This window comes from Esox lucius, chromosome 18 (assembly GCF_011004845.1).
Source record: "Esox lucius isolate fEsoLuc1 chromosome 18, fEsoLuc1.pri, whole genome shotgun sequence".
Taxonomy (NCBI): Eukaryota; Metazoa; Chordata; class Actinopteri; order Esociformes; family Esocidae; genus Esox; species Esox lucius.
The window spans coordinates 17,262,755-17,334,843 of record NC_047586.1 but is presented as its reverse complement, the minus strand read 5'-3'; the positions used below and the strand labels follow the sequence as shown (position 1 = coordinate 17,334,843).

The 72,089-nt window shown below is 39.7% G+C and overlaps 3 protein-coding genes across 3 annotated transcripts in view; 2 read left to right on the top strand and 1 right to left on the bottom strand.

Annotated features, from left to right (window-relative positions):
* Positions 1-23,528: 23,528 nt before the first annotated feature.
* On the top strand, positions 23,529-36,606 carry LOC106024761 (uncharacterized protein C14orf132-like). The gene is made up of 2 exons (XM_013138563.3): positions 23,529-23,748; positions 34,036-36,606. Exons 1-2 carry the CDS (start codon positions 23,722-23,724, stop codon positions 34,258-34,260), a joined length of 252 nt encoding a protein of 83 aa, XP_012994017.1. The 5' UTR covers positions 23,529-23,721; the 3' UTR covers positions 34,261-36,606.
* Positions 36,607-52,559: 15,953 nt separating this feature from the next.
* si:dkey-63b1.1 (B2 bradykinin receptor) lies at positions 52,560-55,581 on the top strand. Its single transcript, XM_010882289.4, has 2 exons — positions 52,560-52,654; positions 53,671-55,581. The coding sequence occupies exon 2, from the start codon at positions 53,679-53,681 to the stop codon at positions 54,762-54,764; it is 1,086 nt and encodes a 361-aa protein (XP_010880591.1). The 5' UTR covers positions 52,560-52,654; positions 53,671-53,678; the 3' UTR covers positions 54,765-55,581.
* Positions 55,582-71,579: 15,998 nt separating this feature from the next.
* Positions 71,580-72,089, bottom strand: part of kcnk10a (potassium channel, subfamily K, member 10a) — a 22,433-nt gene continuing 21,923 nt past the window's right edge. The window contains exon 7 of the mRNA XM_010882288.5: positions 71,580-72,089. This exon is cut by the window's right edge and continues 1,789 nt beyond it. The gene's annotated coding sequence lies outside the window, so the exon portion shown is untranslated.

The following is a 72,089-nucleotide window of genomic DNA, read 5'->3' as shown; positions in this document are numbered from 1 at the left end:
ATAGCAAACCTATTGAGCCCTCTAGACTCTTGTGTACAGTATCTAGACTAGCAGCTATGTTGATCCAACATTTCACTAATACATTTGATTAGAATCAGCAATGGTCGGAATGTTTCATGCCGTCAGAATAAGGACCAGAAAGACAAAGACCCTAAGGAACCATGAGGAAGTACGCACCTGACTTTTCAGCAATCCTCTCTTCACCTGTCATTCCTCTGATGTACTTTTCTCCCTTCACTCCTAATTTCTCTTCTCGTCCTCACATTTCCACTAATCTTCACACCATCCTTTAATCTCATCTACTCTCTTCACCTCTGCTTTCATCCTCTCCCACCCTCTGTTCTTGTCCACTGTTTTCTCTCCTTTTTTCCTCTCTACCTGCACTATCCTCACCTAGCCTCCACTCCCATGCTCATGTCATCTACTCACTAGAGTCATTTTTCGTCTCTGAGCACTACTGGGCCTGTTGTGGCGTCCTTCAGACTAAGACTACTACATACATAAAACAAACGTATTTTGAATAATGCATAAGGTATGAACTGTGTCCAGATTTTGGACACTGTTTAGTGTTAGCAGTCAAGGAACCCACAACCGTGAAAAACAGTAGTTATTTAAAATTGTACCTTTTATCATCTACTGCTGTTGTTCCCAACCAGAGGTACTAGGGCCCCTGGGGGTACTTGGCCTCTCCACAGGGGGTATTTGAAAACACTCATGACACCATAGGCTTACTAGTGAAATTAACATGAGGGGGTATTTCAGGGTAACTCCAAGCAGAGAAAAATTCTGTCTGTGGTACAGTAACTGAAAAAGGTTGGGAACCACTGGATCTGTCTTTGGGGGTTCAGTAAGTATGTCTGCTTTTAAAAAATAAGTGCAAGCTACATTAAGCAGTTAAATGGGCAGCAGGGACCCAAGTGTTTAGAGCATTCTGGTTTGAGTTGACTAGGTGATGTCTTTTTGTGCCCTAGAGCAAGGCCTAATTTAACGCTAATTTCTCCTGTAAGCTGCACTGGTAGAGCGTTTGCGAAATGAATAAAATTTATAATTTAATGAACTTGTGTGACCTCGTTTTAAGAATTCATGCTGGCTGTGTTTCAACATCGGGCTCCAAGGTTTGATGTGCAGAGGTTACCAGGGTCATGCAACCAAACTATTGTGTGAAGTGGCAACAAAAGGACCCATAAATTATATATTTTATTAGGACAGAGATTGTGAGACATATTGAATGTCATGCATGTTTTATATTTGACACAAAAAATATGTTGGTAAAAGGGCGGATTAAATGATTCCGACTGACAACACTGGACCCCTTTGGGCAAAATATAGATTGGTTCCGTAATGAAAATCATTTGGACCATATTCAATCTGATCATGCTTATTTTAGCTTATTCTACACTGAATATGAATGAAATAAAAATGTTTTGTCACATGCCTCATTAAGAAACGGGTTTGACTAACATTGAAATTCTGAGTAGACCATGGGAAGTTACCTGTGTGAAGTTGCCCCCCCCCCCCCCCCCCCCCCCCCCAACGAAAAAAACGTTGTCAAACTATGCTCAATCGTTTGTGCTGGTTCGTGCTGTAAAAAGTTTTGTTTGTGCTGCTTCCGTTTTTTAGATATAAAAATATCTGAGGTCACTCAGCCCCCCCACATGCTCCAAATTCACCCAAAAGTGTCTCGTTCGTTTGTGCTGGTTTTTGCCGGTAAAAGTTTCGTTTGTGCTGCGTTGGGTTTTAAAATATTAGACATTGAATTATAGACGATGACGTCACCAGCCCACCCACATGCTCCAAACAGCACAAACCAGCACAAACGGAGCACAAACGATTGAGCATAGTTTGACGAAGTTTTGCGTTGGGGGGGGGCAACTTAACGCAGGTTGGGAACCTAACATAATACACCAGGGGCCTGCAAGCTCATCTGTGGTCACTTTGCTGGGGAACGTCTTGGCAAAAGCACTTGTTAGTTCAGCAGGGGTGTGATAAGAAGCAGAATGATTTGGCTGCTTTTGCCTTGTAGACAACACAAATTCTGACTAACTTCGATGATAGCTGATTCAAATCTGCTCACTATTACTAGTTTGTGTGGATATACCACCCAGTAATTCACTATGGGTTGGGCCGTCTCTTAGAATGAATAGTGTAGCAGGGTTGAGTAGGCTATTTTTATGCATTGATGTTGTGCATCTGCAGTAGGGCTGGGCGATATGGACCAAAAGTAATATCCGATATATTTAGGCTGAATATCGATATGCGATATATATCCCAATATTTTTTCCGCAAAGTGAGAGCAAATGTTCAGTCGATGCCTGATCGACTCCCCCAAGCCTGCTGGAAGTTCCTGCGATGAGGCATAGCCGTTGGCACGAATTGGGCGTTACAAAACTGGGAGGGGAGGAAAAAGGTGAATGAATATAAACATCTGAAAGCTGACTAAGATGTCAAATGTGATACAAATGTGTTTGGTGCTAGGTGCTGTGCTGTTAGCTACGTGGATGTAGCAGGAATACACACCAACGTTTTAGCTTTTTACTTTTTTTACTGTCTCAATCAAACTCTGTATTTTTATCAATGCCTAGGTTTCTTTTCTTCCCTCAGCTTTTCTCCTTCAACTTTTCTACACTGGAACCATTAATGTGGACATGCAGTTGCTTGGCTGTCACCAGCTGAAACTGAGTAGCCTATCCCTCCTCATTGTGGACACTGTAAAAGTGATTTGCAGAAATACCGCCATGGAGTCATGTTCAAATGTATTATCAGGAGGGATTAACCAAAAGTGCAAGCCATGTTTGAGGACGTAACTTGGTATAATTCTGAGTTCAGCTGGGGAGAAGCAAAGTGTCTCAACGTTTAGTGACAATAGCAACAAATCCTTTAGAACCAACCTGAAGTTTGGAAGGTTTAATCACAACTATTAAGTCTATGCATGGCTGTAGTAGAATACTGAAATGAGGTCTTCAGTAAAGGCTACGACACATACTAAAAGAGTTACTGCCATAGATGCTAGAACAATTCTATGATTACTCCCAACTACCCTAACGTCCAGCAAAGTGACACCACTCATTCAAAGTTGTTGGTATTGCACCTGGTTATCAAAACCTGAGTCAGTAAATTGTTTGTGGAGTGACTGCACAGGTTTCATTCAATAACACCAGGCAGTGTTTCGGCACCCAGCCTCACGTGACTAGAACAGTTTTGGAACACTGTCTCCGAACATTGTTTCGATGCAGCGAGTGTCGAATATGGATGGGAAACCGAGACTTTCTGAACCACTGAGGTTTGTTTAAAAAAAAGCTTCATTGCTCAAAGCTTTCCAACACATAGCACAGCAGGGACATCTGCTGGACAAAATGTAATATGACATGTTTGATTTTGACGTTTTGTATTTAGCCGCCTGGAGCTGTGTAATGGTAAGGATGAATGAATAATGAAGACCTCAATAAAACAGGAATTTGTGGAGGGAGAAAGGATCGATTTTGCATTCAACAAAATCCTAACAACTGCAACAGGGCAAATCGAACCTATGACCATATTGACAGCAGCCTGAAGTAATACGCCACAGGAGCCTATCACATAGGTTACTTTAGTATATGGTACACGTGTATTTGGTACTTGGTGTTTGTGCACTGTGGGGTGTCGCGTTCCGGTTTGAAAAGATCACGTGATATTATACTAAAATATATTTCAGTTTTAAGTCACATTCATATTATTTGAATAATGACTGAGCCATTTAGTCAACAAAATGCCCATATGTTTTAATCTATTGTCCATCACAGGTATTGTCTCATTAACCTATTGCAACATATCACCACAGCAAATAAGGCTAATGGGCAAATCATAATGTTTCGCTTACAATGTTGATATTGCCTACAATTAGGCCTAATAAAAAGTGTAGGCGCAGCGTAGTGCACATTATGGAAGCCTGAAATGTTCACAGATTCAAAAACGTTTTGATAGTTAACAAATTAGGCTATGCAAGTCTCCAGGCACCACACCACGGTATTTGTGCGTATACATTGCGATGTTGCATATTAAAGCGCATCTTGATTAAAAAATAAAAATAAAAAAAAACACTGAGAACCTCTCTTTCGAAAATCCTCCTTTCCAATTATGGTAATTAAATAAGCCGATTGTTACAAAGATGATTTAGTCTAGTCTCGCAACTGAAAAATACGTAATTTGTTGTAGACGAAATTAACACTGTCCTACATTCTCCATTGCTCTCTAATACAATCAATCAATCAAATGTATTTATAAAGCCCTTTTTACAACAGCAGTTGTCACAAAGTGCTTTACAGAGACACCCGGCCTTAAACCCCAAGGAGCAAACAACAGTAGTGTTGAATTTCAGTGGCTAGGAAAAACTCCCTAAGAAGGTCGAATTTTAGGAAGAAACCTAGAGAGGACCCAGGCTCAGAGGGGTGACCAGTCCTCTTCTGGCTGTGCCGGGTGAGATATTAAGAGTCCAATTGGAATACTAAATAAATCCAGAGTCTATTTGATTTTAGACTAGGTCAGAAGTATGACCAGGTGGACAAGGACAGGGACAGCAACGGGCCCCCCAAACCAGGAAATCCGCAGGTGTGGACCAGGACCTCATCTCCTCCTAAAATTTAAAACTGGAGGAGACTGAGAAAAGTTAGTAGTACACCCCTCATATCCCCCAGCACAATAATATAGCAGCGTAACACCTTGGAACTGAAACGGGGGGGGGTCCGGTGACACTGTGGCCCTACCCAGGGGAGGCCCCGGACAGGGCCCAACAGGCAGGAAATCAATCCAACCACATTGCCAGGCATCAACCAAAGGGACACCCACCAACCGCAACCCCCCTGAATGAGGGCCGAGTATTGCTAGCAGCGTACAGCCCAAGTGCGCAACAGAGAGTCAACAACAAGCCAGTGACTCTTCCCCCGAAAGGCATTGGAGGGAGGGCATCCCAGTGGCGACGAGAGCCCACCTGGCAAGACAGCAAGGGTGGATAGTATCAAGCCTACTGGTCACCTTCACGCCCCCGAGCCAGGCTACACCTAATTATAAACCGTGCTGTAGAGATGAGTTTTTAGTAGACACTTGAAAGTTTGCACTGAGTTTGCATTTCTAACCTTAATTGGCAGATCATTCCACAAGAGTGGAGCTCTATGAGAAAAGGCCCTGCCGCCAACTGTTTGTTTAGAAATTCTAGGTACAATTAAAAAGCCTGCATCTTGCGATCTAAGGTTACGTGTAGGTATGTATGGCTGGATCATTTCAGCAAGGTAAGTAGGAGCAAGTCCATGTATTGATTTATAGGTTAAGAGTAAAACCTTAAAATCAGCCCTAACCCTAACAGGCAGCCAGTGTGAGGACGCCAGGACAGGGGTAATGTGTTCAAAAATTGTTTGTTCTAGTTAGGATTCTAGCAGCCGTGTGCAGCACTAATTGAAGTTTATTTATTAATTTGTCTGGATAACCAGAGAGAAGAGCATTGCAGTAATCTAATCTAGAAGTAACGAAAGCATGGATTACTTTTTCTGCATCAGTTTTTGATAGAAAGTTTCTAATTTTAATACACAATCCTATTACGCTTTCCAAGAACTAAGCAACACTCTTAATAATTATCTTGTCTACTTCTCAAATTACCTACTCTGTATAACTCTCAAATAGCTAACCAACACTAAAATATTATCTTGTATGACTCACAAATGACAGTTCTATATCAAATAACTATCTCCTCTCTTGACTAACGTGCTCTTTCAAATCCTTCTCTCTAATTTCCATTCGCATGCGTCTCATACCCCTACTGACAACCCTCGAAGTAACCGGATTTCATTAACCTTTTGCCTCAGTTTCAAAATAGCCATTCCGAAAACGACACCTGTTGGACCGGTTGGAACCATAGACTGTATATGGTTGGAACTCGAAGGTGATTTTATGACGTCCGAGGCGTCGAACGTCACGTGTCATGTGGTGTTGTACTTTTCAATGAGATTCTGGTACACTGCATCGAAACAGTAGAGCTCGAAAAACTGAACGGTGCTTCGTAGCTTCGTGTTCATTCGTCATATCCGTAGTGTCGAACAGATCGGAATAGTATCGAGCAGCCCATCACTAATGCCACCTCGCTCTATAGAATTGATTGGAAGAGCCAGCGAGAAAAACGCCCCAAAATTAGGACTGTTTTCTGTGGATTTATTTTAAACTACAGAAAGGATCATGAATATAATCTAATATGAAACTAGCCTCAATGACGAAGACTAGGATTTCGAAGTTGTTTTTTTTTACTAATTTCCACAGACTGCAAGTAGCTATAACCGTCTGCACTGACTCGGTTCTGATGATTACTAGCGTTACTAAGCAATGAGTTTTTGAGAGGCGTGGTCGATGCTATGCCTTTGGAGAAGTATTTTTTTGCATTGCAAAACGTTTTTTTCTATTTCTAATAGTAAATAAATTGAACCACTTTAAAAAGTAGCTACTGTGGCAAATGCCAGCACGCCACACATTTGCCAGCGGCTCTAGGTGTAAGATTATTTAAAATTTTGATTTGTCGGACCACAGGACAGTTTTCCACTATGCCTCAGTCCATCTTAAATGAGCTTGGGGCCTGAGAAGGCAGCGTTTCTGGATCTTGTATATATATGGTTTCTTCTTTGCATTGAGTTTTAACATGCATTTGTTTATGCAGTGATATACTGTGTTCACGGGCAATTGTTTTTAGAAGTGTTCCTGAGCCCATGCAGGGATTTCCACTACAGAATAGTGTCTGATTTTAATTCAGTTCTGCCTGATGGCAGATTTCACGGGCATCCAATATGGGTTTTCAGCCTTGTCCCTTGCGTACAGAGATTTCTCCAGATTCTCAGAATCTTTTAATGATTATGTACTGTCGATGATGAGATCCCAAAACTCTTTGCAATTTTACATTGAGAAACATTATTCTTAAATGTTTGCCTATTTGCCTGTGCAGTTGTTCACAGAATGGAGAACCCCTCCCCATCCTCTCTGGGATGCTCTTTTTATACCCAATCGTGTTACTGACCTCTTGCCAATTAACTTAATTAGTTGTGAGATGTTCCACCAGGTTTCTTTTAGCATTACACAACTTCAGGTTGGTGGAGAGTGCTTGCCTCAAGTGGAGGAGTTTAAGTATCTAGGGATCTTGTTCACGAGTGAGGGAAGGATGGAATGGGAGATTGACAGACGGATTGCTGCAGCTTCTGCAGTAATGCGGTCGATGTATCGGTCTGTCGTGGTGAAGAAAGAGCTGAGCCTCAAGGCGAAGCTCTCGATTTACCGGTCAATCTACGTTCCTACTCTCACCTATGGTCATGAGCTTTGGGTCATGACCGAAAGGACAAGATCCCGGATACAGGCGGCCGAAATGAGCTTTCTCCGCAGGGTGGCTGGGCGATCCCTTAGAGATAGGGTGAGAAGCTCGGTCACCCGGGAGGAGCTTGGAGTAGAGCCGCTGCTCCTCCACATCGAGAGGGGTCAGCTGAGGTGGCTTGGGCATCTGTTTCAGATGCCTCCGGAACGCCTTCCTGGGAAGGTGTTCCGGTCCCGTCCCACCGGGAGGAGACCCCGGGGAAGACCTAGGACACGCTGGAGGGACTATGTCTCCTGGCTGGCCTGGGAACGCCTCGGTGTCCCCCCGGAAGAGCTGGAGGAAGTGTCTGGGGAGAGGGAAGTCTGGGCATCTCTGCTTAGACTGCTGCCCCCGCGACCCGGCCCCGGATGAAGCGGAAGAAGATGAATGAATGAACTTTTCCAGTGTTTTTGTTGCCCCTGTCCCAGCTTTTTCTTAAATGTATTGCTGGCATCAAAACAAAGATGGTATTAAAAATGACTATGAAAAGAAAGACAGCACTTCAGACGGCATATTTCACAAAACAGCTTGCAGAATTCAGAAAACAACTTTTAAGGTCACCTCTATTCTAAAAATGCTCTGACTGGAGGAGGGCAATTGTACAGCACTGGTCAATGATGACCAGAACTCCTGCCAGCTGACATTTTTTTCCTGTGCTTCAGTCCTGAGCCACCGGCCATCTGTCTCATAGAGACTAATAAGACTATACTGACCATGTCAACCCACCTCTAAATAGCTGCACTTTACTGCACTCTAAGTCTGTTCATCTACCTGATGTTCTGAAATGGCAAATGTCTTCATCGACTGTTAATTAATGTACTAAAGAGTAAATTATGTATTCATTGCTGTAATTTTGTATGCTCATTGCCCATAGGTGTATCGCTGACTATCAGGGTAGATGTTATGTTTAGTGTCTCCATTCCATCCTTTTTGGTCTTGGCTTTTCCACTTCTGATGTTAACGTAGCAGCCCCTCTGGCATTATCTCATGTTTACTGCTTAGTCTCCATGCCATTTTGGGTCTTCCTCTGTTATGCTTAACCCGGGTGTGTTTTGTGACTGGCTTATTGTTTCTTTTTTAGCCTGGGTCTTTTTTAACACTGTGATATATACTTTTCACTCTGAGCTGTGCCAAACTGAGCTGAGCCAAGGTAAGATGAAAATGAAACATAGTAACTTGAGAGTGACGTGAATTCAAAGCATTTCAGAACTCAGTCTGCGACTTGAGATAAGAGCGGCTGGTTTTAACACGGTTTGGGGTTTTCACAACTTCAAAGTGAAGTCAAGGGTAAATTTATTCTTGATGTTGATGTCTCTTTTCCTCTCTGCTTTTACCACTCCCTTTTCTTTACTATCCCTCTTCACTTAGACACACACGCCTTTCCACCCCCTCTGTCTTCTGTTTCTGTACTGCCTCTCTCATTATCTTTGTTCTCTTAAGATTCTGTTCATACAGAGGACTGATATCGGTTAAACAAAGAATATGAATGATTCTCCATAAGATGGACTAAAAAAGTGTGCTGTATGAAAATAGTGTGTAAAACATTGATGACACGTTACTCTCAGTACATATGCTCTTATTCTTCTCTACCACATCAATATTCAACAAAACCTTAGACAGAACAATCACATTCCCAGATGCTGGCTTGTCCCTTGTTGATAAATTGATGTCCCCTTTACTTAGGAGGTATTTTAGTGTGCTTCCATTAAGAAATAAAAGCATTATATATTTCCTGTGTATCTGATGTACCCTGGACATTTTAGGGTCATGTATTGTATGTATGGGGATAATTCTAAAAATGGTGCCTCCAAGTCAGCAACAAGAGACAGAGGATTCAATATGTCACCATACTAATAACCTTAACATGAAATAATCAAATCAATGTTTTTATACATTTGGGTTCAGGATTCCCTACTTATTTCCTTTGGTTAGTGAAAGTCTTCCAACCAGGTTTTCTGGAGAAAAGGATTCTTTCAACCCTACACCAGTCAAAGACATTCTTATTCAGCTATAAAAATGTAATTTGTGTGGGCCCTGCAATTGCATTTTCTAAGTTGCCAGACTATTCTATGATTTAACATGTTTGATTAGGTGATTTTGAGGTTATGAGAATATTGTAAATGCAAATATAATATACAGTGTTCTTGGTGAAAGGAATGGATAGGATTGGTCTGACAAAATCTCTAATACAGAATTCCTTGCCATTGTTTTCAGTTTTCCCAGACTGAAAAAAAGTCATTATCTGTGTTACTCCTTTGTGATGCTTTGTCATTACCTATATTACTCTTCTACTCTCATATCAGTGATCACCAGACGACAGGGGAAAAAAGTACAACCACTAGCCTGGTATCTGTAAATCAATATGATTGGTTTATCCACAACACACATAACACAGGGGTAATAAAAAAGATGTGATATCATGCACAGTAGAATTAATGACGTCATAATGAGTGAAACCCACCCTGTCCACCTCTTTATTGAATGGCATTCTGAGGAGCCCTGTGGTCATCGTTTATACAGTAACAGACTGCACTGAATAATCTGAAGGGAGGGAGAGAGGGAAAACGAGAGTTAAAGGAGATACGTTGTCAATTTAATGCCATAAACAATCATTGTGCCCCCCCCCCCACTCAAAAAAAATCTACCATTATGTTTCCCAATTTTTACGATTGCTAACAGATTAAAACTGGTTGCATGAACAATATACACAAAATAATGTTGCTAAATCCCAGGAAGAAGACAACATTCCACTACCCATAACAACTATTCACCTGTTTTCACACACATTTCTGTTCTATTCACACCTTTTTGCTACTTTGCTACCTCTACTCACAACACCCTTTGCAAAGCACAAATGTCACCATGTTGTCATCTGGAATACACTGAAATTCAAGAAAAAACTCATATTGTTATAATTCTAACACTCTCAACAAACAGTTGCCGAGATGTAAATGCTAATAAGCATAATTAGTCAACAAGCAATAAGGATGTTGGCATGAATAAAAAGGGCCACAGGTAAACTCACCTGTGTATAGGAACAATGGATAATAACTTCATAGAGTGAGGTAGAGGAAGAAAAAACATAAGAGAAGGTGGATGAAGGAAGGATGAGGAAGACGAAAAAAGATTTCCAGTGGCGTTTGTTACACTGTATTTCACAATTTTCTTGTAAATCATAGGATGACTGAAGGAAACTGAACTGAGTACAGCCAAACAGGAGCCATTTCACTGTTGCATCAATTTTCCAGACTTTAATAAATGAAAATTGGTTACTTACTGTAAAATACTCTGACTAATGTGTCAAGCACCATGTTTTCTGTGCTCTTAATCTGTTTGCATTTCCACATACAGGACGGTACAGGAACTCTATGTGAAGTTGAGAATTGTTCTTCTTTTTATACAGTAGAATTGACCGACATCAGTTGAAGCTTTTATGTGACTTTTGAGGGCAGTTTCATTCATATGCAATATAATATGGTTTTGAGTATAATGTTAAATTTTGTGTGAGATGTTTGGAGTTTCGTCAGTGTGGTGTGCGTTTCGAGATGTCTGTTTATAAATTTGCAAAACGTTAGTACACAATTAGAAAATATATGTTTGCAGTTGGGAATATCTGTAATTACATACATATTAGTAATTTAGCAGACACAGTTATCCAAAGTTCCCATCATGTTCCTATATTTCGGTACAGAAAATCACATGAGCTGTATAATAATATAATTTGTGTAAAGCAAAATAAACTATAAATGTCCAAACTGAAGAGTGTCTGTTCTGTTGCACTGAAAAAGATCGGCCCCCACAAACTCTTAAACAACTGCTGTGTTCAATTTTTCCTGCTGCACTCCTCTATGTGGTTCATTAGAGACACTCCCCGGGGTGTTTATTGGTGTGTGAATTCCACCATTAAAAGCGATGTGTGGCACCAGACTGGGATGTGTAATAAATCATACCCCAGACTTAGAGACAGATGGTGATTAGAGAGAGAGAGGAAAAATACAACAATTTGACATACTGGTAAGAATCAACCAAAAACAAATGGAGCAAATTGGAATGCTACCTTGCCCTAAATGGAGAGTACACTGCAGCATACCTGGCTTTGACTGAAAACCCTTCACTATGTTACAGATTCAACGAGCATAGCCTTGAAATAGAGTTTGTCATAGGGAGACTTAGCTCTCAAGGGAAGAACGGCTATTTGCACACCCGCAAAATGAGGAGGAAACGGAGCGTCACTTTTATTAATTTCTGCTAGACTTATTACCACATTAAAGACAAGCATTTCCTGCAGTTCACAAAAGGAATTTTTGAAAACATATAAAATACAAACAAACTCACCTGCTCGACAAAGGAAAAGATGGGTTGTAGGGAGAGCAAAAACAAAGAGACTGTCACTGATAGACAGAGAGAGACGACGGTGGTGAAGGCAAGATGCTCTTATTGGAAGTGTTCTATGTTCCTGCAATAAGTCTCAGGGTGGCTGCAAGGATTGCTCCCCTGTAGGTTTGACTGACCTTAAATCACCCCATTGAATGACAGCATTTTATTTACTGAGAATGATTCCGACAGCTTCAGCCTGCGACACAGTATCTGACACTAAATCAACCTCAGACTCCCCTAAAAGTGCCTCGTCCTTCAAATCTCAGACGCCTGCTTGATCCATTAGATATCCGTCGGAGCTGCTCTTCCATACATTCAATATCATAAATAAGCCTTCAATTTCACATTCACAATAGAAGCTAGCTTTTGTACAAGTTCATGTGTGGGGCACAGACAATCAAGTATGCTGAGTCTTGTGTTGAGATTTATGTCTCAGGACTGCTGAGCCGAATGTTCAACAGGTCTGCTTAGAGACAGGAAAAGAAAGAGTTTGCGCTGTTTGTTTTGCTCCATTGTGTCAGGCAATTTAAATCTAATAAAAACTATTTGTAAATACTATTTAGACCTAGGGATTTCTACTGTATCCATGCATGTTGTGCAGGTATGTGGAATATACAATAAAGCACCTGGTTGTGAATGTACTATATACATTTGCAGATCGACTGGGACTGTTTCGTTTTCACAACGAGTAAATTCATTTAAAACATTTTCTACAAGTTGATTGACTCCACGTACGCACCTTGGTCAGAAATCACTCAGTTCTAATTTGGTTTCCATTCTCAGTTGCTTGGGTGACTGTGGCCTCAATTTCTGGAGGTGCTGGCTTGTTTTTTGCACAGCTTGCTTTGAATTGTATTTTAGTGATTATCCAAGCGTCCAAGTGTCTTTCTATGTATATGTGGTGTGGCCATATAAAAGAAGATGAATGTAGGTGAAGTCAATCTCCTTGAGTGTTGTTGAAACAATGTATTTAAGAACTTATTTGTTTCCATTTTAAGGTTTGGCGACAAACACGTAAATGAGTATTGAAGTCCAAAACATTATTTGAATTAAAAGAAAATTCATGTTTAACAGTGATGTTTTCACTGGGCAATTAGAACGAGTTGTGTTTTTTTGATCTGTTACAAATGTCATAGTAATGCACAGTGGGCAGTGGTCATTTGTTTGTTGAGTAATTATTTATAATCCATGTGCATTCTTTGGTGGCAGGCAATTGGCCATTCCACTTGTATAGATAAAGTTGGGTTTTGTTAGCTCGATTCTGCATAAAGAGCTCTCAGCTATGTTTATAAGCAGTGTACCCATGATTCATACTCTTATTTGTTGATATGTGTTCAGATGTGGGGGTTTGGAGTGAGACACATTCTACTGGTTATGAGAGAATTCAGGTTGAGTTCTCTTCCCCTTGTGGTAGATATCAAGTAATCTTGGCCCTCAGGCATGTTCCTGCTTATGTTTAACCCACTTAATAGCCCACTCGCAGCAAGCAACACAGACCGTTCCACCCACCAGTGCTAACCGTCTCTGAGATGGTTTGCATAAATACGTGTAACTGTTACCTTCTGTGCCTTGCTTTTTTAGCAACATGATCTTGTGTTTACTGATTCAGTTGGGCATCAAGAAAACTCTCATCACAAACTAAGAAATGCTCTGTTTACTACACGATTTAGCAGATGGTCATGAGTCAAATGAACATGAGCTTTTTGTTCACTGCTATTACATAATGTTACTCTATGGTTAGTCTACTCATCACATTAGGTACGATATTGTATTTTAAAGGTGATACATCTTTCAATCAACAGGAGAGATCGAGTCTGTGCGTCTGTATGGAACTTCCTTCCGATAGATGTCCTATCCTCTTCTAAACACTAGGTGGTGTAGTATGGCAACAGACTATACCGTGACGTCCTGTATGTTTAGACTGGCATATTATATTTTATATTTTATTATCAAAAATACAAAATCCTTGAATTCAAAATAAAACAGGTCTCCGGATGGTCTTCAAACTATAATGTCTCTGCTTCAGGAACGCTTGCCTTGCCCCACTGTGTCTTTAAACTGAGGGAGTGAAACGGATCAAGGGTGTTGGGGTTAATTAGAGCCTCCAGTGGCCCTTTTAATGTTAGGCTTGTGAAGAAAGGAGTAGCTAACCTTCTAAGGACTTCCAACATATGGTCATTTACGAAAACATTTATTTACTAACAATATGGAGTCAGATTATATATTTAAGTTTATTCATCGCTAAAGTTCTGTTCCCTTGCACTCATTTCCCTAGTTGTCCCACAATAACCTTCTAAGTGATAAACCTTTTGAAACATTCTCTCACACCTCTCTCTACACCCTAAGATATTTTCAGACTAGATTTTAAATGCTAGGCCCTTTACATATTTAAACACAGGGTCCCACACGCAATAATACATATGGAATTTCTTACTATCTGACTTGTTGGTATGTGGCATGGCCTCACCTTTCTCTCCCTCTCTTTCTGCATATCTTTCAGCCATTTCTATGCATTTCTGCTGCTACCTCTGTCTCTCCTGCATGAAGATAGCAACCTCTGGATCTAATGGGGATCATTTGGATTTCACACAATAACATCAGTCTTAACCTGGAGAGGCACTCCACACTAGATTATCTGGTCCTCTTTCCTACTCTTTTCCTGTCTTTCTTTCATTTAATCATTTCTTTCATGTCTGTCACTGTCCTGCCATGATCATTATTGCATTGAACGCTGTCTTAACACATGGAATGTACCTACTCAGCCCCTACAATGAAAGTGATTGTACACCTCTGAGAACCGGAGAAAGTGGTTCTATTAAATGATGTAGTCCTTTTTCATATTTAGAGCAATAAATCCAGCTGAGAACATTCAGCTACCCTCTTCTACAATGTTCAAGCTGTTTTTCCAACAGAAACAAGACCAACAACATTGTCCAATAGGATCTCACAAGTTCTATCTTGGCTTCACTGACTTGGCTTTACTAGACTCCTATTGGAAACAGCAGCTTGTGGGCTAACTAGGATTAGTTAGAGTACTCTTCGCTGTCTGCTTTTTAGAACGGGACGTAAATCCCAAACCAGCCCCTCAGCCCTAGAACTTGCTCGGAATCCCTCTGAGGAAACACAGAGGGTGACATCCAGAGAATGGCGAGGAGATAACAACCCATCAACCCCGGGACACACTTGTGACTTAAATTATGGTATTCATGTTCTAGTTTTAATTAATAAAACAAGCATGAAATTCAAATGAACAAATCCCTCTTATGATTTCAGTGTGAAGCATGTGCAATCTCAGAAATATCATGCTGGCGTGTGGGATTCCACTCAGTTCATGGAGGCTGCAATGCTGCACACTGGCTTAATTTCTGCTCCCAATGGCTCAGTATCTAGCCTGCGCTGCATCCACGTGAGTGCTAACAAACTCATTGACTATTCATACACAGACACTAATTGCAGTTTAAAAAGCCACAGAGGTGGGAAATTAACCTTTAATTGCCATTTTAGCCTGTGTGTGTCACCTTGTGTGTCTGTAACAAGGTCAAACATTCAAGGGTATGTAAACTTTTGATCAGGGCCATTTGGGTGATTTCTGTTATCATTATGATTTAAAAAGGAGTCAAACAACTATGTGATAATAAATGGCTTCATATGATCACTATGACCACTATCTTTGCATGTTCAGTCATATTTTCAAAATCAACTCTAAAATTTCACAATTTCTTCCAGGGTATGCAAACTTATGAGAACAAGTGTATGTGTGTAATTATCAGTAGCCCTATGAACTTGAGTTTGACAATAAACGAGTAATGCTGTCATAATCTATATTGAAGTAATACAATTAATTCCAATCCAGTAATACAGTTACAATACAATGCATACAATACAAATGTTTGGGTAAATAGCAAGCTACAACACGACGTGTTGGGAGGTCTCTTTAATGATGTCAAAATCCTAAATATGACTACAACACATTGATTTGGGAGGTCTTTTTAATGATGTCAAACTCAAATAACTTTTTGGAGACATGGCTATTTATCCTAAAATCAGACATATCTCCCCAAGATATATGCCTCAGACATTACATTACCCCGAAAAGTCTTTAGCATTACTTCACCTTGGCAAACACAACACAAAAGACAGGGACTGTCCCAATTAATCAATGCAAAATTATCAAATGGACGGGGCGTTGCCGCAAGTTGTTTATCAGACATGAAACATGGACAAACATTTTTAAAAGTTTGTAAAGTTTGATCCATAACCCGTACAGTACAATAAAGCATAACCGCCTATTCCGCCCTTTATGGGGAACAGGGGAAATCCAAACACTACAGATAAATGTCCACAATATCATGAATTTATTTGCATTCCAGTTTGCTCAGAGTTTCACATCTCTCCAGGTCAGCTCAGGATGGTGGTGCTAATGGCCCACACCTGGTGTTGCAGATCATAAGAGAAACAAATGTTATTCAGGACCCCTGATTAACATCACCAAGGGTCTGTTGGAGACTTGGTGGGGCCAGGCATCCATCTTCGTCAAATACACTTTCATTCTTCCTTAACAGACATTTCTCATTACACTACAAGGGGACCAATATGCATGATCCTTTCTGCATTTAGCTTGTGGTCCTTGCAAATCTGAAATTTGAGTCTATGTGGGCCCCCTAATGACCTTGGGTCCCAATGCATTTGCACTATCTGACCTTACCGCCCTGGTGTGAATCAATGTTTTCTTTAATTTCATCGTAATGACTTCTGATTAAATAGTAGACTTAATATAGCTGTTGTATTGCTTGTGGTTTAGTTAGAAGAGAGTCAAACTCCATGGACCTAAATGTCTTTAGGTCCATGGACATCATCGTGGCTGCCTTTCCTGCCTGCAACCTCTGAACTGTTATTTCATCAGAGACCACAGAAAAATTCAGATTGATCCTGTGAACTCTATGAATTGGGACAACCACTTCACACAACCTTAGCCTTCAGCGCTGTACTGTATATTATATTGTACAGTAACGTTGAATTAAACCTGTATCAGCATTATAACAAAGAACACCAGATCCAGTGGAAACAAAGCAAACCCGGCAGTTACTCTCTCCATAACAGAATGCTGAGCCTGATCCAAGAGAAAAGGATATTAGAAGGGAAAGTTGCGGTGGTCATCTGTGTGGGGAGAATGATTGCTTTTGGCAGGGGATGCCACAAACCCATACACCTCAGTCTCTCCAACCACACTGAGCCTGATCCACCAGCAGCCACTTCAGATTATTATTCATGAGATGTCCGTCTTCTTTCACTGTCGTTTTTTATTAAATCAGAAGGGAAGAAGTACAGAGATTTTTTTTTTGCAAACCAAATGTCCGTGGCTAGGTTCTCTCAAGGAAAAGCAAACTGCATTCGGTTGACTGGTTTCAGTCAAACAGATATTGGAAAAATCCTCATTTCTTTTGGGACTCTATAGAATTTTAAGTGAATGTAGTAATGATTGCCAATGGGGCAATAATGGCTCTAATAACTAAGGTGACCAGATACCCAGAAAGACTAGAACCCTGTCAGAGCCTTATTTTTTGACACAGAGAAGCGTTTTGAAAAGCTAATGAGACTCCCTGTGCAGGTGCCTCTTGAGAGTTAACTGTGCTTCTCTGCTGAAGATAGCCATTCTCCTGGTACTATCTAAACAGACACACAGGCACACACTTATACTGTTGGTGCATTCACACAAGCATGCACCCAGGCAAGCACACGCACACAAATACACACACACACACATGTGACTGGTGTAGATGTTTCACTGTTTCGATCTGATAACAGTATTCCAGAATCGTGTTTGGTCTAATAATATTTAACTGAGAATGAAACAAAGTACTTCCATTAATCAAGCAGTTTTCTTTTCAACACATGTATTTGCATTAAATAAGGCAATATTTTAAATTACAACAACGCAATATTGTGACCATAATTAACAAACTGAAACATGCTACCTACATGTAAAGAATCCAAATGCTTCCATTAAAAAAAAATGTCTGCCCTTATACACAAACTCTGCTGAAAAGTAAATCAACAAATGGGGACACAAATAGCCAAACTAGGCACAGTTCAGTCATGTACAGTCAAAAAAACCAGTAGCTACCAAGCATGTACATTATTCATAAATATGGGGATTAAAAAGTGAATAAATGTATGAAATGCATGAATATCCCAATATATTATCAGAAGACCATTACATTACAATATTATGGTAATAATATGTCAGGGCCAATAAAAACCTATTCATATTAGTGCTTTGACAGGTCATGTTGATAGCATTTTAATTGCCAATTTAGAATAACCAACCTCCTCAACATATAAATATATACAGCAAAAAGACTAAAGGGGAAAAAGCTAATTATATTTATAAGGGGGGACTTGAACCGACACTTATAACAGATAAAATGTACAGTAATATCAAGAAGCCTTACTGAGAGAACTGACACGTGTGAGTTAAGTTATTCTTTCATACACATGTGAACAGTAGATCTGAAATATAGGTTTGTGTGAGGATGTTTTATGTTCATTTGACATGTCAATGAAAGGAGACATGAACACAAGAAAGCATAAAATCACAAAATTCTAAATTTTGATTTCACTTGCTATGTAAAAATGAGAAAACGTTCAAAGAAAGGTAGTACTTATAGTACTGATTCGTGATACACAGGACCGTCCAGCTCCAGAGATCCTGTTGACTGAAGGGCCTTGGCAGAAATGAAATTCTTGGCTTCACACAACATTCCTCCATCTCTCTGGACTGGTCATATGACTGTGTTCCCATGAGTCTTACAATAATGGTTATCAGACCTGCTATAGACATTCAGTCATACATTCAAAATACTAGGCTCGATGTTCAAAGTGGGAGGAGTCACAGATGGTGGTTAAAGATGGTTAAAGGTGATAATACTTTATTAATATTTGGATTATGAAGAGGGTTCACCTCTGGTTGTGGTATTTCCTGAATATAATAGGGTGTGTATTCCCAGGGCCAGCCCCAGGCATAAGCAACATAGGCGGTCGCTTAGGGCTCCCGAACTCTAGGGGGCCCCGGTCCGCTAGTGATCACCAATTGGGAAGACTGACCAGAAACACTAGGAACCAAAGGAACTTAAATAGGGACATGATTAGGGGGGAAATGAGCGATTACTAAACTAGACACAGCTGAAACCAGTCAAAGAACATCGAAAGAGAACCAAATGACGCCAAACTTAAAAATGCAACAGCCACAGCATTACTATATATCATGTCAGTTAACAAATGATAATGAAAAAAAATGCTTGATCTACGAAAGCATTTATGGTCACATTTAAATTATCTGGTAGTTTTGATTAAAAAAAAAGAATTATGAGGAAGCTGGCTAAACCAACTTGTAGCACCGTTTGCGTGCGATTGGCCGTGTCCAGTTGGGGCAAGGTGAAGTGTTCAGCTGGGTAAGGGAATTCATTTGAAAAGCTGCAACTGTGAGTTCTATGAGTTCAATGTAGCAACATGTAGTGCTTGCCCAAAAATCCTAGTTTGGCTAGCTGTGAGTATTTGTCATTTTAACTAGCTTATTACATATCAAATAATTTTCAAACTTTTCACTTGATAAAGTTAGTGACTGTGTCATTGAACAATATGTTTCATTCCCCCTCACAGCCAAGGTCTCTCCTGACAACCTATCTGATCTACTTCCTCCTATACTCAGGGAATATACACCCACTGTTAAGAAAAACAAAGATGAAATGCTGCTGGTTTCTTTAAACTAGCCTGTCTTGGTTTTCCACCAAACTGAAAAACATAGACACTGATACTCAGTCAAAACTAAGTATTTTAAAAGAACATCTGGTTTATTCAGAGACCATGAATTAATCATATTTAAGATTGCATACCTCTATTGTTGTCATATCATAGATGTGTTATCTCAGGGAGGATGCCGTGACAAATTAGAATGCTGCTCAAATCCGACAAAGACAATAACAACATGAAGTGCATGACCCGGATCGTTGCAGTGAATGAAGCTTTCTCTAACGGCACCCTCTGCTGTGTGTAACGTACCATCAATGTGATCATTCTGTGCTGCTATTCTGTGGCCAATTCCACACATCCACACTGTGTGAACGTGTTTGTGCGTGTGTGCAAGGATGCATGAGGTGGGGATATTTACCGACACAGCACCTGAGTTCACAAAGTATAGGTCAGCCTCATATAGGTGGCAGTGGGCCAAGCGAAGCAGAAAATCAGAACCCTCCAAACATGCATATTGACACAGGGCATGTCTACACTAGACATATTCACACAGGGCATGTCTATACAAGACATATTCACACAGGGCATGTCTATACAAGACATATTCACACAGGGCATGTCTATACAAGACATATTCACACAGGGCATGTCTATACAAGACATATTCACACAGGGCATGTCTATACAAGACATATTCACACAGGGCATGTCTATACAAGACATATTCACACAGGGCATGCCTACACTAGACATATTCACACAGGGCATGTCTACACTAGACATATTCACACAGAGCACGTCTATACTAGACATATTCACACAGGGCATGTCTACACTAGACATATTCACACAGGGCACGTCTATACTAGACATATTCACACAGGGCATGTCTACACTAGACATATTCACACAGGGCATGTCTAAACTAGACATATTCACACAGAGCACGTCTATACTAGTCATTTGGTGTTGATACGACATCTGCTTTCTCCATTCTGACACCAAGTTTCTAGAAAATGCATGTCTGGGGAGAGACAGGGAGCTAATCTTTATTAATAATAAGCCTGTCCCATTCTAAAAAGATGGCAAGCCGGTCCATTAACCCTTTTTTAACAGATGAGGCCTGTATAACAAACCCTTACTGTTGTCACGGTCAAAGAGGCAGGACACAGGTGCAGGGAAAAATGTATTTAAATTAATCTTCTTCCAAACAACACTGAGCAGAAATAAATATGTGGATACCCCTTATGTCTCTGCTTTTAGTATTTAAGACGGAAGAGGTTGATCCAATGCTTTCTAGCATAAGCTTAATAGACCGGAAGTAATTACAGTAATACAAGTTAGAAAAAAAACTAGCCAACACCTTCCTTCAAACAGGACTCAGGTAAAAATGACAGCCACTAGATCATCTGTCTCTGGATAAATAGATGAAGGCCCTTATTGCCAAACTCTTAAATAATCCTGTTAATTAGACATCTAGCAACTCTTTTATTATTATGAACTGCATGAGAACCGGATAAGGGAGCATGCTGTGTTGTGCAGTACAGTTATAGAAACGCTATGGACTGTTTGCTTTACTTCAGGCTTTAGCTGTGAAAGCAGTGCTCATGAGCCTAAACGTGTTCTTGTTTTCAGCCCCCGCTAGTTTGAGAGTGTCACTGCCCGAGCAAACATCTCTCAGCAAAATAACTGTAGACAGTGGGGAGCATGAAAATCTTTAATCAATCCACACTTACTGACGGAATGGAGAGACAAACAGGTGAAGGAATGGGGGTGGACTAGCAAAGTCAGGCAGGCATAGCACATAACCCACGTGTACTATAAACATCTAGGGATGTTAGGGGGGGAAATGGTCAAGGTGCACTGACCATAGTGATTGATGCGATATCAGATGATACCCTCAGATGATGCCATCACCTGATCCTGGATGCACACTCAGGTTTTCGCTCTAAACTGGCCTCACTTCATTACAGCAGTTGTAGATTTACATTATACATTCACCAAATCGCAACAGTTACATACTTTCGCCCCATCTGATTTGTTATTCCTTTGTTGGGTTCCAGTACTCCAGGATCAAGGACAAGCCGAACTGGAGATGCAAAATCGAATAGATGCTAATCTGTTGCGCCTTATCTGCTACAGTTGGCTAATGACTGCGTTCATAGGCTTCCTCCCACACAGCTGCCACAGCCTAATGACCAGCAAATCTATGCTACTAAAGATTTACCATGTTTACTGGGAACAGTTGCTATGATACCAGAAGCGAGATGAAGCTCCATTCAGTGCAGGCAGCATGGTGTCTATCTATAAAGATTCCTTTCCAGAATCAAACAGGCCAATAGACCGTGTCTGTGATGCTCAGAAAGTTCTGGAAGGAGTTATGATTCTCCAGACTTACTCTCCTTGACTTAGCGGTGATAGCTGCTTCGGAACTCAAACGATTTAGGCCTCCACCTTAATGAGTGGTGCGGTTTGGATCCATCATTGTCACTTAGTTTCTCTGCAAATTTCTGTTCAAGGTGTGTTCCCATTTGGCAGGTAGTTTGGCAACTAGTTAGTAGCTCAGCATGTTTCTTTCTCCTGACCCAAATAATGCCTGAGAGGCTGCACAAGGGATTAGATTAAATATTGATGAACTTGTGCAATTGTTCTGGTAATTAATGGCTGAACAAATCCTGTGGGCAATTTCCATCAGGTTCCTCGAGAGAATACATTGTTATAATATATCAATAAAATAGAATTACACAATAGTAATACTTTGCATTGGAATATTACATGAGCTGGACTATTGATACTAAGATATACTGTTATGAACAGTCCATAACATATTAAGAAGGGGTGAATAGCATACTCATCAATTGTTGACTACTACAGTACACCAAAGAGTTCATTACCAGCGTTAAGCATATATGTTATTAACTTTGTGTGCAGACCTCATCACAACCATGAACTTTAAATGGACCATTTTCTCAGTTAAACACATTGCATTTCCTTTTTCCAAACGTCCAATGATCTTTGAATAATTCACAACCCACATAATGCTTGCATTTAATACATTTCTGGAAAAATGTCTTTCTTTGTTTTAAAACAAAATTCTTGCAACGCTTCAGAATTTGCCAAGGCTTATGTCATGATATTGGAGTGAGAGTGACTAACCAAATCAATGCGGGCCCCTGGGAGGCCAGGGCCCAGGTACATGCCTTGAATGCCATATAGCCTATATACTAAAACACTTTTGTTGACATAGTTATGGTTAATCGTCAGTGACCTAAAAATAATACACGTGCTCGACCAAATATTACTATTTACTCTCAATATTAAGTAGCTGAAAACAGGATCTCTATAAACAGCCGCGGGGAAGATGTTTTCTTCAGGGGGTGCTGGTAATGGCTGACCGCGGGGTGCTATTGAAGATCTATCACAAGGACGTCGCTTGCCCATCCGCAGTAGTGTCTAAAACTAGATTTCCAAAACTCGTCAGGAGTTGCTGAAGGCGGATGAAGCCCCCCCCCCCCCCCCCCCCCCCCCCGCAGCCCTACTTTCCTCGATAAATAGGGTACTAAAAACAAAACAATTACCTCTGATCCTCAGTGTACATAAAACATTAACTTATCCGACAACAATTAATCATACAGCGCCTTTCTTTTTACCAAAGGTATATATGCTACTCAGTACATGATTAATTGCATCATGAAATACGGTACTCATTAAATAATGCAAGCAGACACCTCTTGTTGCATTTCAAAATTCTCACGGGGTTAAGAGTTTGCGAGACAACTCAATTAGACTCTGTCATAAGTAGGTTGCTCTTGAAAACACTGCGTGACTTAGCAGCAATGGCATCACCGTTGGACACCAAAAAAGAACAAAAGGTGCGACATCATGATCGGGTGGCTTCTTGATATAAACCTCCGCCGTCTCTCTCTCTCTCTCTCTCTCACTCTCTCTCTCTCTCTCTCTCTCTCTCTCTCTCTCGCTCTCTCTCTCTCTCTCTCTCTCTCTCTCTCTCTCTCTCTCTCTCTCTCTCTCTCTCTCTCTCTCTTTTCCTTTTACTGCTGTTGCGCTCTTTCTCGTTTTAATACCATAGTGGACTAGACAGCTACTCGACTTGCATACGCTATGAACATTGGCTGGATCTGAGAAAGCAATGTTAATGGGAAAAACGTTCAAATGTCATTTTGGACAATACTAATGCGACTCGACACTGTTTCAAGATAGACAAGGGTGTCCTCACGCGTATCAAAATGGATCTGTCATTTATGGCTGCGCAGGTAAGTCTCGGGGACATTTCTGATATTGTTAATCAAGACAAGTTTATGTGGCTTACTTGGAATTATACTATTTGAACTAATAGTCAGAAAGCATTTTCAAAAGCTTACGGATGTGCTGAAGCTGATAAGTAGCAATAAACGTTATGAAATAGGGTCGATTTTGGCCCATCGATAATGAGCCGAGATAAGTTTTTCTGTCTGCCGGAGAACTTGATTTTGATCAACAAGCTGGAAATACTTGTTATACTGCAAAATGCTGAATTCAGTTGGTAAACTATAGGGGATTATACGATTAAACTAATTAAATTAGGTTAAAGTTATTAAATGAGTTATAATATGTAATATAATATATATTTTCTTTCATTTTATGTTCCATAATATTCCATGTTCAACTGTGCTGATCTTCTTGAGTTTTCAGACAATTTGCAATCAACAAGATACTTATTTTAATCTTAAAATGTTAATTACTATAGATTTTATGTTAATCTATTCTATTCTGTTAATCTATTAAGATACACTAATGTGGTTTGGGATAATCATGACATAGCTAATATCCAATGCAAAATGGAATTCACCGCTAGTACCTTGACCATATAACTCATTTGGATGAATACTAATGAATACAAAATGACAGTTACAAGACCATGGATTCTGTTTACAGCCCACCTTGACTTACATGCCTATCTGGCAAGGAATGTGATGCCTTCGGGGCATATACAATTAAGTTGTCTGTATCTTTTGTTAGAAAACAAGGATTTCTTTGGGTGGGCGCAGGGAGATAAGACCATCTCAATCTCATATGCACTTACGGATAGCCCAAATTTGGTCCTCATGGGGAACTGACAACGAGTTTGGAGTGCCGTCCACACTGTTGCTTTTTTTAACCAGTTGTGATGTGGGATAGAGGTCAATCGGGACATGTCTCCAGCCTGGAAGGTACTACACTGGTCTCTGGGCACAGGCTGGTTATTTTTATACATTGCCACAAATTACTTTTAGCCTTGAACGCAGATTATTACCCCTTTTCACACTTTGTATCTGAGTTGAAAACATGCAGACCCAACCTGCTTAGGTGTTAGCAGAAGTGTGATGCAGAACCAGTTTCTGGACAGGGATGGAGATAATACGAGAGGTACCCCTTCTATAACAGAAAAGACTTCCCATGAGAAAGCTAGGCATGCCTCATTAAGTCAAAATGCCTTGTTCACTCACCAAATATCAAAGTTCTTTGAGCAACTTATACTTTATAATGTAACAAATGTACTTCCAAACAAGGTCTGAATTGAAGTGAAACAGCAACCAAAAAAAGGTATTGTCTGGATGGAATTTATCTAGCTGTTGTTTTTGCCTGAGTCCGGATGTGCTGAATCTACCCCTTTTGTACTGAAGTACTGTATACAACAGCTTAATGAGACAGTCTGAGAGAAAATACTGCTGCTGGATTAGTCAACCTGTGTGGCTGTAATACATTCATTAGGACTGACAAAAAACATCTGTCAACCATCAGACTGTTTGAGTCAAGGCTGTGTTCCTTTCCTGTGCGTGTTCAGAGTCTAGGTCTGGATTTGGGAGGTCGCATGGTGGTGGTGGTGGTGGGGGGGCATTTGAAGCTGCTTTTCCTCTGCGGCTCTAGGCAACTGTGTGGCGGTGCAAGGAAGTTATGGCTTATTGGAAGGACGATGTCGGTCAGACAGAGGGGTTGACACAGCTTTGCCTCCCACCTTGAGAGAGCTCTCCATTAGTCTCTGACAGGGACGCCACGTATTTCTGCCTGACTTCCTCTCCACTGCGCTCCCTCTCTCTGATCTGCCCAGTGTCATCTTGCCCTTGATGCCCTAGCTGACAGGCAGGACGTTGTTACTTTCATATTAATGCTGGAGAGCGCTCTGAGATGTCTTGTGTCGTATTGTTCCTACCCCGGTCTGCTATGATAAAACATTGTAACTAGGCAGGCTTAAAAATAAGCCCATGGTACCTCTGGTTCTCGCTTTTACTCCCCCTTATTAGATAACTCCTAGTGTTGTTATATATGTATTATTACTTCTGTTCATATTCTTATTCTTGCTGGTATTACATTATTAGTAGGGCATTACTCTTGTTTTTACATTTGTATTATGACACTACAACTACATTTGTCTTGTCACGTTAATCTTGTTTTTACGTTTGTTTTATGACAATACAGCTGCATTTGTATTGCAACACCACTCTTGTTTTTACATTTGTATTATGAAATTCCAACTACATTTGTATTGTTACAGTAATCTTGTTTTTACATTTGTATTATGACATTACAACTACATTTGTATTGTTTACATTACTCCTATAGTTTTTTGTTATTTCAGTATCTGATTGTTATTCAATTCTTGCAGCTGTTCTTTCTTTCTTGTTATTACATCTCTTTATTCTGTCTCATTATGCACATTATAATATATTTCCATTAGCAACGAGAGAGAGAATGAAAGCGTGTGGAAGAGAGAGTGAGAGAGAGAGCAATCATCTGTGTTGCATCTAACTTTATTATGCTGTTGGTGGAATACACAGCCTGAACATTTATGGGGCACATTTTCTCTCTCTCTCTGCTGGTCTTGATCTAAAAGAGGAGCTAAAATGAGCCCTAATGGTTTGCCAAATGACTTTACCCTTAATCTTTTCTTGTGTTTTGTGCCCTTGACGAAAATGAATCGCTGACTATATTCCTTTTGAGTTTTGACAGATGAAGGTGATTTGCAAGTTTTTTTTTTCATACAGCCTAATGATCGTGGTCACAATCAAGATATTCCAATATTGCTCCTTTAGCCCTTTAGTTTATCTCTTAATTGTTATCTCTGATACAAAAGCTCCTTAATCCACTGATACTGATGCTTGCTACTGCTTACTACACTTCTCTTTTCTGCTTGGCCTCTCCTAATGACGGTCATTTCTTTATCCTTAACCAACATCAAATTGTGCCTTTACCAGACTCCTGCTGTATATGTTCCTTCACAAACGCTGATCTCAGCATCCATCTACTACATGAATCTTCTTCATTTTAGGTTGTCATGTTCTTCCCAAAAAAAGTTTGATATTGATTATCAACGCTGTTTATTGCTTCATTAACTAACGGCGCACGTCAGCATGTTGCTTTTGAGTGCCGTCCATAGACTTGCAGAGTTGGTTACAATGGGTACTAAGGGAAACCCATGTCGGGAAAGTGATTAATAGTTACAACGTCTGTGGCTACGGATTACATGCCCATGTAGATGAGCATTCAGTCAACCGGTCAGCCATCCAGTCAGTCAGTCAGTCAGTCATTTATGGTTATAATGGACATTGTGAACAACGCCTTCTGGCTGCCAGATCCCCTGTAGTAATTTGCCGTGCTCCAGCCGGCCGGCTGACCCTCTCTGAGCGGCTGAGTTTACAGATGAAAGGTGGGACACTGCAAGCAGGAAGCACAGAGAACATCACACTCTCGGGAGATGCTTCCTGGATTCCCACTTGTGCTTCTTAGGAGCACTCTGACAGTGCGTGAAGGAAACAGGTCTTTACGTTCCTAAGCTGGGTGACAAGAGCCGTGGCTAAGAAGAGATACGCATGTTCTGTGGAGAGGGTGATTACGCTGATACCCATGTCTCACTATGCCTCTCAGTGTGAATAAATCATGATGCACGCCCATGATGCTTCCAGGTTTGTTTACCCTGTCGAGAGAGGAAATTGAAGTGCATATGAAAACAGTATTGCATTGTGGGGGATACCACAGAGCTAGTGAGTCATTTGCTGTTGCCAGAGGGGGCTTTCTCTCCAAGCTGCTCGCACAAGGAGGCAGTATAAACAGGGCGCCCAATTTCCAAATGTAATGGACATTTGGCCCCTAGTCCATGGAAAAGTGAATAAATGGGATTGTGGTCATAAATGACATCATTTTGTTTAGTCATCCAGTCATTCTTCTACATTTTATTAATAGGAATGCATTGTATATTGAACAAGCATGTCCATGACTTACAATGTTCAACCTTACGGATCAGATGGAATCGCCCAAATATTCAGTACATCAGGCTGCGGTTCCCACAAAGGCTCATGGAGATTTTAAGAAGCATACCCAGATCAACAGAATGCCAGAGAAGGCCGTGTAATAGGCCTGGTGTGCTGTATCAGTGCCCTAAGTCTGTAACCGTCAGATCCTTCCACAGCTTCTACCCTCCATTACATTTTCTCTAGTGGATGTTTCCAAAATAACTTGTGGGCACCGATTCTTCTTTCTTTACATCTTTGTGGGGACATCACATACAAACACACACTTTTTACACATTATTTACAGCATGTTGCTACTGCTACTGTTTATCATTTATGTACTGATACTCCAACTAATATGTACATGAAAATAAAGGACCCATACGCCTGATTGATCTGATACTGGTACTTCATGTAAATACCAAAGTTACTGTAATTCATACCCTTTGTCATTTATTTCTTGATAATGAGAAATACCATGTTTATTTATTGATTGTATTAATAACTAATTTCATTTTCCATTCTTATTCATTCATTCATTCATTTCAAACCGTGCAGATTGTATGGATTTTTTTTTTTATGGACTACAAAAGAAACATCTCCTTAGTGTAGCAGAAACATAATGGGCAATGACACTATGTCACAACTTAATGAACGTACAGTACATAAATACATAAAATGAAGAGTTCCCCAAAAAGCACACAAAAGTAAGATAATAATAAGAGACATTCATTTTAAGGAAATTTGGCAATCAATAAACGCAGTGATTAACTTTGTTTACAACACATTTGTGATTTTTTTAAACAAATAATTATGTCTTTGTATGTTTATCTAGTATGTTCTACAGTCATTAGCATTGTGAATGAAATGTTGCTTATGCAATTTATGCCCAGAAATGACAATATGGCAGCATGACAGAAATATTGAATTATGTTTACAGACAAAGAGCATGTCTGTAGTCATTAATGAATAGGAAAAATATTATTAATTGAAGTAATTGTTTTGCTTCATAGTTCATCATAGTTAATGTATTCATAAGGTGCACATAAATGTTCCTGTGTTTTTTTACTTTCATTCAACCCTGATAGAAGACATGTTAAGTTTAATTGCGTTGTAACTTCTTATCAATTGGATTAGGATAATGTAGTTCTAATATCTTGTGGACAGTTTCTGTGTGTAGATGGTGAGAATATTTCGAGGCTCATATACTATATGTAATTAAAAGCAGCATGAGATTCTGGTTTTTGATTTTTGCTCTTTATTGTTTGACAAATTACACCAGGGGGTTATGTGTTATATGTTGAGGGATTTTGCAGAGAATTATCTTTTCAGATGAAGGGGTATTCATTTACTTCCTTCACACCATGCCCATCACCTTTGTTAGTGTTATGCCATCAATCTTTTTGCATACAAAAGATTGCTTTAAATCTCTCTTTCCATAATAATTACTGTGCATGGTTTCAACAATGAGACTTTTGTTGACCAGTACTGAGATTGGCAAATTCTTTAGTCAATACAATATTCTATGCAAACATCACTACAGTGTCATCATTAAGTATGGCCCGTACAAACATGCTGCCTGGTTAGGGCTGTATCTGATACGGTTCTTGCCAAAGTGAGAAGTTTCCCTACTGCCTTGGTTATGTCACATTACAGTAGACACCCGAAGCTGTAATGAATCTTACCCAGGGAAAGTAATCCACATCCCATGTAACTTCCCAGCACTACAACAACCAAAGCTCCGGGTGTATAGAACAAACAGATTGCTCCATAATCATGTACCAGGCCTATATACTGATCAAACAGATGCCGTTCTCCTAATCTGATTCAAACTTGTGTGGATTCTCAAAAAGCAATTTAAATCTCTACAAAATATCGGTCAATTGCCAAGTGATACCGGCTAAAATTCAGGTTTGGCATTATTTTTGCTTCAGTATTGGCAGAGGGCTTTTAAATATCTTCCCTGTGTCTCAACATGAACCACTTGTTAAACTGAGGCCGTGTGTTAGCACATACAGTAAGGAGACCACTCTGGATCATCCCAACCTCTGCACTGTGAGACACCGTGTGTTGATACCAGCAGCAGGACCAGCAAGGAGATGGAGTATCCGACTTTCTATACGAATAGGCCATTACTGCCTCTGGTCCAGAGTAGCACATAATGGCCACCCTTGATAGAATGTATTACACCGTTATTTGTCAATTAGGATTTTCTTCAAATATTTGTATTTGTTGACAACTGCCTGGCTACCGTACATGGGAAAGCTTTATTTTTTTTCATTCTTCCTTCCTGTCTATGCTTTTTAAAGTGCTGCATCACATTTTCTATGTTATTCCGCACGAGACATTCTTATCTGGGGGCAAATGAAAGGACTGTTTTATAGAGAGGTGGGATGGATCTTTTTTCTATTTAAGGGGGCTGGCGGCAATGATTGGCCAGTGGTTTGGGCAGCGTGTTGTAATTCTTTAAGTGACATTAATACTGGATCTAAGAGCAGGCTTGATGAAGTGGTACCGGTTTGAGTGATATTGACCGACAGAAAAACAGCTTTCTGACTGTGTGGTCAAGGTTGCCCTCTTCAGTATGATGGTACGGCTTTGAGAAATGGCACCTCGCCAGATATTACTGTGTAATGTGGAACTGGTTTCATGTTCCTGCATTGCTTTCCATGCTATAAATGATAAGTCGTGGTCATTATGTTGAAATAGGCCTTACATGATTGGGGAGAATACCATAGCTTTGGACTGGAGAGGGACACATTTGTTAATTAGAACACATTTTTCAAATGAAATGAATAAAGCAAAATAATGTTATACTTGTATGTGTTTTATTCATTTTAAGATTATATAGATGTATAGAGTGAAGAACAACAACATATTTATGGGTGACCAGTGGTAAATCTCAGAGATGTGTGGTGATCAAACAACAGGGTTTATACATGGACTGGAAATGGACAGATAACATTGTTAACAGTGTGTGTAATTTAGCCCATCAGAACTAGATGTGTCTGATACTTCAAAAGGCATTCATGGGTGACCTACACCCATATTTCATGTTTTTTGTTCCAGTGGTGTAATGTAACTACTCCACTGCATTGCAAAAAGTACTGAAAATACTACCTGGATTAGAATTTAGTTTGACTTCAACAAAGCTACTGCCAAATGTTATTCAATTACTAGTGGTTTTCCTTACTAATGTATGTATGAGTGAAGAAAGTGGTCTTCATAGCTACGCAAGGTCAAATTACACATGTGAGTGGTCATTCAGTGTATCAGCTTTGGGCTATATGTTCTGTACTTCCTATAGAGAACAACACTTTACGTTCCTCTTCTTCATGTTGTAACTGCAGGCTACAGGGCTGGAGATAATTTAGTGAACAGAGAGCACTTAGTGCAAAGACTGGCAAAAGACTGGAGGCTTATTTGAGAAACTGCCTCTGGAAACATAAAGACATTGACCATTTCTGACAGCTGCTATGTAATGGGGAATCCTAAAAGTGCTCTGTCACACATATGCTTCAGACCAGGCTTTAGGGTTGGAGATGGACAGCCATTTATATAGGGATCATCAGACTCATATATGGATGAGGGATGAGCTCTTTTAAAGTTCTCCCCTGAAGTTGGTTCTGTCTGGTGTCCTAAGGATCTGATATCATACTGTGCCATGAAGAACAAAATACAGTATGGTAACATGAACACATTGATCAATATACATTTTGCTTCCTTTCACTTTCATTATGTGAGCATTAGATTAAAGTATTGGACGAGAAGAAAAATCTTTATTTTGTTTTGGCTGTAGACTCTAGCACTCTGGATTCAGTGACTGTGAGGTTAAAGTGAAATCTTTCAGCTTATATTCTAGTGTATTTTTTTTAATCCAAAATGTGTAACTGTCCACTTAATGTACAGTCACCTCTGTCTCAGGGGACCAAAGGTTTTTGGACAAATTCACTGATGTATGAATAAAGTAAATCAAATATGTCACTATACACATTGTTTTGATTGTTTTGACATTTGCTACTAGTTTTGGTTGTGTTTCAGATAATTTGTACATTTTCTTGTGATAAATAGAATGTTTACAAACACTTCTACAGTACATTAATTTGAACGCTACTGCGATGACTGATAACTCTAAATGTGTCTTCAAATTAAGACTGAGACCATTTCAATAACAGAGGTTAGCATCACTAGTCCCTGGTTCATTAAGGATGTAATCATGGAAGAATCCAAACATACTAACTGAACAGAGATAGATTTACATAAAAAGACATTAATGACTGTGACAAAGAGCAAATTAGAGCAGCAAACCCAGATAATTTTTGATCTTCTATCCAGGGGAAACTCCAGATCTGTCTTGTTGTTCTCTCACATTGTCTCAGCTGTGAGTTACAGTAGCACACTACACTGAGGAGCCAATATGCACGATCAATTTGTTCTAGCAAGAAAGCCATTTCAAAAAGCCGTCACAGCGGTGACAGACACCTCTATTACCCTGAACACAGCACTTTAATGGCTAGTTGGAGCCAGACGTGTGTAATCCAATGCATGAACGAATGAGCAAACGTGGGATCCATCTCTCATTCGGACAGAGCGTCCCTTCAAGGGGCGGCATTCGTGGAAGTCTGGCTGGTTGAGGGCCTTAGTGTTTGTTCATGTGCGCATGTGAGAGTGTAGGACAATGATGTCAAGCAGGTGAAATACGGTGAAAAAATTATGGTTGAAGAAGACACCTTTATGCTCTCACGGTTTTTCTTACTGACCTTGAAAGTTAGTTATTATTAGTTGTTCGAAATTGTTGACAGCACTGAATGGTGATACAGCCGCCAATCTCTTACTGACATCCTTGAAAGGGAGTTCCGTTCATTAAACTCACATTCTATTCAATTGCTAGTCAGCTTTGCATTAGTAAAATGGAAATGCATTTTTTGGAGGAATTGTTTACTTTGACCCTTGTTAATATTACCCCCCGCCGTTTTCAAATGCTTAGAACATTCCCTAATCAATTGAATGTTTTGGTCTGACTCTACAGCAAAGTAAATGATTTAAGAGAAGCTTCTTGGAAGCATTATTTATTCATTGAGACGAGTTCCCATTCATCAAAATGCTTTTAGAAGCTTTATTACATTTCAATACAAAGAAGGACATGTTTGCTGGCATTGATGGCATTTTGTTAAGGTTTATATTTTTTAAGGTAATAATATTGTTGTTGTGATAAACACTGCAAACCAGCAAATTAACACAAGATTTTTATAAATCTATTTTAAAAGAATTAAAGAAACTTGCCCACTCTAAAATCCCCCTAACAGTTTAATGAGTAAAATGTATTATCATCATCTGTCTTCTTTGTGGATGTTATGATATCTTGTCAACCAGAAAACAACAATTTCCACGGGGCATGATATTAGATAGACTCGATGTGTTGGTGAACTGTCCACATGTCCTCCCTATTGATTCCCTGTGAAGAAAACAGTTAGATAGAAACCTGAAAAACAGACTTGAGACAGAGCACTCATCCCTGGTCTTTCCCTTAATCAGGTCACCAGGGATGTTCAGTGTGTCACTTTGGCCTCTGAGATGATGTTGGTCGCTTCACCTTGTCCCTATTGTAAAACACCACTTTTCATTAGTTTGCCTAAGATGAACAACCAATGAATCCCTATAGGAATCAAAGGAAACTAGGCACACATACAGGATCTAGTAGTCTACCTGCTCTTTCTCATCAAGTTCTTTAGACGTTGTTCAGAATCTCTGTTTCCCCCTCCCTCTATTGAAGATGTTCTTCACATTTGACTGACTAATCTCTGCAGAAACGGTCCACAGGCAGGCACATTGATGTCAATCTCCATTATACTCTTATGACAAGGGACCTGAATAACAGCTATGTTATGAATTTATACTGTGTGTGTTGGAATCAGTAGATTTCATATTATCACTTTAAAAGCATTCCACTTACAATCCAGGTGTTTCTTGCAGATATCATTCAATAAGACCGTTTTAAAGGACTGAAATGATCTTTATATGCTCCAATAGCTTTACCTTCCTGATAAGGGTTCTGCACTCACAATAAATCAGGACCACTGCAGGAAAGTTTTCAGACTGTTGACTTTCTCAGTTCCAAGATAACATTGGATAGTAGATAAATGAACAGTTAAAAAATATCCGCAACGAGAAGATTAGGTGATCGGAAGTATTTAGAGTTACACAGCGCCGACAATCTGTCATCTTATTCTGTGGAACTCTGTATGGAAAGGTCCAATGTTTCGCCCACTTTGAGTCAAATGCTTTTTTTTCTTTCAGTCGGTTATGGTGGGGGCCTTCATGGACTCGTCGCCCAATGATGACTACAGCACGGACCACTCCCTCTTCAACTCCTCAGCCAGCGTCCATGCCGCCTCCATGGCGGCCCATGACCAGCCGGAGCGAGAGCCCATGTCCCGTGATGCCATCTGGCTTTGGATCGCCATCACCGCCACTATCGGGAACATCGTGGTCGTGGGAGTGGTGTACGCCTTTACTTTCTGAGCGGTGGGGGCCTTGACCCGGAGTCCCCGGCAGGAGGAAGTCACAAGACATTTGGACAAACCTCAGAACTCCATGGCAGCCAAGTGGGCCGTTCTGAATGGCAGCACCGATACAAGAGGAGCGGATGATTCTTGCACAGGCAACTTCTCCAAGAATTTGTAAGACATGGACCCACTTTAGAACTGCATATGTGTATTATTTTGGTCATGTTACGGCAGACAAAGGTCATTATGTAGTATGCTGTGTACATATTAGTTCCATTGATTTTATGTAAAGATGTTAACATTTTCTATAGCTTAAATATTCAACAGATTAGGCAAATAGCTTCACAACCCTCCAAGCTCAATTTTCAGTTCTAAAATCATATAAAGGACTGAAAATATTCCTAGACTGATAATCAAAACCTTTGTAACATGATATTGGGAGCATTTAGAGCTGGTGGAAAGTTACCATGATACCTTTCTAACGTCTTCAGAGCATGACCCTACAGTTACTATATTCAAAAGCCTTCTGCCCAAAGCTTGACATTTTTGACCAACATACTAGTAATAGAATGCCTGAAGATCTTAGCTGTACTAGCCTCATTAAAATATAGATGACCTTGACATTGATAGTTTTGAATCAAGTGAGCCTTTAATGCTGAATAGAGACAATCCTTTTTTTAGCAAATGCATTCTACGAGTAAAGTAATGATTCACTAAATATATTTCCCTTAAACACCCACATCAGACCTTTAATCAGTATGATGCGGGATGTACAAACTTAATGTTCAACATTTTCATTTGCCATTCTTTTTAGCAATCCACTTTTCACATACGAATGAAAAACCACTCATCACTGGAATCCAAGTGTAATGTAAATGCCTCTTGACGTGACTGCTGCGGCCACAACAATTTTAACTTCGGTCCGAATGTACATTTTGATCGAATACAATTTGTCTTCCTCTTTCCCTGTTACCCAATCTGCTTTCAAAGCCGACATCATTTTAATACACCCCAGATGAGACGGGACCCAGTTACCATAGCGATGAATCTCTGTGTCCCTCTCAAGGATGCCGTGTCTCTCGCTCCCAGTGCAGTGCACCTGTTCTTTTGCTCATTAACACAAACACCTGGCTAACATGAACACGGCTGTCTGTCACGGCGCGTGGTACATCTCTGTTCTGAGGCGTCCACAGCATCCATGTAATGTGAACTCCCTCAACAGGACCTCATATCCCACAATCGCCCGTAATCCTTCCTGAACGATGACGATGAACGTCCCATAAACGTATTACGCTCTATACACACTCCTGATTTTACTCAATCACATGTTTTCAGTGGCGGGATTCAGAGCCGGCCAGGCGAGACAGGGGTCAAACCCATGAACCCCAAAGTCACTCGCTAAATTACAGCAGCCAGATAGTGCGCTGTCTGTTCGGAGTAAAGTGGAGGCTTAATAAAACCTCTCAAACTTTGATGCGTTCCCACATGCCAAACGGTATAGCAGCCCAGAAGGTCAAATCCAATATTTACATGGAGAAAAGTCCCAAATGACACCCTAAACCTGTAATGCTCACTATGGGCCCTAGTCAAAAGGAGTGCACCATCAAGGGAATAGGGGACATGGGCACTGGTTTGGCTGTGAAGGTAGGGACAGACACGGTATAATGTATTCATTTTCACTATAATTGATGAGCCTGTGAATACAGTGTGATAAGATGGTCCCTTATTAACGTTGATTAATCAATCGTTAACACAGAGATGGATGACTTGTTGAAATAGTCAGTTATATGATGATTAAAGAATCGCTCTTTCTGAAAAGTGGTGATTCATTTTATGGGACTGAGCTCAAGTGTCATGTTTTTCATTATTTATTATGGGGTAGATTTTAATATGATGGTTTGGTAGCAGATACCCTTTTTTTCATTATTGTTTCATCCGATCAGCACTATATTTATTTGCACTTCAAGTGAATGGCTGGGAAGACTTAAACGTGGGTGTTTGAGTAGGCTGCGCATATTCTGAGCAGTTGATTAGAAAGTTGTTCTAGTTATCCAGTTAATGAACCAAGTATTTCAAGTCTTATCGAAAAAATACTTTCCATTTGTAAAGATAGGAGCACACAGTTGTTCTTCACTTGCCCTGTATTAATTGTCTTTTGTATCAAAATGTAGTTACTATAATGAAACCTTCATCAATAAATGTAACTGTCATGTGGCTTGGTTTTGTCAAATATAGATACATTAAAATCCTACTTATGGAGAATAGATTAAATCCAGTATTGGTTTAAGATCAATTTCCTTTAAAGAACCTGTTCAGAGATAATTATCGGACTGGTACATTATTTACCAGTGTGAGATGATACCATTTTCCAACCTCAACCGATCACAACAACTTTGTAATATGAGTCATAAAAAGCTCTACGGGATGGCATTTTAAAGACTGATTTGTCAAATATAATAGACTTTGGTTTTTCTCTGGAATATATTTTGTTTGTTTTTGACCTCTTTATTATAGTATTTTGTGTCTTTAATCATGGGATTGGCCTGCAGCTATGGAACAATGCTCTGAGTAATTTGGTCACATTGATCTTAAAATGCTGAATTTAAGCCAAGAAGCCAGAGAATGATCTGCTGATAATGATGCAGACAATTTAGCACCTCGCTCCAATTTCACCTTAATAGCCAATCATGATACACAGCGCCAGGGACCCATTATATCAGAAAATCTGTAAATGAGTCCAGGTTGGATTCAATATGGAAAAAGCTAATTGATCGGAATGGAAAAGTGCTAACTTCACTGTCTAGCTGGAAATGGTCCAGCTCTTTCCCCATGTTGTTGACGTAGTGTGGGTGAGACGGGGGCAAGCTGGGTGAAGACACTTTTCCTCCCTGTGTGCGGTCCACATGAATACACAGTCAGCCAGTCTACCTGGACATCTCAACCTCAGGCTTGAGCTGACCCGCACTCTCTGGGGTACTCTTCACTCCTCCGGGATGGCTGCTGCCCTCCTGGGCATTCACATAACCCGGACCTCGGCTGGGCAGCGCTTAGCACGTCCAGTACCGAGCCGCTGCACATAACGCGCTTCGCTGGGGCCGCAGAGCAAGCTGTAACCAGCCCACAATCTCTTCCTGATCCCACCTCTGACACAATCATGCAAGGGCAGCAGTGACATATTTTTTTTTTTTATCCTTGCAATCGTGACACAGTCTGAATATGTGTACAGCTTGTGGCAGGTTTCAAGGCAATCTAGACAGAACCCTTTACTGAGGTAAACGGAGATTTAAGGATTTGTCTGTCCCGAGCCTGTTTCCATTATATTTTACGGCCTCAAAAGTTATAGAAATGTTTTATGTGTGAGGGTAACCTTAGATACCTCCAGTCATATCGACACTCTTGGCGATCTTCCAGAGACACATGGTGCTTAATTCACTGTATTGCATCAACGAAAGTGCCATTAACACCTCTACTTCTAAAGAATACATGTTTCTTTAAAAGCATTCTAGATGTGACAAAATGTACATGGACAATTGATTTAGTCCCAGTAATGTTTGTAATACTCAGTGATAATTTTGACGCATTCCCTGATCTGACTGGGTTTACTATGGTGAAAATTCCATTCCCAATAAGGTAGGTAACTTGCCCGGTAACCTAAAATGACATATGCAGCAAATCAAAATTGCTTTCTGCCAGGGCCACAAATCCTAATGTAAAAGCCAAATGACATGTTTGTTTTTTTAATAAATCAGCTCTGGTCCTTTTTGTCACACAGTGTAAATATGATTTACAGGTTCACCTGCTAGATGGATGACTGGCAGATGCATTTAAGCGCGATGGATACAGATGTGTCTCCTCTGGGGGAGGCTGGAGAGTGGACTGGCCATTGAACTGGAAGGTAGCGGTGAAATGAACCCAAAATCAACAACAACCAAAGCATTGCATATCGATCAAATACGTGGGACCTTCTCGATCTGTCACTGTTGCTTTTTCATGCCATGGTAATTGCATTAGCCTAACATTATTCGGAGCAATTGGACAGGATTTCATATTGTTAATAACCTAACATCCCTATGTAAAATCATTTCATTCACTTTGATGGATATTTCCGTTGCCTAACACAATTTCTGTTCTATTATATGATGTGTTTTCCTTCTGATGGGTTAGCCACCCGAGCACCTCTGGCAGCCCAATCGCAGCAGGCAGCTTCCTGGCATCATCACCATGGTAACTGGTACTGAGCTGTCGTTTTGGCACCCCGTGGTGTGTCGGCAACTAACCTTTAGGTGAATAGACAAAGTTCAAAAGATGAGATTACAGAATTCAGATTCCAAGAAACACAGTATATTTTTAAGTTACTCAAGTGTCTGGATGAATTCAGAAAGAGGAGGAGGATTTCCCTGTGAAGAAACAGTGCAACATGATTTTTCTTTTACAACAATTCTTTTTAAATAAGCGACAGAGTCTTCCTGTCCACAACATCATTATTCAGGTAAGGGGCAGAGAAGCTCTGTAGCCGGTTCATGACTCTTCTTCTTAATGTTTTGTTAAACCCGTAGAGTAGCTTGATGGACCAGGCCTCCGCTCATTACTGGTTCTTGACTTCTGATGTCTACAAATATCATAAGCCATGACGATATTTTGACAGATTACTTCCCACTTGATTTGATATCAACATCAGGTAAACACATTTCCTACGGATGTGAACATACCTTTGATGTCTAGAAGAAGATGGGACTGGTCCTTCTGTAATTTGACTTTTGCTGTGAGCTTAAAATCAATAAGAATGAGAGACAACATCAGACTAATTGGTCTCTGTCAGATGTGTGTTTGTCTGAGATGAATCATGCAGAGCAGTGCTTTCAGAACTCCGAATGAGACAATACAATATGCAAGGATTTCATTTCTTCAGTCATATAATTGTGCTGTAAAATATCAGACTACACATTTTAATTGTTTTGTCATTGACAGTAGTGAATTCATGTCAAGATAGCTGTTTGGGAAAATTACACAACTAGAAATACTAAAAAACCCTTACACAATAAAGTTGCTGTAACCAAAGTTAGTGCTAGAAGGAAGAACATTTTTAAATTAATAAAACATTTAAGAAGAGGTTTGCCAGAAGGGGAAAAAAATGAAAAATGAACTGGGAAGCTTTATTTGGGTTGAGTACGAGCTGCCTGACCAAGAAACGACCGGTATTCTATTCTCCTATCATTTATTTAGACAAAGCACAAACATTTATTCAATCAGCATGTCTTAAACTATGGGTTTTAGAAAGAACAGACAGCTTAAATGTATTATTCGAATGTGTTATTTGCTGAATTCCATCAATGAAAAGCCACACACATTTTGTTTAAAATATATTTATCAGTAATGTAAATTACTTGTGCAAAGAGTTTGCTCATGCAGTGTTTATGAGGTGTGTATTCTATCTACTCTTAACGTTGTTTGCACACTCTGAGCCAAATTACAACATTTGCCGTGAATGCTCCGGGCTGTTGTGAAAACCCTCTTCTGATTCATTCTTGTCACCTTGGGCCTTGTCAGTTTGCTGCTCACCCAACCAGACGTTAGTGAGTACACTCCTCCGTAACAGAAATTGGGTGAAGTCGTCCATGTGATTCTAGGTCCTATTGCGCTGTTCCCATAGTGACTTGGGACAGGAAATCCATTACCTTCTTTTGTTACCTTGACTGGATCTTCTTGACCGCAATGGTAATCAGATCTTTCACGGATGTGACCGGCAGTAACATGGTGGGTGGGTTTGGGTCATTAAATATTGGGTGTAAGGTCGGGTTGGTAGAAGGTAGCTTAAATAAAGTGAAAGTAATGTGTGAGGAAGAACCTCCTATTTGAATTTTCTGAGGCCCTCTGAGCACTTTTACCAGTCAGAGTAGAAGAAAAGCTGCCAGAGCATTAGCAGACACTGTTAACATTACTGGGGTTCGGACATGGAACTGGTTTTAACCAAAGAAAAGAGTCAAAACTATGTATGGTTCTAATGAACACAAAATCACAGTGATAGAAACTAGGCCTATACATTTAATAACATGGTTATAAGTAGCACACTGCTGATGTAATGGTATAATGGAGTGGTCTATTGACACAGATAATACAACTTGTGGAATTATAAATAGTGAAAAGGGCTCTGCAGAGGAAAACACTTTCTGGCTGTGGTGTTGTGCTCCACATGATTTTATTTTCAGAAGACAGCAACCTGGGATTTTTTACATTATTTATATTATAATGTAAACAGTGTGATAACATTTGCACATTGGCCCAATGGAAACATCTGGCTCAAACATTCAATAGATTTTTTCAGGTGAAAATATTGAGACCAGGATGCACACAAATAAAGAAGTAAACAATAGGATAATGAAAGTCAAGGTGACAGTGTCATACTGTATACTGACTGTAGGCTTCCATTCATAGAATCATGGTGATATAAGATATCCTGTATCTAAAATTATGTTCCTATTAGTGTAGTAATTTGCTTAATACATGCCTTCTATCAAAATATTTTTAAAAGCAACTTTCCTAAATGTGAAGGGTAACTTTGAACTCCAATTCCTGTGCCTTGTTAAATTGCTTGAGTTCTCCTGTGAGTTGAGGAGTCACAGGATAGTAAACAGCTGTTGTTGATGTCTTGAAATAGAGCACACTCCAGATGTTTTACTGAACGTTGCCAGCTAGTTCTTTCTGAAAGTGCAAAACAGAACAATGTTTTGAGCTGTGAAAATAACGTGTAAATGACGTTATCTTTTTTGAAGCAACATGACAAGAAATGAAAACAGAATAGACTAATGGCCTTAGTTTTGGGTTAGATTAAATTAATACTGTCATGAAGTTAGTCATATTCTTGAAGATCAATATATATTTGATCCATAGGAATGACCACAAAGATATAACCTAATCATATTTTAAGGGTATTGGAGTAGAATGTACCCACAACTAACAAGCCCAGGGCCAGTCATTAAGACCTACACATAAAAAAAACATATTTCTTTTAAAAAGAAAAGTTGTCGGCAAACCAAACATATATTATTTTTCTATTGACATTTTTAAGTCTATGAACCATTTACTGTAAATGTCAACCCGTTTGTCGATTTTGTCATCCAGAGCTTAAAGGGGTATTTCGTCCAAAAATCATATTTGGGTAACAGTACCTCGAGTTGTTCCTGAAGGCACATAGAGTCATTTTTTAAAACAATCCATTATTCAGCTCTGTCTCAGTCCATAATTAGTGTTAGTGGTATCATCCAGATTCATGGATGGAAACGGTGCGTACCACTAAAGCAAAAATGCATTGCAAGCAGGAACATGTTCTAAAACACTCCAAACAAAGACAATTGGTGTTGTTCATTTCAAAGAACATGACAATGTTTTATTCCTCAAAATAAAGTTTACATTTTCACAAAATAATTCTGTGTTTAATGGTCAGTTTTGTTAACAATTGTATCAATCCAAGCGTTCTTTCAGGGAGAGTAAGTGTATAAATCACAGTAAACAAAGGTTATTATTTGCTAGCTAGAAAGCAAGTTACCTACAGTAAGGGAAACAATTATATATAAAATTGTTTCCCTTAATTTTTGTACACTGACAAAGAAATTATCATTCTATAATTTTAATGGTAGGTTTATTTGAACAGTGAGACACAGAATAGCAACAAAATAATCCCGACAAAGTGAGACAAAATCCATCCTAAGATGTGTGCAAAACTGATGTCCAACTACAAGAAACGTTTGACCTCTGTGATATTTGTTTTGTAATGCTAAGTGCTAAGTAATGTTTTGCAAAGGGGTCGAATACTTATTTCACTCATTAAAATGCAAATCAATAAAAATAAAAAAAATACATGTGTTTTTCTGGATTTTTTTTGTTGTTATCACTGTTCGAATAAACCTACCATTACAATGATAGACTTATATAGACTGATTGACAGTGGGCAAACGTAAAAAAATCAGCAGGGGATCAAATAATTGTTTCCCTCACTGTATTTCGTTGTTCACCTCGGACAGTCAAACTTCATTTGTTTGAGAGAGTAAGGAAAATACATATATATTATGTCTGGCTCTGATTATGACCAGGAAGAACACTTTTTGGGGGATAGAGCCTTATTGGTCGAACCAGAATACACAGAGGAGGAATTGACCAAACTACAGGCTGGGACAGCCGCTAAAGAGGGGCATCCCCAAACCTTGCCCAGAATATCCGGAGGCAATGTGTACTTTGTGTATTATGACATAGCAATCTGAAATATTTTACAATCTGCCTTGTCTCCACGGGTTGAACTGGGTAACTTGATGGGATAGCATTCACCTTCAGTCCTCTTCTAAGTGAACGTGGTTTACGATCCTCTGCAGTAAAATATTTCTCTCATACTCGTATGACTCGTTGGCCAAGTTCCATTAATTCTTCAACAATACGACTCGGAAGAGGCAGAGGTATGGTCTTAAATGCAGAGCGGGTATAATTTATTTTGAACTCAACACCCAGAAGCAGGCAAACAGCGTAGATGGATGTAAACAGGCAGAAGTCAATACACAGGAAAGTTCAAAGTTTATTTATCAAATATTGATCAAATAACATGGCGTCATCCTGCACAATGAAATTCTTGTGACATGGTGCACGACATCTACGTAGTAAGAATTAAGAATCATATAAAGCAAAAGTATACCAAAAAATATAGCAATAACATACAACACAATGTAAACTAGCAGCAATTTTAAAAGAGTAGTATGGGTCGGGTGACCAGACGTCCCGGTTTCAAGCTGGGTGTCCCGGGTCCTGACAAATATCTGTAAAAACACTAAAATGTCCCAGTTTCCGACATTCACTACCAAATTGTCCTGGTTTTCACCACAATAATAATAAAACATAATAGGCTAATAATAATAATGTAATGTTTCCACATACAAGGCGCAGCCAAACAAACAACCGCATAGCAAAGCAACAATTCTCATCAAAGCTCCACCAACCACAAGCACCCATGACAATACATGTGCGCATTAACGTGCGGTTACACAAGGGCCGCCGGTTTTGGAGTTTGAAAATGTGGTCACCTTAAGGATGGGGAATATGAGAATGGCAGAAGCACAAAAGGGGCGGGCTGAAGGCAAAATCCAAAATGCATGTCAGAAAGGCTGACGAACTCTCCCTTTAACCCCTCTTTCCTTGTACAATACCATTTTGCTGTTTCTATGTTCAATGTATTTCTACTATGCTGTGTAGTTTCATGACAGTATATAATAATACAATAGTGGTTCTTCAGATCTCCAAACAATATTTTGAAGCTTATTCATCTGAACACATATCTAGACAGCAATTATTTTCTGTTGTACATGAATTTCATAACTGCATTTCACCAGCCCACTCAAACAGTGAGGGGATTTGATTATGTGACCTAGGTTTCCCTGGTTGAAGTAGTGGGGGATTCGATTATGAAGCCCATGTTTCCCTGGCTGAAGGAGTGGGGGATTTGATTATGTGGCCCAGGGTTTCCCAGGCAGAAGGAGTGTGCACCGGGCAAAAAGTAATTGGATTTGTTTTTGAACCAGGTTTTAACAGACAAGGGCATGAGCCCGGTGCCCTTAAAGCACAAGGATACGTCGAATGAAAATGAAAGTGACAGCCCAAGCTGGATCAAACATATGGAGAAAGATGTTGGATTCAGTGATTTCCCATGCTTTTGATAAAATGCATTATCTGCGTTCCTAAAGAAAATGTGTAAAAACACATTTTGGTAAGATTCCCTATTCTGCCTGGTCGACACAATGACCGAGTACAACAGATTACTGTTGGATCTGAGAAGGGCTCTGATTCTTCGGTGGGGATATGCTGTAACTGTGGATGTACACAAAATACTCAAGTACCATTTGTTGGCTGCAAAAAAATACCCAAAAACAGGAGGACTATGTACAAACTTTTTTACACAAAGATGGAATCAGAGTGATGCTAGGATTGGACCTCATATCCTGGGTTTGAACTTGGTGTCTTACAGGGAACCTCGTTCTTGTGCGTGGTGCCAGGAGAGATACCACTGGACCATGGCCCCACATTGAAATTCAAAATGGTTCATGTGATGTAGTAGAATATACGCTAAAACAAATGCTACCGGTCAGCACCCGTAGTTATCGTATCATCTCAAATCCAATGTGCTGAAATACAGAGCCCAAAACAAAGTGTCACTTTCCAAATCTTCTTGGAGCTCACTGTGAGCTGCATTCACAAGTAGATGCTCAATCTCTTCTGCAATAGAACACAAGTAGTACTAAATAATAGTAATAGTACACAAGTAGAATAAAGTTGTAGTGATGAGTAGTAATTCAGTAATTCTGTTTCACGAGTGATATCCCTTCACTCTCAATTACCCAGACATACATTCACTCATGGCTCTCAGGGCATAATTATTCCCTTCGTTCTGCAGCCCAAGCATCAATTATGAATCTTAGCAAGTCATTGTTGTTATAGCGCTCAATTTATTCATATTATTTTTTGTTTAATGAGGATGTAAGAGTTTTTCCTTCTTTAGTAGACTTCTTTGTCTGTTGTTATTGGCCATTACACGTCCACAGTTCTCTAATACAGAACTAACATAGAATATTATAACTGCATTATTTTATGCCATTGTTTCATCCCTTTGTTGATATAGCCAGCTATAATGGAACATTAAATTGGTCATGGTATATATTGTCACAGAACATGGTGGCCTGCTAGGTAAAGAAATTAATGTCATCTGTCACGTCCTGGCTGTGCCCCTAGCCATCTCTGCGCTGGGCTCGGGGCATAGCCAGGACAGGAGGTGGCATCTAGCCACCTCTAATCCTTTTTGGTCTCCTCAATTGGAGGCAGGTGTTGGTCATTGCCTCCAATTGGGGACCCTATTTAAGTTCATTGTGTTGGCCATGCTATGTGGTTCATTTTGGTTTGCCTGTTTTCAGTTAAGCACATGTCACTGGTTGCTGCTGTTTGTTTTGTTGGAGTCCTTTTTTGTTTCATTAAACATGGATTATCCTTGTGATCTCGAGTCTGCGCCTGTGTCCTTCCACACTCCAGCCCATGACATCATCAGATCTAAAAAAAACAAGGGGTAATTTTGAACTACTGCAAACACGTTTCTCTTATAAAACTTTTTTTTCTTCCAAACTGCACAGCAGAACAGGTGTTGTGTTCCCAACCATCACCAAATTGATTAAACAGAAAATTAGTATTCCTGAGAAATATGTGAATGAGACAATATACAGCTGTGGGAAAAAAATAATAGACCGGAAAAGTCAAAAAGGAAGGTTTTGAGTGAGGAACAGAAGGGTTAAAATTAAGAGACTACTGCAAATTGAACACTTCTGTTCCTCACTCAAAACATTCCTTTTCAACTTTTTTAGAGAGGAACGAAAAAGTTGCAGTGGTGTCTGAATTTTTCCGGAGCTGTAGGTGTAAGTTAAGGAGCTTACAAAAGCAGATGTTTGGACATTGTCTTAACAAAGTGTCGATATAACATGCTTAACACTTAACAATAACTCAATTTGATTGGAGTGGTGTGGAGTCCTTGTTCTCTGGTCAATGAGCTTCTCTTTGTAGCACCCATAGATGCAGGGGTGAATTGTGATTGCATCATTGGCCTCCTTGAACTGAGAAGCGGTGTCTGCTTTATATGGGGCAGAGAGAGAAATAATTATCTGAGGTGCCTCGGTGTGTACCTGATTGCTCATTATTTAGTTGCAGGGCGGGGCTGGTCCTGGGTAAGTTCATGCTGTGGTGGAACTGTTGCACTACATTCTCAACTTTCATATTCAAATTAGAAATGTCATGGACTACAAGAACAGATCAGTGGGTATAATTGTGTGTGTAATATAGCTTAGTAAACAAAACAAAAATCATGAAAATAATTTAGAATAAGGTCTAATGCTGACAAAAAAGGTAGTATTGTCTACGTCATCAATTTAATTTTGGTAAAATAAAATGTTGTAGGTCCAGTAGTTTTATTAACTACTGAAAGCACTACCTGGATTTAAATTTGTTTCACCCGTCACCAAGCTACTGCAAAATGTAATGTTTAGCTCCTGTTACTGAAACAGCTGCTACCGTGTGTATGATTTAGATTATCTAAATGTCCAGTCTTTCCTTTTCCTGCGGTCATGCTTAATAATAGCAGGTAATAAACTGGGATGGCAGCTAAGTACTGCTGGCTAGTCCGCCACAAGGAGGCACTGGTGCATAACGAGGCAAGGCAGCCACATTTGATTGCTAACCCCCAAACCAGGATGTGCTGGCCAATAAACCCCACTCTGTGGTGTGCCTGGGCTAATCCAAACCCTATTCCATCAATGACACAGCCATCTGCAAGACAGTGACTTTTCTGTGGAAGCCTTTTTGGGGCCTCCGATACATTAATTCTCCAATATCATGAAAGCTGTCACAATAAAATGGACTGGTGCCACTGTGTTGCTATTCAAGATTGAAAGAATTATTCCCATTTCAAGGCAGGTAGCAACATCTGTCCAAACATCTGTTGTTGCAAACCAATTGCTTGGCTAGAAGCCAGGGTAAATAATGACTAGATGCTTTTTTTATGGTGGAGATCAAGTTCCCGAATTGTCCTGGCTAGAAACAGTGAGATTTCATAACAGTAGAATAATCCCCTGTTTTATATCAGAGGCCTTCCCCTACATTTGTATAGCAACCTGCTGGGAATTAGCAAAAAATAAATTGTTGGTTCATCTTACAAATTCACGGCAATCAACTGCAACAGATGGCAAAAGGTTTTCTCAACAATTAAATTGAGCAAACTAACAATCCTAACATATTTGGTTGCCTTAAAATTCTATGTTGAATCTTCTTGGCACTTGCAATATGATACAAATAGAACAGACCTGTTACTGGAAATGTACACAGACTAAGAATGTATCGGGATGCGATAACAGTTGTACAAATGCTTTGGTTACTAGTAAGATGAAGTGTTTTGTTAGGGTGCATAAATTGGCTTTAGATTTTTTTATGCTTTTTTTGGAGTTCATCATGGGCCAGAGTAAAACTAGAACAAGGAAGAAGAGGAGGTGTAACATCTTCTTTGAGACATCCCAGCCTTGGCCCTGACAAGCGGAAAGACTAATATGGTCTGGGAGAATGTGTCTGTGTAAACAACCGCCTGAGGGCTGGGACAAAATGGCACAAAATGCAGGAAGAGGTGGAGGTATGAACTAAAGCCCAAAACTTGCTAATGACTCTGCTGCCATATTCTCTGCTTCCACTTTAACTGTTTTCCCAGAGTTTATAATACAGAAAATCAACAAAACTGTCTGCCATAGCACTGTCATGTGAAGAAGTAAGCACACCGCTTTGAAATTTGTATTTCTTGTTTTACAAGTTTGGACATGTAATCTTCAATTTCGAAGTGAACATTATTGACAAATAAAATAACCTATTTCAACAGACTTATTCAAATCCTCCTACAGGATGTTGATAGGATTAATATCTTGGCTTTGACTTGCCCATTCAATAACTCTCAATTTCTCCTTTCTTAGATATTACTTTGTAGCTCTGCGTGTGTGTTTTGGATCATTGTCTTTTTTCAATTTCATGTTCGGATCAGCACCAGCTTTTTGACAGATGGCCTCACAATCTCCTAAAAAATCATTGGTTCAATATGGAATTCATGGTTGACTCTGTGATAGCAAGGTTGGCCAGGCCCTGTAGCAGAGAAGAAGCCCCAAACCATAATCCCACTGCCTGTTAGTGTTTTTGCCAAATATGGTATCTAGGATTGCAACAACTCCACCTGACTCATCTGTCCCAAGTACATTGTTCCAGCACTTTTGCTTTACCTAGGTGTTGTCTTGCAAACATCAGTCATGTCTTGATATAACTTTTTGAGAACCGATGCGTTTTTCTTCCTGACTTCCCAGGTAGGCCACATTTGTGCAGCCTGTTTCTGACAGTTGACTCATGCATTTGAGAGGCCTGTAGATCCCTTGATGTTACCATGGCATCTTTATGGAAGGCTGGACCCTCCCAAGTTACTCTCTAATGATCATTTGCTCCTGTTTGGGTGCACCTGATTCAAATTTTATCCATTTTACTTGACAACACAGATACGGGTGTACCAATAGTTTCTGCTTAAGGAAATTGCATTTCTGATTATTTGAATTGCAGAATTTTTGTATGTTGTTGGAATTAAGCTCAAACATCTAACATGTCCAAATAGGTAAAAAATAGGTACAAAACAAAATAGGTTGTCATACTTACTGTTCTTTTTCATAGGACTGTACCAGTCCCAAGAAAATCATTACAGTGAAAGTCAGAATGGAGATGTTAAAAGAAGTTATGTTGGCACTGATGATGTGTGTGGCACTTTTTGGGGGCAAGCAGTTGCTCCTCAAACTGTCAATCAAAGTGTTAGTAACAGTATTCAACAGAAGATAACAATGAATAGTAATTCCTGTTAATATCTAAGAGACAGTTTGATATTTCCTGGAATGTTTATTTAAACTGTTTTTTTACCACTTTTTATACCAACCTGCCACTGGCCAGATTGACAGTTTGTCCACACCTGTTCTCTGTTGAAGAATGACCACTCAGATGTGAAAGAAGGCAGAACACACGTTAAGCTTTCCTGAGTAACTGGGCCTGTTGGGAGAACACTATTTTATTGACTGCACTATAAAAAAAAAACTATGAGATTTATGATCCACAACAGCATCAGAAGGAATATATAGCCTTCTACTGTGCATTTCTGATTGTGTCATCTGTTTGATACTCCTCTACAGTCTGTCAAACCTCCTTCTGGAAGAGGAATTGGTGGCAATTGAGCCCCAGTTAGTTACTGACTGTGGGGGATTCAGAGAAACATTCTTCCCTTGAGTCATTGCAGAAACACGCCACTGGATGTCTGGTGAGCCTCCGCTACTCCCACTACCCTTCACACTTAGAAACAGGGAGTTAAGCACAACTTATCTTTCCATTTGAAAGCAGCTGGCCAAATTCTATCAATCAAGTTTTGATAGGAAAAAGCTAGGTCCTGTTCACCTGAAAGAGAAGGATTAATGGACTCAAGGGTAGATGAAATCATATTAATTTGAGTGTCCCAGATTTACACAAACTGTGCTACTTTTTGGTCTATAATCCCATCCTCGTACAGAACCTTGGTTTGGTTAATTTGTTTTTGTTTTTAATTGGATCTGAAAATGAAGCCTCAGCAGAGTCCAGTGGCAGCGCCCCTCCTCCTCTCTCATTCTGTCTCCGGGCATCATCCGAGGGGCGCCATATGGACACAGCTTGCCTGCCTGGCGGAAGAGGCTCCTTTCACTGCGTTAAGTAGCTCCTGAAACATGTTTTATGAATGCCAACAATTTTTCCTTTGAGCTGGGGAGTGAAGGTTTAAGAGAGGAATGACTTGAGAAATACTTTGCTCATCAGGGCGGAAAAGGTAAATTATAGATCCTCTGGGACAAGTAGAGAATGTATCACACCGTAGTCATCGCAGGAAATGACTATGGAGTTTGAGTTTAACTCGACCATTACTCTCGGCTGTCTCTAATGGTTGATATCCGATTATAATATGAATGTGCCGTACCCAACATGCACCAACAACTTTCATTCATTTCTCAGCTTCTGATGTGACCAATTGCTTAGGCCCAAAAAGGAAAGTGCAGGCTAGCCATTTCAGCCTTTCTTTGTGTGAGATTTTGTACCTTTGAGCTGCAAAGGAATGGAAAGCCAACCATGAAGACTGCTCTGCATATCGGGGGGGGGGGCAAACTACATTATGGATCCTCTGGGACATGGTACACACCACTGTCAAGGCAGGAAATTACTATGGAGGTAGAGTGTAACTAGACCATTACCACACATTCATTTGAAAAGAACATGAACTAATCATGTTGATCACCTCTTAAATGTTCTACCATTTAGCGAAAGAACACCAACAAACACTTTTACTTTCTGCCTCATTTCGACTTGGAACAGTTAGAGATTCAAGGGAACAGAGAGATGTAAATGAGGCAATCATAGGATGTCGGAGCTACATTATACAGAATGCCCCTTGTATCCATCAACCGCTTTGAAAAGCAGCTACACAGTCCATGTTACTATAGAGACCTCAGACATCAGTTCTGCCAAAAAGAATGTGGCCTCCGCACTTAGTTTCTCAAGAGTTTAAGCAGACAAATCTTTCAAATGAAAACTATTTGTATAAATATCCCAGTGTAAACATTTTTCAACCAAATGTTTCATAACAGAAGTAATTCCGGGCACTGTTAACACATTTTGTTTTAGCTTTGTGATCACAGTCTAATGGATACCTGCTATCCCAGTCAAGTTCAGATGGCTAGCCATAATTAACCCATCCATGGCTTTGTAGTTGCTATCTGGAGGGATTTTAAACTTTGAAATATTTCTCAAAGGTGGAAGAAGCCTCACATTTTCAATATCATATGTGAGCTTTTATGAATATTATGATGTCATTTTAAATTATACAGTATGATTGGAGACCAAGATGGATAACTCTTAACCCATACACAGTCCTGTTACTACCAGTGAATTATTATTATGTAGTTTTCCCTAATTATATATGTTTTTAACACGCAGAACAAAAGTGGTGAGCTTAAAAATTATAATTCATAAGCAAAGATTTTGTAGAATTCACCACCTGCTTCCATAATTTCCTCTAGATTGCCAAGGTGATGACTGTTTGTTGTGAAGGGAAGCCAGAAGTGATCTTTGTTTCATAAAATCGTTCCTTTGTTCATGCACAAGTAATTGCCAGTTTCTGAGGGTGACGAAGAGTCGTAGCTGCAGTGCAGTTGTGTACAATTAGTCAAAGACTGCCATTAAAGAAGACAAGCATGATAGGTAGCTAGAGACATCTAAGATTGTTAGTTATTTCACAATAACTGTTGTGTAACCAGCTAAATGTAATTCCAGAGATGACCGTACCATTTGTTGCCTGGCAAAGTTTTGAAATAACTGTATAACCCTTAGTGATACAGATGTACCCCTGTTGGAGATTTTAGTTAGTTAGTTAAGTCATACATTTTTTGTTTACAGGCTTATCTGCAGATTGAGGTGTAGCTTGCCTCCCTGTCTGACCCAAATTGGGTGAGAGAGAAAGGAAAGAAGGAAACAGAGAAGAAGTGCTGAGAGAGATTGCTGGGCCAAAATGAATATACACCACACTGATCTCCCTATGCTGAAAACACATTGATCGACATTATGGTTGACAAAGACTAACCTGGTCTGAGTGCGTTCTTGTTTCCAGGGAAACGGACAATCTTCCCTACATGCTTTGTCTTTGGCATAAATCCCCCTGGGGAACCAGCTGTGGCCTGCTGCTGTCATCTACATCCTCTGCACAGGATGATAGCACAGTATTATGTGAATAGGGCACATTCGCCAACACCAGTAGCTCTCTTGGCTTATTGATTTAGCTACTCTGTTGCCAATCAATAGCCCAGACATACAAAAATGAAGTGTAGATAAGCAACATGGGGAGAAGCCTATTGTTGTGAAATATAGACATCTCTGTTTTGGAAGAATTTAGTAAATGAGGATGGGAGATATTGAAAATGGTTGCTGGAAAAGAGGGTAATTATCACACTATAATTCTGTTTTTTTACCACCCTATTTTATATCTCCTCCAAGATTCTCAGTATAAATAAAAGCCAAGATCATAAACATATATCTTTATATACCTCTTTATGACATGTATTAATCAACGCAATGTGTTTTTTGTATGAACATGATAAACCAATGATATCACAGATTTCCAGGCAGTATTGACAAAATTGGGCTGAACTAGCCCAGTGGATTCAACGGCCAGTGCTCCCACCGTTCCAGAAATACTGAATTTAAGAGGCTGTTTGTAGTGCAACAAAGTATTAGTCTAGCTTAACCATAGTTGCTTTCTGTTCAAACATTTATTACCCATGCTGAAAAGATAATCCAAATATTCCACCCAATTTACAATAAACATAAAACAGTGTCCCGATAGGTTCACCCTAAGTTAACTATGAAATTGAATGAGACATATTAGAGAAGGTTTAAACTAAATAGAACGTATGCATTCAAAACATTCATCATCTCCACTGCCCTCGCTGCACTTGCGTGGGTGTGGCACAACTCAGTTTACTTAGAAATCATCCCAACCATCAATGCAGACCTTGTTATCTCCAAGGAAAAATAACAGTGGGTTGTGGTTTCAGTAAACCGGCAAGCCAGAAAGAACTAGGTCTAGAAAGGAAGAAAGATATCCATGTTGAAGGCCTAGTGACGACATTGTGATGGTCTGTGTTTGGCTCGTATATAAGTGGGGCCGTGCTCCTAGAGCGCTCTTCAGTGGAGATGAGATGATCGTGATGATAACACATGAACGCTGAGGAAGGAGTACTTCTGGACTAAGACAGAGCTCTGGCAATAAGGTGAGTTAGCCTCAAGGCCAACAGGGATCTGCATGGAAAGAGAAGGAGAACAGAATGACATTTTTAATATAAGTAACATTTTATGATTTCTAGGTTTATAAGATGACGTTCACGAACAGTTTTGACAGCATCAAATTTAAAGACAGACAGTGGACAGTTATTGACGCTTAGTGTTGTACAACCCCGCGGCGTAAAATGCTAATAAAAACAGAATGCAAGGATGTGCAAATCATTTATCCCTATATTTAACTGGGGGCACATGCCCATGTCCCAACTTTTTTTGAAATGTGTTGCTGGCTGGCATCCAATTCAAAATGGGCAATAGATTTTTCAGTAGATTTTTCAAGAAACAATAAAATATCTCAGTTTTAACATTTAAAATGTTGTCTTTTTACTATTTTATATTGAATATAGGATTCAAATGATTTGCACATCACTGCATTCTACTTTCATTTACATGTTACGCAGTGTCTCAACCTTTTTGGTAATGGTTTGTAGTATTAAGTATTATTAAAATAAGAAGAAAGTTTTGTCCCCAAACCTTTCTTCTTATAAGAAAAGGTTTGTCCCCAAACCTTTCTCCTTATAAGAATAGGTTTGTCCCCAAACCTCAAAATTGTACTGTGTAAAAACTGAGGAAAGGGGGCACACAGACGTTAAACAGAGGACTATCAGAGCTTATATTATTATTATTAGAATGTGCTGTTGCAAGGTACTGACATAAGTCATTTCACAAATATGTTTTCTTATAAGAATGAATCAAGATCCAGTAATGTTAGCAGACATGAGGGATTCCTGAAAATGTGTCTATTCCAGTCAGTGAAACATTTTCCAGGAATCTGATTCTCCTTAGTCATGTAGTCATTTCACATTTTCCACTACTAAACTCGTGAATGGAAACCCCAATAATCTGTGCATATCACCTTAGGTGGATTCATCTTTTCCGTCTGTTGTTTCTTAGGGATGTAAGAGTTTGAAAATAATGAAACTCATTGCTGAATGGTTCTATTGTTCAGTTTTCACAATGTTCCTGAATACAACTGAGGGGTCCCTCCCCACTGAGGCTTCAGAGCTGGATTGGATGCAAATGGACCCGAACAACTGTACAGCACTCCACAACTACACCTTAGCCTGGAAATGGCTCTCGACCTACCAGCCAGCCTATCTCATCCTGATCAGTGTGGTTGGCGTGGTTGCCAACAGCCTGGTCCTGTGTGTCTTCTGTCTTCAGAGGAAGCCATGCACCGTGGCTGATGTCTACCTGGGCAACCTGGCTGCAGCTGACCTGGTCCTAGTGTCCTGCCTGCCCTTCTGGGCCTCTACCATAGCTAACAACTACCACTGGGTGTTCGGCCAGCTCATGTGCAAGCTGGTCAACGTGGCCATCTCCATGAACTACTATTGTAGCGTCTTCTTCCTGGTGCAGATTAGCATCGACCGCTATCTGGCGCTGGTCCGACCTATGTGTCAAAGCCGGTTGCGAAGGGCCGCCTGGGCTAAGGGCATCTGCCTGGGTATTTGGGTGTTGGGGTTCCTGCTGAGCCTGCCCATCCTGGTGTTCCGCCAGGTGAATTATGTGGCCAAGGCCTCTGTGACAGCCTGCTACCTGGCCTTCCCCGACCCGGACTGGCAAATCCAGCGTAACATCACCAATAACGTGGTTGGGTTCCTGCTTCCTGTGACGGTGGTGGCGTACTGCAGCCACCACATTGTGATGGCCCTGAAAGAAGGTCAGCTCAGGAAAAGTCCTCTGGGGAGGTCGGAGAGGAAGGCCACAAAACTGGTCTTTATCGTCCTGGCAACCTTCCTCATCTGCTGGACACCCTTCCAAGTTGTGAGATTCCTAGATACATTGGATTACTTCCAGGTCACTACAGGGTGCCTCTGGGGTCACATTCTGGACATTTGCATACAGCTGTCCACTTACCTGGCCTACGCTAACAGCACCATAAACCCTTTTTTGTATGTCATTGTTGGGAGACACTTCAGGAAAAGAGCCAAAGAGGTTTTTGGGACAATGCTAAACCGAAGATTTACTGATAAATCTTTCCTGATGGTCAATTTAACTTCTAGTGGAAGGCTGAACAATCAAAAAATATTGTTTAAATAGCGGGTGAGACAAACTGTAATGACACAATGTGAACAGATTGTGAAACAAACTATGACGTGACCAGTTCCCGTCTGTCTCAATGTCTGTCATAACATCCGAACTGAACCAGACTGAAACATTTAATCCATAAATGATTTTATTTCATGTAAATCGGTCATGTACTCGGATTGATCTTTGTCACTTGTTTGTGTAAAACCTAATGAGATAACTTAATTATCAGCATCTTACATATTATTTCTGTATTTGTTAAATTTCTCCTTTATGGCGGAAGTCTGCTCCGCGTAATGAAGAGGTTCATTACTGTGAATTTTATTTTTTTCTGTCTACAAAATACAATATCTACCTCGTTAGCTCTATCTATTTCCTCTTGTAATTACTTTGTTGATTGATGATGAAAGATTAAGAATAGCTAAAGATGCCATTTGGGTGCACAATCCTGAAGATTTATGTTGTAATGTAAGGGCAAAATAACAACTGTCTGGTGTAGAAGATTAATCTAAATGTGATCCATGAAGTCGTGTATTGTCATTGAGTACCTTTTAACTTTGACAGAGTGTGCCATTATAAAATGATTCTCCTATAGCAGGACTATGAATGGGACTTAATGCACTGGGGATAAATGTAAATGTAAAAGGTTATGTTGACCTTCAAGAGCTTATATTACTTGTTCTTGTTGTGGACTAAACCAAAAGATGTACAGGTTGAAAAGTTATTATTTCTAATTATTGCTTAAAATATTTATTGCAGGATTTAAAATGTTTTAAACTGCACTTGATGATTTAAGTAGACCCATGCTGTGATTGATTGTTAAATAAACAGAACTTTATTTTTTCATAGTGCATAAAGTGGATACACACGTTTGTACAAGCAGGTAATATGATACAGAAATTCATCAGGTGATTTGCTGTAAAGGGTGCCATGCTCATTTCAAAGCTACAGCTTACAGCTTTGAGTCCCAATTCTAGTAAAGAAAATGGTTTCTGTATGCTCAAAATTGAGCTATTGATTTGAACAGTGATTTAATAGGGCCATTAAAATTTAATTCACAATGTTTGAGTTCACCTGCGGTCATGAACCACTCACAAAGCCATGCACATCCTAGGTACAGTAATCTAACATAGGCTACATCAGGCCCACACACAGTGACAACTGAGGATGTCATCAAGGATGTCATTATGGCGATGGCCGAAACAGAGGAGCTGAGGAAATAAAGCCAGAAAACGTATTGAGAGGCATCTATTAACTTTCTGTGAAAGAACAAATTAATGCATTTTAAAGTTAAAATTACATATTTTGCTGGACAGAGCATCTGGTGTCATCCTTAATCCAAAGTACACTACAGATTATTACAAATGTGTCTAAAATATTTTTTTCCAAGTGAAAATTACAAACTATTTGGGAAGTTCTGCATTTCAAATTCAACATTTCCCCAAAAGTTGAGACGCTCCACAAAATGCAAATAAAAACAGAATGCAATGATGTGCAAATCATTCATCCCTATATTTCATTGAAAATAGTACAAAGGCAACAAATGAAATGTCGAAACTGAGAAATTGAATTGTACATGTCCATTTTGAATTTGATGCATGTTTACCATTGTGTTGCATCACCTCTTCTTTTAACAATACCCTGTAAGCATTTGGGAACTGAGGCGACCAATTGCTGTACTTTTGAAAGTGCAATGTTTTCCCATTCTTGCTTGATATAGGATTTCAGCTGCTCAAGAGTTTCAGGGTCTCCTTTGTAATATCTTTCGTTTCATAATGTGCCAACTGTTTTCAATGGGTTACAGTTTAGCATTTAGACTCTTTTACTATGGAGCCATGCTGTTGGAATACATGCAGTACGTGGTTTGGCATTGTCTGAAATGAGCAATGCCTTCCCTGAAAAATGTATCGTCTGGATGGCAGCATATTGTTCAAAAACCTGTATATATTGTTCAGCATTAATGTTGCTTTCACAAATGTGAAAGTCAACCATACCATGTGCAGTAATGGACCCCCATACCATCATGTATGCTGGCTTACCATCATGTATGCTGAACCCTCTCCTCTTCAGCCTGGATGAAGTGGCGTCCGATATTCACACAAATATTTTAATAATAATAATTTTGATTAGTTAGATTACAGCAGTGACCTGCGGTCTGGGTAGGCAAGAAATTTAGAAATGTATGATATTTTGTTCCAAATTTTTCAAATCTGTTTTGATTAATGATTTCTCAACAGAAACAAGAAATAAGTGCGGAGGTAGTGAATTGGATAAACTGCTCTCCACCACTCCCACTCCACCTAACATTCACAGGCATTGGTCTTCAAAATGTTGGGGGTGAAAGCACTGCTTTTCCCCCTATTTCAAGTGAATGCAAACAAATTTGATGGTAGGCACATGCATAGTACACTTACATATTCTTACAAATGGGTACGGAAAAGCAAAAAGACTCTGTGCTGTTGCTTCCAAAAAAATATTTTACCCACTGGCTCTCCAAACCCGCGAGTGAATCAAACAAAGCTAACTGACCCAGCGAGTTATGGAAGTGCCAAATTCATTGTCGCACCTGGAACTATTTTCCACTTTATCTTTTGAAGAAGAAAAAAACATTCTGTCAAAGGTTACACAAAAGTATAAGGGGCAGAAGATTACCAGAAGTTTTCAAAATGTGTAGTATATAAGAACCGAGTGGATGTGTAGTTGCACTGAAGCTAGCTGGTTGTTCTGCTTTCCCTACCTGCTGTTCTCAACTGCTGACACCGTGTGGTCAAGGGCTGTCTACGCTGTCTTGAATTATCTACCAACAGTGATCCAAATGAATTCAGAAGTATGTAAATGTAAATGGATTTCATTGTCAAATAAAGAAATTTTACAAATCGTTTTTTAACTATTTTCAGTCTCAATAGATATGTGTATGGGACAACAGCGGCACAGTTTCCTTTAAAACATGTATACTTCCAACCTAGTGACACATGTAGATTCAGATTCTAATGTATTTCTCGTTACCTACCCTGACTGAGACCTCACTGCACGTCACTGGATCACAGAACAGTTTTGAACTTCGCCTCAGTCCATCTGAAATGAGCTTGGGCCCAGAGAAGGCAACAGCGTTTCTGGATCTTGTTTATATCTGATTTGTTCTTTGGATGGTAGAGCTTTGCATTTTTGGATGCAGTGACGCACTGTGTTAACAGAAAATGGTTTTCGGAAGTGTTCCTGAACCTGTGCAATGATGTCCATTAAAGAATTGTCTGTTTTTAATGCAGTGCCACCTGAGGGCCCAGAGATCACGACCATCCAATATTAGTTTTTGGCCTTGTTTCTTGTGTACAGAGATTTCTCCGGATTCTCTAAATCTTTTAATGATATTATGTACCATAAATGATGAGATCCCCAAACTATTTGCAATTTTACATTGAGAAACGTTATTCTTAAGTTTTCTTTCTTCTGAAAGACTCATCCTCTCTGGGATGGTCTTTTTATACCAAAGCATGTTATTGACCTGTTGCCAATTAACCTAAAAAACTGTTCGTTATTTTGCATTACACAACATTTGCAGTCTTTTGTTACCCCTGTCCCAGCTTTTTTGAAACGTGTTGTTGGCATCAAATTCAAAGTGGGCAAATCTTTTTCGAGAAACAAGAACATTTCTCGGCTACAACATGTTTTATGTTGTCTTTGTACTGCTTCATATTGAATATAGGGTTTAAATTATTTGCACATCATTGCATTTTGTTTTTTCATCCTTGGAATTGGGGTTGTACCATCTTTCCCCAGTACCTATTATAATATAATGAGCATTTTTAGCTTTGTGGAAACCCTACAAATGGCTCCTTAAAAAACAGTCTAGAAAACCTAAATAATTAGTATTAAATAACATCAAGACAAGCCTCTGTCATCATTTTGTTTTGGATGATCAATAGCAGTACCCACCACAAATTTTCTATTTAATTAGCACTTTGCTCATAACAGCAGTTGGCTTGTCTCCTACCACACTGTCTTTGCAATACTCCTGGCTTATTACTAAAACTGGGCTCATTCAGTTTAATGTGCACACATCTCCATCCAAAATAATACATTAATCTAGCAAAAAACACTTTTTTTCTCTCACGTGTTGCACCAGCAACTAGAGTTTGAGGCCGGTGGGAGTACGACTCAGATGTTGCGTCCATTTAGGGTGTGCACGTTCTAAAGGCAAGAAAATGTGGCTTCTGGTACACTTTTAGAAACAAGTCATTATACTAAAAGAGGACCAGAAGCCATTCGAAGATCACTGAGTAAATACCAGGAAGATATTTCTCCCTTGTTGTCCAGCAAGCTGTTTTGCTACCATAAGCTCTTCAAACAAGATGGATATTCTGCTCAGGCACAGGAAGGCACTTTCAAATGGGCACACTGGTGCTGCCAATGGCAACCATCCAAAGACCTAACTTACAGGGGTTTAATAGTGAATGACACATTATGATACGCGCATGGGCCTGCTCCATATCATTTTCAAGTCACTCAAGCCACCTCTAATTCAGCCTGAATACTGGCTTACTCAGACAAATGTATTACCATGAATATGAATGAAACACCCACCAGGCCATATACATAGCATGGCATCAAGTGTTCCTACAATCATTGATCTTTGAAGTTAAAGCATGAGCTACCAGATAAACGTCCTCAATCATATAGTATTGATGAGGAGATGTCCATCAATCTGCGTATGATTAGGTGTTCATGATATTCACATGCTAACCATCTGTAGACTTGAAGTACCTCCTTCCAGCCCCTCTGGGGGGGGGGGGGGGGGGGGGGGGGGGGCAATGGCCATAATCGCATTATAAGACAGATAATGATGTTTGAATAATCTGCCATGATCCAGCCATTAGAGAAAATTTGTATCTGGTAATAATAAACAAAACAATTTATTGTGAATGTATGTGCGTCAGTGCAATTGGAACAACCATTTAAATGTTTTTTTGAGACGTTTTCCTTTTTTTTCCCGAGGGTGCTTCTAGGTTGCTTTGGATTATAAATTGGGCTGTGTCCTTTTCGGAACATTGACACGGGGCAGTACTACATGAATGGGTCCAGTAATTATACCTGACTTTCATTCCAAAAATGTGCCCCAAATGAGCATGACTTTGATGGGAACCTTGAGGACATTAATGAGTAGATCAGATCTCAGAGCAGTTCAGAAGGCAGTCGCCAGAGGTCAGTGTGTAACCACAGATGGCACCTGATTGAAAGCACTCATAAAAGTATCCTGATAAAATATATTTTTATTCCATGTGCACATTTAAAATGAAGACACACGTAGGGACCCAATCTATAGGCAGTGACCTTCAAAATGATTTGGACCCGGACAAATGTCCAGCACTTGTTCATCAATATCAGATTACATCAAACACAAATTCCAGTATGTTTGTATGTATAGTCATCCCCATGAATATGCATATTCTGCGTACCAAGATACTTGGTACTTTGACAAAAATACAGAAATGACTGTTTGGGGTCTGCAATGGCAATCAACCTGTAGAACAAACTAGACTGCTAGCGTGGAGGACCAAAACAATGGGCTCACAGTTTAGCAACACTCTCCAGGAGGTAGGCATGGGTGAGTCATTCACTATCATTGGCAGAAGACTGCACCAGCATAACTACAGAACCTGGACTGCAAGGTGCAAAAAAGTAGTGGTCTTCAAAAACAGGATGCCCTAAATAGTATACGAAAATCCCTGCATAGTTCTGTAAGAAGGTGAAAAAGAAAATTATGGCTCTGTGCCGGACTGACTGTCAAAGTCATTCAACCGATCTGAACCCAAGGTTTTTCACAAGAATATGAAGGCAAATATGTAAGGCCCTTAAACCAGCAGGAACTGAACAGTACAGGCCATAATAATTGGAGATACTCACCATCTAGAGATAAAGTATCTATGGTTAGCAAACTTCAGCCAATAATTGCATGCAAAGAATAATGGACACTAGTGTTTAAAAGTTTGGAGTCACTTAGAAATGTCCTTGTTTTCCATGAAAACATACATTAAATGAGTTTGAAAATTAAATATAACAAAATGAATAGGAAATATAGTCAATGACAAAGTTAGAAAAAATGATTTTTAATTGATATAATAATTTTGTCCTTTGAACATTCCTTTCTTTTGTCAAAGTATTTTAATGGACAAGCAATGTGCTTATCTTTTGAAATCTAGGACATTTCTAACTGACCCCAAACTTTCGAATGGTAGTGTATGCAACCAAGTACTAAACATGACTGCTTTATTAAACATAATGTTAATCTGTTCGACTTTTAGTACCCTAAAATGTTTAACTGTTGAATCTGGAACGGATGAAATACACCCAAAAATTAAAACCGACTGTGCACTTAAACCGCATAATATAATTTCAAAATGTCCAAGGTGTTTGAATACGGAGCCCAATAACAATGTATAATTGTCCAAATACTTTTGACATTCACTGTTAAAAGATGATTCATCAAAACATCATAACTTCTTAGACATGTTTAAATGAATTTGCTGTTTGCCAAAGGCACCATATTGATAAATACATTGTTGTGGGAACATTTGTTTGATGAAGACTATAAATAATTACAGCAAATAGACGTCCACCAAGGCTCGTTGTACTCCCTTGCATTCTATGCACAGATATTACACACCACCTCAGCCTAGTTCAGCCAATCAAGCATTAGCTCATCTGGTGTTGGTGATTAGAAGGCACTCAGTAACAGGTGGCCGTCGAAGTATTTAGACAGCATCTGCTGCCCCCTAGTGCATTGGCTAAACCAGGAAATCTACATATATTTAAAAACAATATATGTGTATGTAAAAAATATTTACATACACGTACGGCAAAAAAACCGACTGTAGGTATCCTCATACGTCGTCAATCCATTTTTGTAAGTATTTCCAATGCAAAGTATTTCCGCCTTAGACTTCACGCTTGACTTCGAGAGGATTGCTGTGGAGCAACATTCTCTGGAGGCATTCAGCTGTTGGGCACAGACATCACCACAAAAACACCATGACTGCCAGACAACCAGGCTCCAGTTGCCTTGGTAACATACACAGACGTCTGGCACATGAACCGATTTTAGAGCTGCGAAAGTTGTCGCTGCTGGTTGGGAAATGCACTGTCTCTGTCTTCCACGCACACCGTGCGTAGATAATATACAGATGACTCCTTTTCAGTTAGGCTTGTTTTATGCACATCAGTTCTTGTTGTGGAAATGCAGGGTAGTTATATCCCTTGGTCGCTCTCTTACTTTCTTTTTTTGACTATCAACCAGGGACACGAGTCTCATTGTTGACATGTGCATTGTTTTTTGGATATTTTTGTCATTTCATGCATCCAAAACCTGCGATTAAATAATCACTTTTTATGCAGTCGTTACACTCAAGCAAGTATTGAATATGAAACGGCCTGGACACCGCTTGCATCATTGTATTGCTATACAAAACAATGTAATTAAAACGCTATTCATAGAAAGGAAGGACTTCCAAAAGAACGCATATGTGTTGGACGCAACCTGTATGCACGCCTATGCCCAGTGTCCACCGAATGCCAATGTATTTATCTTGATATCTGGTCATCTTGTTTTATATTTTTCTGTACGTGTGCTTTGTGGATGCAAAAAGGATTGCATCATGGAAAACAATGTTTGCTTTAGGTTCTGCAGAAGTTAATACTGAATGCAGTACACCACGCGCACTAAACCCCAGCCGCAACGCAAATATGCCTTTGCGCACTGCTTCGCTGATAATAAATGACGGCTGCTGGACTGCAGATTGACTTGTCTTGTAGACATTGAGAGGCTATCATATTTTATGAGGGCATTGGGGGCCGCATTATTTTTAATTAATTAAATGTAATTTGTATACAACGCGATGTAAAATGTAACACAAATGTAATTGTGTTATTTGTTTACTAAGGTTCCCCTTTATTTATAATTACATTTTGGTTGAATATCTGAAAACATTCAGTGACAAGGGCCAAAAATAGAAAACATCAGAAAGGGGACAAATACCCTTTCACAGCATTGTAGATCTGAAGAGGAATCCTGACTCATACTACAAAGGCCTTTATAATTCCCCTCCTCTGCTATTCTAGACCGGCTTGCTATGGGCTTCTGATTCCACTCCCTCATTGCCCTAAAGAGTCTCCCGAAAAGTCTGTTTGGATTGGATACGGTTATTAATATGGAAAAATCTTCTGCAGTGGCCTGATCTGTTTCTAGTCTGTTTTTGTCAACAACCATGGGAGTGAGTCATGATGGGTACTGCATCCAGCCTAACCCCAGGCAGAGCCTCAGCTGGCAACAAACAGAAGTAAGAGAGGCCTGTGGATGGACTGTACACGGGGGGAGGGGACAGGAGAAACATGACCCCCCCATCCTGGGGAAAACTATGATTTTCAGTAATAGTAATAAGACGCAATCAGAGTTGGGGAGTAACGGGTTACAAGGAATCTGTTGCATGTTACCAACAAAAATATTGTTATCTGATTACAGATACTTTTGAAAAAATGTATAAGTACTTTTGGATTTCTTCAATTAAAAAAGAACAGGTGCGTGAAATGTTTATTATTTAATGTTATGAAAACATTGTTATTTTGTACCAAAATATGAATTGTGGCCTCAGTTGTGTGTGTGATCATCATGCGTTAAAAGATGTACACTTATAACCAGTTTAGTGACTGAGCACTAGTTAAAATTTCTCCGGTTTTGGTTGGTTGGATGGCTGGTAAAAACAGAGTATATCTTCGTCATATAAAATTTTAGTTATCTACTCGTCGCATAATTCTCAGAACAGTGATAGGCAATAGGCCATCCTTGGTGTTATCTTTTTCAAGTTTCAAGGTTTATTTGTCAAATGCACCGAACAACACAGCCAGGACGAGTTGCACGAATAACCTTTACATTCATTGTTTAACAGATTAGACAACTATTTGTTAGATAGCTGTAACATGGCGCTGCCATGTAAAGATAAATCATTATATGGAATTTACCACAACATTTGAGGAGAAAGGGTGTGTTGGGAAAAACTCTGCCAAAGAAAGATTATTCACATTTGACTCAGCCACATCAACTCTGTCCATACAGGTAGGCCATGTGATTCTGCTTGCTTTGCATCTCTGAAAATTGTGTTCATCGGTTATCATTGGCTGATGATGTCATTTACATTAAGCTAAGAGTGCAGGTTTATAATCACAGTTTATTTCTTTCATTTGTGTTTTGAAAATTCATCACTGGTTGCCTTAATAATCGCAGGCGCAGGTAAATCTTATTTCTATGTGGGTGTTCACTATTGCAATAGTGGATTGGCGTGCCGGGGGTTACTGCAACATTTTGACAATATTATTTGTGGAGCAGATTTAGTTTATGCACAAAAAGCTATGGATATCTTTTTTTTTTATATATTCAACAATGGCAATACCCTTTTCAAGTAATTGCCATTTATTTTTCATGAATAACAGAACAGGCTTATGCATTATTAGATTTTGGCTTATGTTCAGATAAAAAGTCAGATTCTGGAAGACCGGGATTTATTGGATTAATTTGAATGACTGAATATCTGAGCGACCTTTAGAATGTAATGTAGAGATGTAGCCCAATCATAATGAAGTAAAAAGCAAATGTTTAGAAACCCATTTCCAAAGGCACTGTAGCCTACACAACCCATGAGGTAAAATGGGAATTCCGTTTTTGGCCAGCTTGTAAACTCCAACATTGATTGATCCCACACAAGGTGTTCAGTTTGTAATAGGCTATTCCTATTTCTTTTCCAATGCCTCTTAATATGAAAGTAATCTAAAAGTAATTCAAAGTAATCAGATTACGTTACTGAGTTTGAGTAATCGAGAAAGGTGCTTTACTGATTACAAATATGGACAGGTAACTGTAACTGATTACATTTAAAAGTAACCTACCCTGGACGCATTGAAAGCAGTAATAGCAGGTTTACATTGTGACCCCCCCCCCCCCCCCTTTTTTCATCACAGTGGTTTGATCCACTGCCCTCAGCAGTGGCGCATCTTGCAGGTCCGGTGAATGTGTGGGAATCTAGTCTGTCGTTGGTGGTTGGCATTCAGTAAGTAGTTCAAACAAATATATCAGACATTTCTTTACTTCTACCACTCAATACAATAAAAACATTTCTTACCGTCACCAGCCTTATTCTTGTCTGCATTGAATGACAGGTCACTCGTTATGTTAGCTAGCGATTAGCTAGTGTCTGCAAGCAAGCTACAGTAACACCAATCAGATTTGAATCTGTTTGAATGAGAGAAGCTTGCAGTGCAGTGTATGGTTCCTTAGCTGGCAAGGTGACAGTGTTCGTTTCTACCTTCTGAAAGACACTCAGTGCACATAACTAACGTGAGGTTAATCCAGTAAGTTTGTTTTATGTTGGTAGGGTTCACACACAATTGCCGAATTTGCCGAGCTACAGTAGCAAGCAAACCGATGGTGCAAGCAAAAACAGTATTACAGTACTACTTTCGGTGTCCCCCTCAAAGATTGCTCTTGAGAATTTTATGTAATTGTCCCCTCCAAACTTTATCAGATTTTTGCCTCTGATTGCACAGAGGTTCAGACCCCCGTTTTAACCAGTATTTTCTTCACTTTTTAGAGTTTGGTTCAATCCTTGTTATTATTGTTAGTATGTGATTTTTCCAGTTTTTTTTCTTTCAAAATTTTTTTTTGGAAAAGTACTTTAAGTAAACATATAACTGTTAGTGTATACTTGATGTCAACAAAGCATGTCACATACAATATGATTTGAATTAGTTGAGCCTGCTTGGAGTGCCAGACAGGCAGGATTTTGGGTTTGCAATGGGTGCAATTGCATTTGGCTTCCATTGTAGTAGGCGAGCTCAGTCAAGCACATCAAAAGTTTTTGATAGAACACCAAGCCTAATTGAATCTACACTGAATCAGAAAAGAATAGAATGCTGGACCACATTCTAGTGTATGATTCCTCTGTGCTATTCATTGTAGTTCAATGCTTTTAATACTATCCAATCATTTTAAAATCTGAATCCTGACAGAAAAATTTTCTAATCTGGGGCTTGGTGAATGAATGAAGGACTTGATTGTACTGTACAAAAGAAACTGCTAGATAGGAAGGCCTGGTTGAACCCAATGCTTTGATACCATGAAATCAAAACAGCCTGAAATACACATCTGTCTTTTTCCAAATCTTAACCATGTAGCTTAGACTCTTATTCAAAATGTTATAGGCTGATCTGCATGGATCCAAAATACTTCTTGTAAAAGAGGACTGCATAATGGAACCAGTGATCTTAACTGGTTTCAAATACAGAGCCTGATATGGTCACTGCAAAATATTGATTGTGGCCAATCAACAATTTGTGGATTTTGATGTTTGTTTGTGGTTTCTATCCTGCTGGAGGAATAATTTATTTCAACCTCCTGGGAGAGGAAACTCATCGTCTGGGTAAAATATACTGGGTGAAGATTATGATGCCATTGACCTTAACAAGAGCATCCAGAGCAGAGCCCCATAACATCAAGACATCCAAACCTTACAGTAAGTAAGGGGATATTTTCTGCTAATGCATTCTTAATTAACTCACCACTATGATTGCTAAACAGCATTTTCATTTGTATTGGAACCGGTTCTTTGGTCAGGTGACAGAAAAATGCAGCTATTTCAACACACACACACCATGGTTGTATTCATTGTGCCATACAGAGTACACACTAAATTCCAGTAGTCTTTACCAGTTTCTTTATGTTTGACTAAATATTTTGCAAATGGAATTAATCCACTCCAGTGGTGGGTTTGAGGTTACAATGAGAAGGCATGTTATTTTCTTGATGTACTAGGCAAACACTTGTTAAAGGATCCTAGGGTAAGGGAATTGGATTTAGATTTTTTTTACCAGGCAAGGATAACAATGCATGAAATGAATTTCATTTAACATTTTCACCAAGATATTTTGGTCAAAGCACAGCAGTATCCCCCCAAGTGAAACAGATAGGCACTTTGTACATTCTCAGGAGTATGTCCTTCTAGGTTTCTTAATGTTTTTGCCACCCACCCTCTCTATCATTCTTAGGGTTACTGTTCCTTTTTCTAAACTTCTTTCCTTCACACTTTCATCCCACTGAATGCAGGTCTTCGCCTATGAAGATTTTTTTTTTCCCCCTGGAATGTCTTTCCCATAATTGTTCTATTGTTTTCGTCTTCTGGCTAAACAGCTTCACTGCAGAGGACCAATCCTTTTGTTTGACTTCAGATGCGGATGAGCCTCTTACAGTTTTTATTGATTTGCTGTACAGAGAGAAAGACCTCGTCACCTCATATTCACACTCACTTTCTCACTTACTGAGGGCCAGTGTGCGGGAGGAAGACGATTACATGTTGCATTAAGGTGGACTAACATCTTAACTACTTTCCAGATATACAAAAGACAGAACAATCAGAATGTTTGTTTTTTCTTTTCTTTTACAGTATAGGCTTTTTTGCTTTTTTTGTTTTTAGATTTAATGTATCCATTTTGTGATTAATAAGGCTCTGCTTCATCCCAGCGTCTTTCACTGGACTTGGGTTAGTCAGTGTGAATATACGTCTTCCCAGGCACATTTAATGCCATTCGGGTTCTAAAATGTTGCTGCCCAACCAAGAAGTCAACAATGGACTCCTCACACTGGACGGAATACAGTCTTTGGACTTCTACCTTGGTTGAGCTCACAAGGAGTTTCTGAAGCACAAGGCAAGGAAACCATATGAAATGAACAAGCCCCAAATCCCAGTTGGTTCAGGTTAATTACACGGCCTTCCACTAGTCTTGCAATGATGCAGCGTACAGCGAAGCGGCGGGCGGGGGCGAAGAATTACCATATTTCCAACTTTGCAGCCAGATCGGAAGATATTATCGATATTATCGCTTTACCGTTCGGGGTGTGGTGGAAATGCGTCTGGACACAAAATTCACAAGAGTGTTGTCACACTATCTTGTTGGATTGTAGCTAGTTAGCTACAGTTTTACGAATTGGGTAAAATCATTGTACAGCAATTCACAAGGGATGATTTTGTGCTTGGTTTGATTTAAATCCATAGTCCTTGAAGGCATGTCGTTGCCTTATCTCTTGACTATATATTTTAAAGTTGCAAAAGCCATTTTAAGCTGTAGCAATGTATGCCTGCATAACCAGCCTAGTCGCTTCGTGTCCACTATTTAGTATGGTATTTAGTATCAATATATATATGAACCAGTGTAATTTTCATTGCATGTTTAACCACACACTCAAGTAAATATGTATATGCAGTTATTGTAAGCATTATCATTAAATAGCTATGTACTGTATGCCCATCATGAACCATTACACCATTAACCCTTTCCATTGACTTAATGTCTGACTTAAGGGACATTTGACTGCTGCTCTACTTTCCTTCATTTGAAAGAACTTGAACATGTTTATTTGTCATACTTGCTCTCATGCAAAATCAACTGTCAGGTCGTGACTCGGGGGGTGCCTGTCGGCATCTCTGTGCCTGGGGGTGATAGTCGGGGGCCCCACAGCAGAGGTGCCTCTAGGCATCTCTGTGCTTTACTTTTGGTTTTCCCTAATTAGAGGCAGCTGCCCATGCGTTGCCTCTAATTGGGCATTCTAGTTAAGTTGAGTTTGTCCACCCCACGGTGTGGATTATTGTTTATTGTTTGGTATTTCCATGTGAGTATATCAATAGATTGGAATAAAATGTCATGTTGCTGAATTGTCGGTCTGTAGTGTACTTGAAATAAGACTTCCGACTTTGACAGATTGACATGCAGATTGACATTTCACAGCACTGGTTACTGAGAGCCTCATCTTTTAGAGTCACGTTTGACGAGGTGTAGCCTCAGTGCAGCTATATGCACGCACGGTGTGTTGACTTACTATTATGGTGCGTTTGTGTTATGTGTCAGCTATTTCTAAAGTGGTGTAGAGAGTGTTCGCGTGGGTGGATGGTGAATGTGTTCGGCCTGTAGTTGACAGGCAGAAACTCAGTAAACTCAAGTCTCTGGAATTCACCCAGCCGACGGTTTCCATGGCAACCTCTGCTGCATCACTCACTGTTTGCTTTGTTTGGCAAATCTCCTCAAGGACTCTTTACCACTGTGACTTGGTGACTGTGTGTGAGGGGCATCTGGGTTTTGCTTGACTATTAGTATTAAACATGTATGACACGTGCCTACAGTATGTGGCCTTGTTGATGTTCGGACTGCATATCCTCTACTATATCATGCAGGATTTCAGTCCCTGTAAAGGGGAACAGTGGAAAACACACACCACTCATGATTAAAATGGTTTAAGTTTGTGGGTAAAGTGGCAAAAGTCAATGTGAGGGCTCTTCGAACATTTTCCCCAAGTCCAGTGACTCTCATGACCAATATGGAATTGCTGCAGGGCTATCATAAAGCTGTCAACGCAGGCTACACTTATGATTTCTATCGCTGTCCCCCTAGTGACAGATATCCTTGGGATTGGTTAAGGAAAAGCACCCCAGTCCAAACTGGTAAAGATCATAATTAACTCATCATTTCGAGACTGAGGGGCATTGGTGGACGCGGAGTCCTGAGGTGACCATTTGGCATCGCAACATGTACACAGCTGCTATGGCGGCTGGCTGACGGGCGCGGCCAGACAGACTGAGGGAGATTATGTGAAGGGTAGGATCACCCGCGTCATGATGGACTGGATGTACTTTGAGTGGAAGTTGAGGTTATATTTGGAAACCTGGCCTGAAAGTCTTTCACAAAAATTATTAAAAAGGCCAAGTTTATCATTTCTAAACGCATCTGCTTGTGTCCGTGTGCATGCAAACACTCCCCCGTCTTGCTGGTTTAATGTTCTTTCATTTGTCTAATTATTTTGCGTGGATTTTTTCTGACTTGCCTTCATTTTCAAAGCATTACCGTGTAATACATGTTGATAAGTACACGCCCCACTGCTTCTATGTGCGTTATCATACATTCCCGCTGTCCTAATGCAACTTGGCTTGTCTTCCTTCCACTGACAGGCATCGTTGGAAGTCAGCCACAAACTGCCATGGTAACGCCTCAGTGTGGTACCCAGAGAAACCCATCAGTGAAGCGCGGACCTGTGTAATAGTTACTTACTGACAATGTGGCCAGTGAGCCTACAGGACAACCACTTTCGGTAGTGGGAATGGGGGAGTTTGGCAGCGCTTTCAATCATCCTACTGAGGACGGATATTATAGTCATTGTTTTTGCCAGGACGGATTTGTCCTTAGCTGCCTGGGGATGCTGTGGTTTACTGGCACCACACTTTTCCCGGTTGGGCTGAAACTGAATGGTTGATGTGACCTTGCTCATCCTATAACCTGATATTTCCTCAGTGTGTCTGCATACAAGGCAGTGACAGGTCACTAATGAAACACGGTCGTAAATGGTACAGCTAGCTGTGTAATTTTTCATTTCTGGGATTTGCAATCTTTGGGATCTTTATTTTAATAGAAAATAAGATAGCTTTTGTGTTTTGTTATACAAAGTATGCATATTTAACCGCTTAAAAGTTAGATAAGCTGGTAAAATATATCACCACGCTATTTTTACAGTTTTACCTTTCTTCATTCCCTTGATTGCAGCCCAGCCAGGTTTATGTCTAAATTCACAGGTGCGGTTACTGAGAACTGAATATCTCCCCCGAGTATAATCTGTACACCTATTTCTAGGAAAAGTTTACTTTGGCAAAAACATTCTGTACCGTAGATCCAAGACCGACAGTGTTTTCACAGCTCTGTAGCTGTTGATTGGGCTAGACATAGGAGGATGTGAGGCTGTCATGCTGTAAGTGTAAAATGTGAACAGAACTATACGCTAATTCCAACATGACTAAGAAAGTTAAAGCCCTTTTTGGACAGTCACATCAATATTCTGTTAATCCGTAGATAATTGTAATTTTTTTTAAAGATTAAAAGAAATCGCCTTTGTTTGATCCGTCAAGCTGTGTTTTCGCGACTTCGAGCTGTGATCTACAGAACACGTGATCTATCATGAAGTTTATTTAAAACTCCAACAGCGGAGGTCATAGGTGACAGTTACCCTAACAGGTTCCAGTTTCTGTGAAATTCAAATGGCTCATTATCACACAGAGCTGCCCACACTTGCACACTTACGCTTCGATCTCTGTTTATTATGGTGATGTCCCTGTAGACCCAGTAGAGGAAGACCACCGCGCAGCGCAATAAATCATATGACGCTAATGCGCTAAGCCACATTAGTTAACCTGCTATTGATCTGCATGGACTCTGAAGTTGTCTCACTGGGCATTTGGCCCATGTTCATAGTGCTAAATGAAAATCTCAGCTGTAAATTTCCTTCTTTAACCTCCATATGTTTCCCTGCAGCTGCTTTACTGCTTTCATGTAAGAGAAAACATACATCTTTTGTAGTCGCTAAATAATTACGTTTTCCTCTGCATTAATAACATTATTTTAGGTATTGTATTCGCAGGCTCTTATATTTCCTTTAGGGATGCTATTTGACAACACTTCAATTAGAGGAACCCTCCCACCTTCTTCCTCGGGTGGAAGGTGTTGATCGGTATAATGCAGTGTAGGTTTTACAGCCATGAAGGTGAGACAGAGGGTGTCGTTGAAGGCAAACAGATCAAGATTGCTGCAGGAGGAGATGGTTTCTGTGTCAGAAAGGACATTGCCAATAAGAGTAAAAGCTATACACAGATGAAGACATCCTTTCTCTGGCTTAATGAAACCCTCTTAATGTAGGGACCGGAAAGTGGAGATGTTGGCAACACAGTCACTCTTCACTGAAAGGAATAAAAAAGAAACTCCCAATAGCAGTGATATTTATTACCAAAAGGCACTCACTACATTTACTGTAATGATAGCACAATTAATACTGTGAACAATGTCCAACTACTGAGCAGATGCTGCCCATGCTACCTTAGCATGGGCATTTAGAAAACACTATGCTAAGCACTGTCTTCTTATGCATGTAGTGGTATACAATCAATACCGTAAAGCATGATAATACTGTATACTGGCAAAATAGCATGCTTTTTAGTTTTGTTTCATTTTTTGCTTTGAACTTAATTTTACTTTACTTTTTTTTTAACAAACATTGAGAGTCTTTAGCTGCATTCACACTAGCCTATCTCTGCACCCATACCAATGCAAACAAAATGGAAAGACTTTACATAACATTTTTGGTGTGGATATGCGTGTGATCTGAATGTCTTGAGCGTGTGTGTGTGTGTATTTGAGAGAGTGCGAGAGAATGGAAGAGGGAAAGATGCACAAAGTAATGTTATTTAACCCATGCATCTGTAAAGGGTTTGA

Coding starts and splice junctions, on each gene's coding strand:
- LOC106024761 (XM_013138563.3), top strand. CDS start 23,722: ATGGATCTGTCATTTATGGCTGCGCAG. Junction 23,749..34,035: donor TGTCATTTATGGCTGCGCAG/GTAAGTCTCGGG, acceptor TTTTTCTTTCAG/TCGGTTATGGTGGGGGCCTT.
- si:dkey-63b1.1 (XM_010882289.4), top strand. CDS start 53,679: ATGTTCCTGAATACAACTGAGGGGTCCCTCCCCACTGAGGCTTCAGAG.